Below are 72,089 nucleotides of genomic sequence, written 5' to 3'. Positions count from 1 at the left end.
ATGTAAAACACAGTGGTTCCTCAGTGCAAAAACCGATAATAAGAATCAAACACAAAAATCCCACTTCCAGACAATAATGAAACTGCTCGTTAAAAACATAGAACTACATCAACGGAAGAGCACCAGTGTCAGCTATGTGTTACAAGGTGTATAGTAAGAATAAATAAACTTAAAAATTTTTTTGTTGATTCCCTAAACCATAATGGCTCTTCTTGTTAAAAAAAGTAAAGGTACATAAGCGCAAACTGAGCGAAGTGGAGCAGTAGTTAGCACACTGGACTCGTATTCGGGAGGACGCCAGTTCAAACACACCTCCGGCCATCCTGATTTACGTTTTCCGTGATTTCCTTCAATAGCTTCAGGCAAATGCCTGGATGGTTCCTTTGAAAGGGTACGGCCGATTTCCTTCCCCATCCTTCACCGATTTGAATTATTTTTTTCTTTTTTTTGTGACTCATTCGTAACTGGATCGGGATTATACAATGAATTATAGTAATGAATATAAAAAATAAATTATACAAACTCTCGACACTTGAGCATGTTGGTTCTCTTGTGTATAGCCTATACATTAGCCATTTGAAGCGGTTGATTCTGTTGGCTTGGATGCCGACGGCAGCCAGCGCGCCGGGATTTGGTTTGCTACCCTGCGTATTTTGTATGGCGCTGGTGTAAACATTGTAGCAATTGTTTTGCCGTACGGAACGCTGGTCCTCGTAAAGTATATTCAGAAGAATCGAGAGCTGTAAGAAAATACTCTTTGTCGTTGTCTGGGATGTGCAGAAGTTTTTCTTTGATATGAAACGGCAGTCTTACCTTCGCACGTTGCAACTGCCTCGTGAAGGAAATGATTCATATTTAAATATTTCTCGAAATACCGGCGCAAATTGCCGTTCTTAGGATTGAATGGTCCAGGATCTACAATCTGCCTACGAAGTCGTTCCTGTACAGATTGTGACCTAAATTTTGATAAAAAGGCTCTCTCAAATTGTTCGTATGTCACGCATCTGTCGGCTTCATTATACGCCAATATAGCTGCGCTGCCTTGGATATAACCAACATAAGATATCCTCTTACTGTCGCTCCACGTGCGAGGAGATGCATTTCTGAAGGTTTTAAGAAAGATGACAGGATGTACTGTTCTTTTTTCAGGTATAAATGGCTGAAATTGTCTGTGTTGAATGAGGCTCTCCTCTTCCTTGGCATTATAGTAATGTTTAGTTCCAGAATGATTGCTGTAAGGTTCAACTGGCGAGTCGTACGGAAAATATTGGTAATTATCACGACTGCAATGCAGTGTGTCATGTCGAGGTGCGTACTTTTGTTGTTGTGAGTACGTAGTATGCGGGGTGTAAGCGTCATAAATGTACTTGTATTCATTGCCAAACGGAGTGTTCTGGTTGCTATTACCGTCATTGCACACTGCTTGTATGTAATTGTCGAACTGTTTCGATTGCGCAGCGGTAGATTGTGCTGCTTGACTGATTACGTGTTTGTTGTTATTTACAAATTCCGCGACATTGTCGTGGAAAACAGCAGGCAATTTTTCTTGTAAGCACTCGTCAAAATATTTGTCTTTTTGCACTATCCAGCTGTGAAATTCTCTATTGATGCATGAGAAATAGTTTTCAGTGAGTAGTCTTATTTTATCAGAAAACTGTTTGTCAATTGTGTTAACCTTGTTTTCGACACCGGAAATACGCGTTTTTATATCATCATGCACTGCCGGATAAGGTTTAATATGAGTAACTACAGACTCGCATGTTTTACTGAAATTCTTTGCTTGTGCTTGGGTATCTGTCGCATCTTTATTTGTGTTTTCTTGCTGTAATGAAAGCTCTGAAAATTTCGCGTTGAGGTCGGACACTTGTCCAGTCAGTCTGTTATTTATCTCCTCAACACGGCTACGCAAAGTGTTGTTTGACGTTTTAAGTGCAGCTAAATCTGATTTAATTTCATAATGTCGTGTTTTCATCTCGTCATGAGCTGTTTTCAAATTGGTGTCAACGTTCTGTTTATGTTTTGTCATTTGTTTCATTATAGCATCGAACATACTGGCAGTACTAGTGATGTGCAACTGTTCCGCTCCCGACACGTCGTTAGGCATGATGTCAGACACCAAAACTGGTTCGCAACTTGACTTAGTCATATTACTGGTGGACGGCCTATTTTCTAAATTTACGTCACCAGAATAGCAATAATATGTCGCTCGTTGATATTCGAGTCAACCGTAAAATCACTTTCAATATTTAATGGCATGTCAGAGTCGGGCTGCGTCTGTGTTTGCAGTCTCTGGTTCTCCATCTTTGCCAATTGTTTTCTGGTCAGTACCATGCCACACGTAATGTATGACACAGTAAAAGTTTTAACTCGTATGTGTAATCAAAATAAATGTAAAAATTAATCTCGCTGTGCAACAATTTCGGAACAAGAAAATTAATTGTCGAAAATAATGGCGGAATTTTGAATACTAATGACAGCACGCCATATTACGTCGCACAGAACTAAAGTCAGCCATGTTGTGAACTGATAAAACTCTATTGTTGCAGTATATGGATAATGAAAATAATTTTGGAAACCGTGATGTAGCTTAAAATCACTGCTACGGAAACGGAAAAATGTGATAGATCTACGATAGTACAAAGCGCTTGGGCAAGAATGCCGATGTAAAGATGCCGTGCCTTATTTAGTACCCGCGATTGCAACGTAATTTCAGGTGTCGACATACATTCCAGTAATTAGTCTTACTTCAACGTATTCCGGTCTCGTATCCCATATGTCGTTTCCAATGAACATGTAACAAAAGGAAGACAATATAGTACAATAACAATTCGTCCAAACACGAAGTCACCAATTTCTATTTAGGTTGGTAATTACAACGTATTCTGAAATAAAAACACTGTTTTAAAGTACACTTACGTTACACAATTGCGAGTGCCGTCTGGTTGCAACTCGTGAATAAAATAATGAAATAATGCAGTATTAATGGCGGCGCACCTAAATAGTCCGATCTGGACAAGACTTAGAAAACAAAAGGAGCCTCGTAATCTAATAAGCTGACGATCAAAAATCTTCAAGTGTTTCCAGCGGCTGCAGGCAATATTTATACAGCCGTCGCAAAATTATTTCTATTTTTTAATTTACATCTACATTTTCTACTAAGAAAAGCTCAGCATGCAAATGTGCCTTTAAACCCATCCTTCACTTATACGATGGGACCGATGACCTCGCTGTTTGGTCCGCTCCCCCAAATCAACCAACCAAGCATAAGAGCAAGAGCGTCAGTGGTATCTATATGTCACAGAGTGTATAATATAGAGCACGCACTGAGTGTAAAAACGAAAAATAAAAATCAGTAAACTTTAAAAATTATAAATTTGCAAAGGTAACCTTTTGAAGAATGTAGTAGATGGTACGATTCAATTACGAGGCATCCAGGGCTCAGCTATTAACATTTTAGAATGATCTCACAGTGTCAAAATACTCTTGGTTCCTTCCAGCCAGCTGATCGTGTAGGAGTCGCCTGTATATGTTCCATATGTGTACGAGTAGTTCATATTCTGCAATGGCGCTGATAGCCATGTCGTTGAGCGCCCTGGATCTGGTATCACCATTATATCGTAGATGGAGCACAGAGGTATCAGCGGTTAGAGAGCCTCTATAGGGAGAGAGTGGCCAATCGTCCCGTAGCTACCATGTTTTTACCGTATCGCGCGTGGGACGTGCAATTAGGTAGCGACGAAGGCGGAAAGCTAGGCACTTCACGAGTAAAATAAGACATGCGTTTGACGCATGAGACCAAAGCAGATCTTCTATCTTAATACTCGGTACATGTTTAAGGGAAAGGCAAACCCACGTTTCTAGCATTTGTAGACTTAGAGAAAGCTTTTGACAATGTTGACTGAAATACTCTCTTTCAAATTCTAAAGGTGGCAGGAGTAAAATACAGGGAGCGAAAGGCTATTTACAGTTTGTACAGAAACCAGATGGCAGTTATAAGAGTCGAGAGGCACGAAAGGGAAGCACTGGTTGGGAAGGGAGTGAGACAGCGTTATAGCCTCTTCCCGATGTTATTTAATCTGTATATTGAGCAAGCAATAAAGGAAACAAAAGAAAAATTCGGAGTAGGTATTAAAATCCATGGAAAAAAAACTTTGAGGTTCGCTGATGACATTGTCATTCTGTCAGACACGGCAAAGGACTTGGAAGAGCAGTTGAACGGAATGCACAGTGTTTTGAAAGGAGGATATAAGATGAATATTAACAAAAGCAAAACTAGAATAATGGAATGTAGTCGAATTAAGTCGGGTGATGCTGAGGGAATTAGATTAGGAAATGAGACGCTTAAAGTAGTAAAGGAGTTTTGCTGTTTGGGGAGCAAAATAACTGATGTTGGTCGGAGAGGATATAAAATGTAGACTGGCAATGGCAAGGAAAGCGTTTCTGGAGAAGAGAAATTTGTTAACATCCAGTATAGATTTAAGTGCCAGGAAGTCGTTTCTGAAAGTATTTATATGGAGTGTAGTCATGTATGGAAGTGAAACATGGACGATAAATAGTTTGGACAAGAAGAGAATAGAAGCTTTCGAAATGTGGTGCTACAGAAGAATGCTGAAGATTAGATGGGTAGATCACATAACTAATGGAGAGGTATCGAATAGAATTGGGAAGAAGAGGACTTTGTGGCACAACTTGACAAGAAGAAGGGATCGGTTGGTAGGACATGTTCTGAGCCATCAAGGGATCACCGATCTAGTATTGGAGGGCAGCGTGGAGGGTAAAAATCGTAGAGGGAGACCAAGAGATGAAAACACAAAGCAGATTCAGAAGGATGTAGGTTGCGGTAGGTACTGGGAGATGAAGAGGCTTGCACAGGATAGAGTAGCATGGAGAGCTGCATCAAACCAGTCTCAGGACTGAAGACCATAACAACAACAACATATAAACATGGACAACTGATTAATGAGAGAAAGAATTTTCATTTAATGTATTTCAGGATACATGACGCTATTTCAGATTTTTCCGGGTGGATATTCATCGCTGTAATTGGTAAACTCTTGTCTCTTTCCGTCCCCACATAATACATAAGAGTGTGTCGATCTTATAACATTTTCTTATGCTGGTAAAACTTGTCACTCTGTACACACATTTAGGAACTCCATACCACAGAAAATCGGAAAAATATCAATACTTAGGTACTCACTGAAACAGCAGAAAATAATTAAAAATAGGTAACTGAATATCCACACGATAACTATAATTTACAGGAATGTGAATAGCCAAGGCTATAGAGCCAAGTGCGAGTCGCCAGTCGGAAGTATGTGGACGTAGAGTTTCGTATACAGGTTAAACACATCGTGTAGCATGAATTGTCACTCTAGGACCATTAAAAGACCAGAAAATAACGTTTAAAAAACCTGCATTGAGCAAATATCGAACTCACGACCTTTGGATTACAAAGTTAAAATTCTACCCCTGTACTACAAGGCCACGCTAGCGGGACTTCAGTGTTCATATACTTTTACTTTCATGGAGGGGATGTATCAGTAAAAATGTTATTCTGTAATTTTTTAATTTCGTTTTGTAGGCATTATAAGCATATAAAAAGAAATTGATTGTTCGATACACAAAAAAACCGAACGAGCTTTCTAACGGTTTCTTCATTTCTTGGGAAAACGAGCATCTTCACTTCGGTTTTTGCACCCAACAGCATTCCTCTTGACTGTTCATGATGATTTTGTAATTCATATTATCAGTGACGCTCAGTAAATCACTTTAAATAAAAATTTTGCCTCTAAAATTGCTGTGAAGTTCTAAAAGTATCGTCATAGAACCTATCAACAGAGTGACTGTAAGGTAATTTACGTAAATAGAACCAACAGAGAACATGCAAAAGTCCTTCAATATTACCGTATTACAACCTGTATGTAATTGTACAATGGAATTAGTGTTCGAAGCGTTGAAGAGAACCAATGGTACAGAATCACACACAGTATTTACTTATACTCGTACCAAGTCAGTGTCAGTTTGGTAAAAACATAGCGTCCTCAGCTCTTAGCCAATCAGCGACGCTATCAGCATTGGTTTTTTTTCTTTATTGTGATTTCATTCCCCTGCCCCATATGGGCAGGGGAGGGCTGTCAGCGGCACAATCCGCCGCTCTTCAGCCGAGTGACATGACAACTAAAACAAGAATAAAATGTTACATACATAAGGCGATAAAAAAGGAGAACACAAAACAGAGTAAGGGGAGAAAATGGAGGTTAAAATACACTGACATGGAGACGTTCATGGGGGACAGTTAAAAAGGTCACCAGAAAGTTAAAAAAACACAGTTGGCAATTCTTAAAACACAGAGAAGACATGGAATGCACATGCACAGGTTAATCGTTGGCCACAGTATTAAAAACACTCCGGAACAACACACTTAAAACCCACATGGAGCACACACGATGAAGAATAAAACTGCCAGGTGGGACCTGCCGAGGGAAAGGTGAGAGTGGATGGAAAAGGAGGGGAGAGCAAGAGGCAGCAGGGGAGACGGCGGGATGAAGAGAGTAGGGGCATCAGCGGGTACACTAAGAGGCAGGAGACACGTGGGGCAGGAGATGAAGACAAGGCAGGAGGGAGCGCAGAGACACTCAAAGGGGGCACAAGAGGGGGAGGGGGAGTAGGAGGGGGAAGCCGCTCTGGAGGAGGGAGGGGGAGGAGAGGGAGGCAGGAAGATGGGGTTAGAGTTGGTAGGAAGGGTAGATGTCAGGGCGAAACTCATCATCCGGGAGGGGTAGATGGTGGAAGTGGCGTTGGGAAAGGAGATGGAGGGTGTGGAGATGGAGAGAGGGTGGGACACAATGGTAAAGGTGCGGCAACTGGTTGTGGGTGGAGAGGAAGGGAGACACTAGGGGGTGAGGGGGATCAAGGTGGCGGACAATATATAGTGTGTGGATGTGTTCAAAGAAAAGGAGAAGGTGGGGGAAGGGGATGAGGTCGTAGAGGATGCACGTGGGGGATGGAAGGCAGATCGGAAGGTGAGGTGGAGTGCATGGCATTCGAGGATTTGGAGGGCTTTCTAGAATCGGGGACGGGTGGAAATCCAAGCTACACTGGCATAACAGAGGATGGGGCGGATCAAGGATTTGTAGGTGTGAAGGATGGTGGAAGGATGCAGACCCCACGTCCGGCTGGACAGGAGTTTCTGGAGTCAGAGGCGGTTGTGAGCTTTGTTTTGGAAGGCAAGGAGGTGGGGAGTCCAGGTGCGGTGGTGGTCGAGTGTGAGGCCAAGTTATTTGAGGGTAGGAGTGAGGTGGATAGGACGGCCATAAATGGTGAGGTAGAAATCATGGAGGCGGAAGGAGTGGGTGATGTGGCCTATGACAATCGCCTGAGTCTCGGAGGGATTGATACGGAGGAACCACTGGTTGCACCAAGTGGTGAATTGGTCAAGGTGGGTTTGGAGGGTACGTTGGGACCGTTGAAGGGTAGGATAAAGGGCTAGGAAGGCGGTTGAAAGGTCTCTGTTGGATTCCTTTCATGTTGTCATTTACGGCATGCATTCCACTTCTAAGATTACTGTGGTGTTTCTGACTATCTGGGAGGAGACTGAGCAGTGGAATGTGTTACTTTTACACATAAATAAGAACGATCTGTCGCACTACTACACTTTAAAACACAGTTTATATGTAATTCATGTCACACAGTCTTATACGTAACCTACAGCCGCTTTCTTTTATATACTGTATATGATAAGATACTGTCATCTCCCTTCCCTTCTGTGTGAAAGGATGAATGAGCAACGTATTTCTAGTTGCATGCTTGATGGTAGCAGACAAGCCTGTCTGCTAGAGAACAGTAGGACCAACGCCGGAACAGGTAGCTACACTTTCTAAAAGCAAAGATGTTATATTCTTAGTATGGTCCTGTCCGTCCCTTGTCATGTTGGTATAGGAAGCTGCCTGTCTGGTCACTTCTGTTTTGTATCTGGAAGCACCCTTGGTAGGGGCCCACGGCAGTCTGTCCGCGGCGAGCGTCTGAAGTGGTAAGATCTCTGGCTAAGAGCGTCGCTGCGAAGTCCGTTGGACAATGGATTTCTGAAGTTCAGCCTAACTGAAAATTTAATCACCTTTATTTCAGGTTTAGATCTAAAATATCTAATGTTATCTTAAATTGCAACGCAGTGTAATTCGAGTGTGAAGTTCTGAATATCTTCCAGTAGTTGCTTTGTCACTACTTTGTGAGTAAAGTGGAACCACATGTTGAGAATCCGTAACTAACTAAGATGATCAATCTTAAATGCGAATGTGCGTGAGATTATAACGTCTCGTCTTGACAATATTTTTCAATATAGCAACTTTTCTTTATGTTCAACCCACGTGGGGTGTACTTTGTGAGACCAGTACCACGTGCTTATACAATTGTTTGTCCCATCAGGTTAATAGTAAGACGACAGTAACCAGTTCGAGGTTTTTCTTTTGTAAACTGCGTTTCGATGTAATTTATTTTAATTATCAAAATTACTGTGGAGTTACACTTTTTGTGTAAACCAAGTTGACCACGTGAAGCATGTGGTTTAATCATCAAAGTAGCCCTCAGCTATTCTTCTCGGGAAGATTTCACAGAGAGTTAGTATGAATTTAGTATACCAGTGTGTGGTAATTTCATGAAGGACAGGATTGCCCTACGAACGTAACTTCTTTGGGTGAAAATTGAATCGGTTGGTTGTGGGTAATTTCCTCTTGCATATGTTTCAACGTTCTTCGTGTGTTACACTCCTGGAAATGGAAAAAAGAACACATTGACACCGGTGTGTCAGACCCACCATACTTGCTCCGGACACTGCGAGAGGGCTGTACAAGCAATGATCACACGCACGGCACAGCGGACACACCAGGAACCGCGGTGTTGGCCGTCGAATGGCGCTAGCTGCGCAGCATTTGTGCACCGCCGCCGTCAGTGTCAGCCAGTTTGCCGTGGCATACGGAGCTCCATCGCAGTCTTTAACACTGGCAGCATGCCGCGACAGCGTGGACGTGAACCGTATGTGCAGTTGACGGACTTTGAGCGAGGGCGTATAGTGGGCATGCGGGAGGCCGGGTGGACGTACCGCCGAATTGCTCAACACGTGGGGCGTGAGGTCTCCACAGTACATCTATGTTGTCGCCAGTGGTCGGCGGAAGGTGCACGTGCCCGTCGACCTGGGACCGGACCGCAGCGACGCACGGATGCACGCCAAGACCGTAGGATCCTACGCAGTGCCGTAGGGGACCGCACCGCCACTTCCCAGCAAATTAGGGACACTGTTGCTCCTGGGGTATCGGCGAGGACCATTCGCAACCGTCTCCATGAAGCTGGGCTACGGTCCCGCACACCGTTAGGCCGTCTTCCGCTCACGCCCCAACATCGTGCAGCCCGCCTCCAGTGGTGTCACGACAGGCGTGAATGGAGGGACGAATGGAGACGTGTCGTCTTCAGCGATGAGAGTCGCTTCTGCCTTGGTGCCAATGATGGTCGTATGCGTGTTTGGCGCCGTGCAGGTGAGCGCCACAATCAGGACTGCATACGACCGAGGCACACAGGGCCAACACCCGGCATCATGGTGTGGGGAGCGATCTCCTACACTGGCCGTACACCACTGGTGATCGTCGAGGGGACACTGAATAGTGCACGGTACATCCAAACCGTCATCGAACCCATCGTTCTACCATTCCTAGACCGGCAAGGGAACTTGCTGTTCCAACAGGACAATGCACGTCCGCATGTATCCCGTGCCACCCAACGTGCTCTAGAAGGTGTAAGTCAACTACCCTGGCCAGCAAGATCTCCGGATCTGTCCCCCATTGAGCATGTTTGGGACTGGATGAAGCGTCGTCTCACGCGGTCTGCACGTCCAGCACGAACGCTCGTCCAACTGAGGCGCCAGGTGGAAATGGTATGGCAAGCCGTTCCACAGGACTACATCCAGCATCTCTACGATCGTCTCCATGGGAGAATAGCAGCCTGCATTGCTGCGAAAGGTGGATATACACTGTACTAGTGCCGACATCGTGCATGCTCTGTTGCCTGTGTCTATGTGCCTGTGGTTCTGTCAGTGTGATCATGTGATGCATCTGACCCCAGGAATGTGTCAATAAAGTTTCCCCTTCCTGGGACAATGAATTCACGGTGTTCTTATTTCAATTTCCAGGAGTGTATTTTATGAATGCAGTGTTGTATGCAGTCTCCCAATCTTGTCTCCATATTTGATGTGTTCCATAAGATTACAAACTCACATTTTCACAATCCTAAATAAGGCACCAGTTTAGTTACGAATCAAGTTTGATATGCTGAAATGTTAACGGAACAATGATCAATGTTAAAATAAATGTCCAAATGTAAACGGATTTATTTCTTTTTATTTAAATTCTCTTTATATATATATATATATATATATATATATATATATATATATATATATATATATCATCGGTTGTCGTAAGATGACTATTAAAAGATTCTAATTAGTGTTAGTCTGGTTGGGAATTTGGTAAGCTAGACTGGATACCTGGTGAAACAGTTGCTCAGTAATGCAAGGTTAACTTTCCCAGATAGCTCACAGCTTTTAACTCGCTTTTATTGTCTTGAATATCAGCACCGCTTTCAGAACAAATTAATGCATCAACATTACACGGTGTCATCAGCAAACTGAAGAAGATGAACCGGTGGGGGAGGTTGGGGCATATCAGCAGTGTACAGGAGATAGAGGAGAGGGGTAAGGACAGAACCTTGGGGCGCACCTGCAGAGGGATAGAAAGTACGGGAGTTGGAATTGTGGATAGTCACATAGGAGGGACGATGGGAGAGGAAGGAAGCAACGAGACGGACGAAGTTGATGGGGAGAGCATAGGTCTGGAGTTTGAAGAGGAGCCCGGGATGCAGACACGATCATAGGCGTTCTGGAGATCACGGGAAACAAAGATAGGGGAGCGAAGGGAATTAAGTTGGAGAGAGAGAAGATTAGTAAGGTTAAGGAGCCGGTCGTCGGCGGAGATCAGCGTTGGCCACTCTCTCCCTCCATACAGGGTGTTACAAAAGGGTACGGCCAAACTTTCAGGAAACATTCCTCACACACAAATAAAAAAAAGATGTTATGTGGACATGTGTCCGGAAACGCTTAATTTCCATGTTAGAGCTCATTTTAGTTTCGTCAGTATGTACTGTACTTCGATTCATCGCCAGTTGGCCCAATTGAAGGAAGGTAATGTTGACTTCGGTGCTTGTGTTGACATGCGACTCATTGCTCTACAGTACTAGCATCAAGCACATCAGTACGTAGCATCAACAGGTTAGTGTTCATCACGAACGTGGTTTTGCAGTCAGTGCAATGTTTACAAATGCGGAGTTGGCAGATGCGCATTTGATGTATGGATTAGCACGGGGCAATAGCTGTGGTGCGGTACGTTTGTATCGAGGCAGATTTCCAGAACGAAGGTGTCCCGACAGGAAGACGTTCGAAGCAATTGATCGGCGTCTTAGGGAGCACGGAACATTCCAGCCTATGACTCGCGACTGGGGAAGACCTAGAACGACGAGGACACCTGCCATTGCCGAGGCAATTCTTTCTGCAGTTGACGATGACCCTAATGTCAGCGTCAGAGAAGTTGCTGCTGTAGAAGGTAACGTTGACCACGTCGCTGTATGGAGAGTGCTACGGGAGAACCAGTTGTTTCCGTACCATGTAGAGCGTGTGCAGGAACTATCAGCAGCTGATTGGCCTCCACGGGTACACTTCTGCGAACGGTTCATCCAACAATGTGTCAATCCTCATTTCAGCGCAAATGTTCTCTTTACGGATGACGCTTCATTCCAACGTGATCAAATTGTAAATTTTCACAATCAACATGTGTAGGCTGACGAGAATCCGCACGTAGTTGTGCAATCACGTCATCGACACAGATTTTCTGTGAACGTTTGGGCAGGCATTGTTGGTGATGTCTTGATTGAGCCCCATGTTCTTTCACCTACGCTCAATGGAGCACGTTATTATGATTTCATACGGGATACTTTACCTGTGCTGGTAGAACATGTGCCTTTACAAGTACGACACAACATGTGGTTCATGCAGGATGGAGCTCCTGCACATTTCAGTCGAAGTGTTCGTACACTTCTCAAGAACAGATTCGGTGACCGATGGATTGGTAGAGGCTGACCAATTCCATGGCCTCCACGCTCTCCTGACCTCAACCCTCTTGACTTTCATTTACGGGGGCATTTGAAAGCTGTTGTCTACGCACGGTACCAAATGTAGAGGCTCTTCGTGCTCGTGTTGTGGACGGCTGTGATACAATACGCCATTCTCCAGTGCTGCATCAGCGCATCAGGGATTCCATGCGACGGAGGGTGGATGCATGTATGCTCGCTAACGGAGGACATTTTGAACATTTCCTGTAACAAAGTGTTTGAAGTCACGCTGGTACGTTCTGTTGCTGTGTGTTTCCATTCCATGATTAATGTGATTTGGAGAGAAGTAATAAAATGAGCTCTAACATGGAAAGTAAGCGTTTCCGGACACATGTCCACATAAAATATTTTCTTTCTTTGTGTGTCAGGAATGTTTCCTGAAAGTTTGGCGATAGCTTTTTGTAACACCCTGTATAGGCTCTCTAGCAGCGGCTGCAGGCTGCACAGCCCGCGCTTAAGAGGCGCCGGCAGCGCCCGGCACCCCGGCAGTGGGCGTGTCCCTCCCCGCTTCCAGCGCGGCGCGCCGGCCCACGCGCGCCCCCTGGTCTGATTTGCGAGCCGCAGCCGCCGCCGCTATCTGCGGCTGTCGCCGGCTAATTAGCAGCCCGGCTGAGGCCGCCGCCAGATAAGCGCCGTGTCCGGCCGCGGCGGCGATAAGCGCTGGCCGGGCCCGCGTGATGGACGCCGCAGCCCCTCCCTGCCCGCCAGGACAGCCGGACGGCGTCGCGCTCCGCTGGAGAGGCCCTGCCCGCTGTCCGGCACCCGTCTTCCCCTCACATATCACCCCAGCCCAGTCCGAGACACTCTTCATTCCGACGAGCACACTCGTTACATTTTATAATCTGGGTACATTAACAAATACACTGAACAGCTCAGCACCCGCTGCTCCATTCGCGTAGACTGTATGCCCAACAGAGATTTTTTTGTTTCGTTTGATCGAATTTTTATGTTGTTCGCAAACTGCGGCACCTTCTAAGCTTTTCACGCTACTTGAGGCCTTATAAACATGGCCTTTTCCGAATGTGCTTCTGACCAGAAATAGATATTTGTAACTGGAGACCAAAGTTTTTGTTAACCATGCCTTTTGCTGTCTTGTGAAGACTTTTCCGTAGAAACTCTAATGCCCTAACAGATATTTCTTTATATGTAACCTAGAAGTGAAATACCTGTTTTCATAAACTTAGCTTTAAAATTTCTTTTTAATACAACGAAAGATTTTCTTAAAAGTTTTCAGCCTCTATTGCACTCCGTTAGGGGTTGAATTTCCAGAAACGCGTATTTTTTATATCTGCCCGAGAAGTCAAATACTTGTCATAGATGTAACCTTACAAATCATTTAGTAGTTCTTTAGCAATTATTTATTTTTCAAAAGAAATTATCACCCACTATTTTGCCACCTTATTGGCTGAATTCTCAAAAACGCTGAAATTTGTGTTTTTTATTCTCTGACTGAGAAACCAAACACCAGTTTTCGAAGTTCTAGTTTCAAAATTCCCTTAATACGGACATACTTGCAAAAAGCCTTTCATCTCTTGTTTCACCCACTTAGGAGTGGAATTTCGGACAATCTCTTCTTAAACGATGCCTACAGTATAAGATCCACACTCTCTCCAAATTTTAAGTATATATAGGGTAAGGTGGGGTAAATTCGACCGGGTGGGTAAACCCGACCACCCTCTATTTGTGAGAAACCGCGAATCGGAGCGATTTCGCATTAGAGCATTAAATAACGAAAATGTCACCTTGACAGCTTTGCCGCATTTGACATTTAGACCCCCAAAAAGCAACTAGTGTGTTTTCGATTGTTTCAATTTAATTTTCGTGCAAATTGCATCACTAGATTTACCTTATAAAATAAAACCATAAGAGATTTTGTAGTGCATTTGTTGACCTATTCAGTGTATGTATTGTTTTTGTTGGAGATTTCGTGCAAATTGTTTCTATGTCTTTTAAATGAAAAATGGCCTGGCAGGGTAAAGCCGACCGCTGAATGATGGGGTAAATCCGACAGCATATTTTTTTATCGTTTATGTGTATGGAATTATTTATTTATGAAAACAAAGTGAATTTTTGTTTATTGCTAGGAAAATGGTACGAAATTTCAAACGAAAAACGACCAAACGCAATCAAAACGATATTCGCCGAGCAGCTGCTGCAAAGCAAATAGGAATGTCTTTACGGGCTGTCGCTTGTGATTTTAACATTCCGAAATTGACATTGCTGTTGCACCACCGTGAAATGAAATCATCTTTTTTCAATCCAATTTACATTCGTTTAACTTCCAGTACTCTAAATATTATAATTTTTTTGAACAGCTTTGTTCATTTATGTAACAAACATAATTGCTTCCCAAAATACCGTTCATTTAGAACTATTTCTGTGCAAAATCAGCCAAACAAATAGGGGGTCGGATTTACCCCAGCATTTTTGCAAATGGCAAAAATGGACGTTTCTTAAAATACAGATATCTCAAAAACTATTCATGATATAACAAAAAGATTTTGCAAACACTTGCTCCTTTACACTACCTATAATTTAAAGTATATAACGTTATGATCCGACCTCGGATAAGTGTTTTATAGCCACAAGAAATTACTAGGTCGGACTACCCCACCTTACACAATTTGAGGGTTGGAACTTAAACCGTGGCAACTATTTATCGACAACAGATACAAAAGAGTTATATGTTTGCACCTGTTACTGTCCTTCAAAGTAGTCACCAGCTTTGTGTAGAACCCGTCGCCAGAGATGTTCAAATGGCTCTGAGCACTATGCGACTTAACTTCTGAGGTCATCAGTCGCCTAGAACTTAGAACTAATTAAACCTAACTAACCTAAGGACATCACACGCATCCATGCCCGAGGCAGGATTCGAACCTGCGACCGTAGCGGTCGCCTGGCTTCAGACTGTAGCGCCTAGGACCGCACGGCCACTCCGGCCGGCGCCAGCGATGTGGAAGGCATAGTACACCGTTAGCAGAGCCTGTTCTGTTGATGGTGCGAATGGAGCGATCTACTGCCTGGCGAATCTCTGGAACAGATCTGAAGCGAATGACACGAAGTGGTTCCTTCATCTTCGGAATCAAATCAAAGTCACAAGGACTTAAGTCGTATTACTGTTCGTTTCTGGATCATCACCTGCGACCAGCTTTTCAAAAGAAATGGCGACACTTTCTACGCAATCCACCCATCATTTTGCACAAGGCGCGGGCGCATACAGCGCAAGCTGTGGCTGCTCTGTTAGGTCGATGGTTCAAATGGTTCAAATGGCTCTGAGCACTATGGGACTTAACATCTGTGGTCATCAGTCCCCTAGAACTTAGAACTACTTAAACCTAACTAACCTAAGGACATCACACACATCCATGCCCGAGGCAGGATTCGAACCTGCGACCGTAGCAGTCGCGCGGTTCCGGACTGCGCGCCTAGAACCGCTAGACCACCGCGGCCGGCAGGTCGATGGGACTGGAAAGTACTATACCATCCACCATACTCCCCGGACTTAATGCAACGCACTTACTCATAAGTGATGATTGAGACAATGTATAGCACTCACTTCCAATGATTTTGTAAAGCTAATTGTTAATGCATAATGAGTTTATTGTTTGTTAATTGTGAGCATTATTAATTTCAACGTGTCAAAATACAAGTTTTAAAGTTAGTGCCGTATTGTTATTCACCCCAAGTCAATATCAGTTCCCAGATCCATGTCGTTCTTGATCAACTGTTTTGCTCAAGAAGTTATTGTGTCAGTCATATTCGATTTAATTAAAATGTGTGCAAAACAACAGCCTTGTACAATAGCTGTATGCTAACTATACAATTTAAGGTACTAACACAGAGCAGTGCGAAGAGCGTTACCATTGCGCAGATAAACGTAAGAAATTTTATTATTTCAGAGACACCATTTATTTAGCACAGGGACCATTATTTTCAAATTGATCAAGCTTTGTGTTATTACCAGGGCCAGTGTTGCATCAGATTCAGTTCTTGTCTTACGTAAATTCATGCAGTTTTTATTTGGTTTAAAGGTGTTGACAATTTACATTCTCGCAGTCAGAAATGTTCAGTACAGGACAAAGCGCATAAGCGACGACATAAACAACCACGTTCGCATGCCGTTCCCATAGTTACAGATGTGTTGCAGGCTACTGTCAGTTACGTAATTTCAATCGTATTCCAGAAGCAAATGTTTCGAGAGTACTAGGAGTGACTATAGAGAGAACTAAAGACCTTTGGACGCAGAGAGTGGCACTCATTTATTTTTCTTCTCCAGAAGCAAATGTTTCGAGAGTACTAGGAGTGACTATAGAGAGAACTAAAGACCTTTGGACGCAGAGAGTGGCACTCATTTATTTTTCTTCCGCTGTAGTAATTAAGCTAGTTATGTGTGGTGGAAAGTATTTTCTATTGACTCGACGCAGAATATTCGCTCTCGGGATTTTGAGAGCATCTTATAGAGTAGCAATCCATACATTAATAGTCAGTTTTAGCACTATTAAAAACAGTGAACATAGGTTTTCGTTTCCGGTAGTTCGAGTAAAATATCGGAAACCGAAAGTAAAAATGAACAAAGATAACTCCGTAACCAGCCACATCGTGACTCCTTACGTCAAACTACCCAGCAACAATTTATCAAGCGCCGCCATCTTTTCATCAGTTATGAAATGTTGTACAACATTCTTGATTATTTGATATATACTGATTAGCGCCTGCTGGAGAAGTTCGCATTGAAACAGTTATAAACATTGGGAATTGGTAACTTCCTATTCGACGATTACCAATGTACCTAGAAATAAAGTATTTAATTTATAGTGAATCCTCGTAGTATCTCCCAGCTATTGGGCCCTTCCCTATGCTTTATTTAAGACGTAAAAACAACAAACTGATCGTCAGCCAGACACTTTGAAGCTGGTTGCAATCAGTATCTCAGGAACCTGGAATACTCTGTTTCATTACGACGGTAACGAACACGAAACTGTTTTAAATTTTCTTTTTAGTACCTTGATGCACTTATGTGTTATCATAGTGACTAGAAGAATATTCGGCTAAGACAGAACTACTGAAGCCACACTATCCGTGCTGATGGCAGGGTAAAAAATGCTACAACAGCGTCTCCTCTTCGTCGCGGTTTCTGAACTATTATTTATAGAATCCTCAATATATTTCCATTTCAAAGGAAATACGCTACAGGGAATTCAATGTAATGGATATTCGTGATATTCCAAAAGTCATTCGAACTCAGTGTGAACTGAATAATTGCTTTACTCTCATGCCAGCTGCAGTTTTTGTAGAGACGGCGCTTCTCCAGTTGCTTACTCGTTCTGAGAGTAGAAGATGGAAAATGCTTATTAGGTGTGCTAGGTAAATACAGAGCGGCGAGCAGGGGAAACTAGTAGTCCCGGTGATCAAATGATACACTGCACCTAAGACTTCCGACGGGGCTCTAATGGATCGGCAGGTAAGTAGGAGGAACAATTTGCGCTCGTTGCCAAATACAGACAATCACGTTTCGCAGAATTCGTGGAGGGAAAAGCAGTTCACACGGCTGCAAATGTCGGCAAGTTAAAGAAGCATTTGTTCGGCATTGAATGTAGTAATTGTTCTGTGACGGGCGAATCTGTATGTATTCTACGGTCTTACTAAATTACAAAAGAGAAAATCAGTGGGTACTATAATTATAACCAAGAAAGTATTCTGCTGAATTACGTTGCTGAACGGATATGTTCTGATATTCAGGCCCTGTGGATTAAGCGTAGTGGCCAGTCTTGCAGCAAATAAATAATTTAAAAAGCAGAGCTAATTACGAGTACCTCAGATAATATTTTAGGATTCCATTTGTTGTTTTATCAATGGTTAGGGAGATGTACTGAAACGTCCCCTTAGAAAAATTAATGAATTACTGTGCTGGTAAACCTCTGCGTTATTTGATTTTCAAGCAGCTGAGCAAAACTGAACGTACTCAGACATTTCTATCTTTACTTATCCTGATCATCACTAAACTGACACACAATATTTTTAGCGCAACGCAATCTGACTTTCAATAATCCCTACAAAAGAATGGCCCTGACTATCAATAACTTATACTTTTCATGAATCACTTACAAAAATCTTCGTTACTCGAACTACTGCAATACAGCGAGCGCCAATACTTCTACCTAAATAAAAGAGTCTAACTACTGAAGGCACTAACTACTGATAGGCATGGTTAGCAATTGAAAAATTTTGATAGAGAACAAACAATGTACTTACCTTAATAGTGTTCAAAAGTCGTAATATATATATCAGTTCATGACATCCAGTCTTACAAATTTACTCTCTCTAATGGACACACGTCCAGATCATCCGCTCTCAAAACTCCGCCATCTCACTCCCCACATCCACCACTGCTGGCGGCTCACCTCCAACTGCGCAACGCTACGCGCTGTTCACATTCAACTGCCCAACACTACAATATCGAATATTACAACAATGCCAACCAGCCACAGACTGCACACAGCACAGCCAATGATCTTCATACAGAGCGCTACGTGGCGTTACCAACATAAAAACCTTAAGAGCCTACTTACAGTACTCCATAGGTGCAAATAAGCTGGAAGTCTCGAAGAAAGAGAAAGTCATTAAATGGTTGAGAAGAAGCAATTCTGGAAAGAAAAGATACAAGAGACAGAAAACGTGAAGGAGGAATTGTTGTTGTTGTTGTGGTCTTCAGTCCTGAGACTGGTTTGATGCAGCTCTCCATGCTACTCTATCCTGTGCAAGCCTCTTCATCTCCCAGTACCTACAGCAACCTACATCCTTCTGAATCTGCTTAGTGTATTCATCTCTTGGTCTCCCTCTACGATTTTTACCCTCCACGCTGCCCTCCAATACTAGATTGGTGATCCCTTGATGCCTCAGGACATGTCCTACCAACCGATCCCTTCTTCTAGTCAAGTTGTGCCACAAACTTCTCTTCCCCCTAGTCCTATTCAGTACCTCCTCATTAGTTATGTGATCTACCCGTCTAATCTTCAGCATTCTTCTGTAGCACCACATTTCGAAAGCTTCTATTCTCTTCTTGTCCAAACTATTTATCGTCCATGTTTCACTTCCATACGTGGCTACACTCCACACAAATACTTTCAGAAACGACTTCCTGACACTTAAATGTATACTCGATGTTAACAAATTTCTCTTCTTTAGAAACGTTTTCCTTGCCATTGCCAGTCTACATTTTATATCCTCTCTACTTCGACCATCATCAGTTATTTTGCTCCCCAAATAGCAAAACTCCTTTACCACTTTAAGTGTCTCATTTCCTAATCTAATTCCCTCAGCATCACCCGACTTAATTCGACTACTTTCCATTATCCTCGTTTTGCTTTTGTTGATGTTCATTTTATATCCTCCTTTCAAGACACTATCCATTCCGTTCAACTGCTCTTCGAAGTCCTTTGCTGTCTCTGACATAATTACAATGTCATTGGCGAACCTCAAAGTTTTTATTTCTTCTCCATGGATTTTAATAACTACTCCGAATTTTTCTTTTGAAAAATAAAAGTAACTAAGTATAGGCTGTGATGAGAAAGATGGGGTGGAGAAATGAAATTAGGTTAGCAAATGACAAGGGCCGTTAGTTGATTCAGATTGGTGCTAAAAACCAATAATGGGCTTTACTACAAGTTTCAACTAGCAACTTTCGTCCATTCACTACCGTAGATTCTGTCTCGAAGCAGAACCTTCAAGGATGTGAAACAGGACAAGATATACATTGTACACTGCATTACCAATAAATACAAAATTTATACAAATTATTTAGTTATGCAGAAGAAGATGCTGTTAACAAAAATGTAAGCTGGATAATCGTATTTGTCGGAAACCAGGACACGTTAAGGGATAAATTAAACTGGAACTTTCGGTGTTAGGTGATGCCATTTCTACAACTTATCAAAACTATAGAACACAGTCAACGAAAAATATTTTGTAAAGTAGAGAGGGTGGGGACACCAAAAAAACACATTACCATACTTAATACCGTGTAGGAAACCAGTTGACGTTCAAAACAGCTTCCAGGAATTTACATACACAAGTCGTGTATGGTTTTCAAGAGAATCCTACATCATTCTTCTTGCGAAATAGTGGCAACTTCAGATAACGATGATGGAGGTCGATAGCGATCACGAGCCGGCTGGGGTGGACGAGCGGTTCTAGGCGCTACAGTCTGGAACCGCGCGACTGCTACGTCCGCAGGTTCGAATCCTGCCTCGGGCATGGATGCGTGTGATGTCCTTAGGTTAGTTAGGTTTAAGTAATTCTAAGTTCTAGGGGACTGATGACCTCAGAAGTTAAGTCCCATAGTGCTCAGAGCCATTTGATAGAGATCACGCACTCTCTTCTGCACAGTAGACCACAGAGGTTCAGAAACACTGAGATGTGATGACTGGTGGCCAGGGAAGATGCGATAGTTCATCCTGTGCACTGACACTGCGGAACAAAAATCGTACCATGGAGTTGGCATGAACAACCACATTGGTCACATAATCCTTGGCAGTAATGCGATCTTGCCAATGGAATAGAATGATATGGCTGCCGAAAGCGTCACCTACGCCCGCCATGTTTCACTCTTGGAACGTAAACTGTCCCAGTAGTTGTAAACAGCGTGAAATAAGACTCATCCGACCAAATGACTTTCTTCCATTTCTCAGCAGTCCAGGTTTTGTGGCTTCGACGCCACGTTTTCTTGTTACGTCGATTTGCATCGCTGATGAGTGGTTTTGGAACTCCAGCTCGCTCTGAAATTATCTGTTTAACGCGAATGTGACATTCAGTTGTCCGCAGCTCGTGGTCGAGCGGTAGCGTTCTCGCTTCCCACGCCCGGGTTCGATTCCCGGCGGGGTCATGGATTTTCTCTGCCTCGTGATGGCTGGGTATTGTGTGCTGTCCTTAGGTTAGTTAGGTTTAAGTAGTTCTAAGTTCTGGGGGACTGGTGACCATAGATGATAAGTCCCATAGTGCTCAGAGTCATTTGAACCATTTTTGACATTCAGTTCGGCAGTGACTTTTGCAGTGTTGTCCTCTTATTTTTCGTCACAATACTCTTTAGTGACCGTCTATCAGTACCACACACACACTTTCGTCTCCGTTGTGTCTTAGCGGATGATATTTTTCGCTTTCAACACAGGGTGAGTCACTAACTATTGTCACCTAGAATAACTCCGAAAGTATGATAGTAGCTGAAAAGTTCGTGGGACAAATGTTGCATCGGACAACGGGGGTCATAATATGACGTTGATTTTTTGTTGCTAGATGTGGTCGCTTCAGAGATATGAAGGTCAATCTTTTTTTTTAATGGGATGCTGTAATTTGGTACTTATTTCCTGATAGCGGCTATCGAGACGAATCCAATGCTGTGTAACAGTAAGCTCTTTGAAAGTCAACGAAGGTCAAAAACGTGGTATAAACATCCATTTACAGAAGGTGTTCGAACTGATGACCATTGGTATCAATGCAGTGCTGCAATCTTCGCATTATGGTTTGAGTGGTATTCCTTACCACTTCAGCACTTATCGAAGCACATGATCTGACAATTGTCTCTCGTTTGTTGTGCAAATAGTAAATATTCCCCGAATACAGCGTATCCACCTAACGTACCATTGAAATGTAAACATGACTCGATGGTTTCGCAATACAACACTAACAGGAACGGTAAGACTAGTATCGCCGAATCAAGCGAAAGTGAATTATGTATTCCTTCGAAGAACAAGTCGATATGCTTCTCATTTACGGAAAATGCTGACGGAAATCAGTGACAGCTAGAGACTAATACGGTGAAAGATATCCTCAACGTACTCACCCTACACGTCGTACTTTTAAATATGTGTTTGATAAATTTAGAACAACTGAATCTTAAAAGCATCGGAAACATATCCGGCAAAGAAACGTTACTAACGAGGAAACGGAAATTGGTACTCTTGCCAATGTGATTCAGGATTTTTGTCTGCGTCAAATCACAAGGGAATCTGGCATGAGATAGTGCTGTTCATGTTCTGCATCGCCATAAATATCATCCTTACCATATCAGTCTCCACCAAGAATTAACTGGTACGGATTGTATGCGTCGCATTGAATTCTACCGACGAGCTCAACTTCAGATTCAGAGGGATGACACATTTATTAATTTGATTTTATTTACTGACGAGGCTACATTCACGAACCATGGAAATGTTAATTTGCATAACATGCCTTATTGGGCAACTGAAAATCCATTTTGGCTGCGGCAATTTGCACACCAAAAACTATAGTCGGTGAATGTATAGTGTGGGATTCTGGAGGACAGAATTATAGGTCCCTATTTCATCGAAGGAAATCTTAATGGTAGGAATTACATCACGTTCCTGCAAGAAACATTAGGTCTGTTACAGGAAGAAATACCTTTAGGAACAAGGAACAGAATGTGGTATCAACACGATAGGTGTCCGGCACATTTTTCGCTGATTGCTAGAAATGAGTTGCAGTGACAGTTCTCAAATCGTTGGATTGGTCGCGGAGATGTGTCGTGGCCGGCTCGTTCGCCAGACTTGACGCCTCTGGATTTTTTCTTGTGCGGATTCGTAAAAGACATTGTTTATAAAGACGTTCCAACTACACCTGAGCCTGCCGGAGTAGCTTAGCGGTTCCAGGCGCTACAGTCTGGAACTGCGCGACCGCTGCGGTCGCAGTTTCGAATCCTGCCTCGGGCATGGATGTGTGTGATGTCCTTAAGTTAGTTAGGTTTAAGTAGTTCTACGTTCGAGGGGACTGATGACCTCAGAAGATAAGTCTGATAGTGCTCAGAGCCATTTGAACCATTTGAATTACACGAGAGAGAATTGTCAGAACATGTGCTTCGATAATTGCCGATGTGATAAGGAACACCACTCAATCAGAAGATTGCAGCACTACATTGACACCAACAGTCATCACTTCGAACACCTTCTGTAAATGGACTTTCACGCCACCTTTGTGACCTTCGTTGACCTTCAAACACCTTACTGTTACACATAATTGGATTCGTCTCGATAGCCGCTATCAGAAAATAAGTTCCAGACTATAGCAACCCATTAAAAAGAAAAAAAAATTGACCTTCACATATCTGAAGCGACCCCATCTAAGAACAAAACACCATCGTCATATTACGGCCCCCGTTGTGCCATGCAACTTTTGTCCCACAAACTTTTCAGCTCATCTCATACTTTCGGAGTTATTCTTGGTGGCGATAGTTAGTGACTCACCCTGTGTATGTGGTGTCTTTAGAGAGTTTATTCTTGTGAGTCTGCCACATAACTGATCTGTAGAAATTTGTAGATGAAGTTAAAACTCTTGTTGTGCTCTCAGCAGCATGAAACATGGAGACTCAACAGTGATGAAACTTTATTGCTTTTATTGATGATGTAAGAGCTGATGCGGTGTTCGTAGCGAGTTCCTCGCGACTGCCGTTAACATGCTGTAAACAGCCTCACTTCCTTTCGGGTCACTAGCAGAACCGTTACGTTAAACGCTTGTGACACTCATTTGTCTTATTCTAGACGCTTTCGAAGGTCAAAACAGGTTTTATTAACCCAGTTACTAATTAACAGATAGAGGTAATTTACATATATCTCAGCTTAAGCGTCGGTGACATTAATGATCATTTTCTCTCACATTTGCATAACATACGGACTGCTAGCTAGTAATTAAGCGTATTTAGAGCACGCCCAGAATTTGCTTCATTAGAATAAGTAAGACTCGCGAGTCGTATGTTTTTCTGTGGAGGTATCTGATATTGCTCAATATTATTGACGGCACGTGCCGAAGCAGTAATTGCACGATCGCCTTCACCTATGATCTCACGGCTTCTGCTAAGCATTCTCGGTTACAAATCGATACATCGATCACTAGCGTTAAGTGGTTCAGATGGCTCTGAGCACTATGGGACTTCACTTCTTAGGCCATCAGTCCCCTAGAACTTTGAACTACTTAAACCTAACTAACCTAAGGACATCACACACATCCATGCCCGAGGCAGGATTCGAACCTGCGACAGTAGCGTTAAATGCTATCCGACAGAAACGCTGCTAGAGTGGATTATTCATCTTATTCTGTTAAGAAATGGTTCCTTCGTACAGTTTTAGATGAAAAACTTGCTCACTCTGAAGAAGTCGTTCTAATTTTAAGTCAGAAAACATTTCAGCCATCACGTCTGCCAGTGGACAGACGTAAGTCACTTCACCGTGTCTGGTCGGTTATCATCGATTGTTCTGCGTCTCTTATTTCTCAGTACTCGCAGTAAACACGCCGTCGCCGTAGCTTAGAAATGGAACATGCCCAAAGTGCGAGCGGCTGGAGATGTCCGAATGGGGTCGTAAAGTGAAACTGCATGGACGTAGTCACGAAAGATGTGTGTGTGTGTTTTGGATATACGATGTTTGTGGATTTGAGAGGGTGGGAATAGGTAAAAATTGTCGGTGGGAAGAATCTGGATGATACTGTCTAACCACAACCAGAGAGAACTGCAGGAATGTCGACGTAAGGAATGACCTATGTCTTCACTTTCAGAAATCTTGAAAAGGACCCTGGACGTTGACGTTGGCCTTTCCATGACCGACCGCCAACTTCTGAGACGTTAAAGTAATGCCATTTTAAGGAGTCTTCAACAAACGTGGAGTAGCAGGGCATAGTGTTAAGCAATGAAGTACGACTCTTTCTCGACGTCAAAATGGCCAGTAAATCTGAATGACGGAGCGCTCCGGTCAAGACTAAATAATCCAGTTTAGCTTCAAATACTAAATTCTCTGAAGCTCTGGAGACATAGTTACTTCCCACAAAGCCACATCATATCTGGAACTGCTTTCTTCCCTCTCAACAGGATGTTATAGTCAGCTACGGTATCATTCTTTACTTCAAGCGCAGAAAGAATGCTTCAGCAAGATAACGTTGGCTATTACACATATGCCATCTCGACGGAGTGCCTACAAGCAATAGAATCCACTCCTAAGAACCGCAGCATTAGCTAATCTTTCCGTGATACAAAACGTGCATGACTAAAACGCACTTGAGCTGTGGCACGCACTCCCGTGAACCAATATTCGCTAACTGCACACAGTTATCCAAACAGCCAGGAATGAATGATATTAGATGTCATCTATTAGCTACAAAGATTAAGAGTATGATAGCGAACTACACATGAAATTGTTAAAATAAACCAATAAATGTTGTGGGCTCTTGGCGAAAATTTTAATGCTTTGTTGCATTCATACCGTCCTTTCTTATTTCTCATACAATTTCGTATGAAAGTCGCTTTCTGGTTTCAGTTTGTTTATGTTTATCTAAGAGTGTAGTAAGAAGGATGAAGTTAATAAACTAGGACAAAAGGAGACCACCCAGGACGACAGTCGTGGCATAATATTAAGTGGCTTTCAGTAGAAATGTCTGCAGCTTTGCCGTACCAGAAACGATAGTTATCGCTAAGATCTATGGTCTATGGAATGCATCTACAGGCAACTAAAGTGTAGATTGATAAACAAAGTTGTGTGTCTGTGGAGATGTCGCCAACTTTCGTTTTTCGTAGTTTCACTGAACAATAAAATACATCGCTTCGTTTTTTTATTTTTTTTAATTTTTTTATTTTTTTTTATGGTTCAAATGGCTCTGAGCACTATGGGACTTAACATCTGAGGTCATCAGTCCCCTAGAACTTAGAACTGCTTAAACCTAACTAACCTAAGGACATCACACACATCCATGCCCGAGGCAGGATTCGAACCTGCGACCGTAGCGTTTTTTTTTTATTTTTTTGTTTTTTTGTTTTTTTTGATTGAGGAGTGTTTCTCTAATGTGGAGTCATTCCAGATGTGTTTCCAGATGCTTTGAAGCCAACTACAGGGGATAGCTCATACTAACTATGTATGTCACTTTAGATCAGAGGAGGGTCTCTCTGGTTTCAGGCGGTTAGCTGGAGTGGTTAAGACTGCCAGTCGTGCTTGCGAGACGAAGGCAGAGCTCACCATCTGTAGCATCGACGAGACGTCGAGAGGGCTGATTGCAGACCTTCGGTACAGAGTTGAGTGGAGGGTATGAATCAGAGTCTCAGAGGGTTCTACGACAATGTAGGATGCAGATGTCTCGACTTGCGACATAGAGTGGTGGTGTTTAGGATTTCGCTTAGTAGATCAGGCGTCCACTACAAGCAATAGGCGGCTACCGGTGTCCGGGGGGCTGTGTGGAGTGGACAGGGTGGATTTTCAGGTTAGAAGATCTCAAGAAAGTGCAGAAATGGCTTTCTAAGGGTGCAGGAACAATATAGAAATAGGGTAGACATAGCAACAATCAATATTGTGGTTGTAAACTGTCGTAGCCTTGTTGGGAAAGAGCAAGAGCTCCAAACGCTAATAGATAGCACTGAAGTTCAAATCGTTATAAGTTCCGAAAGCTGGCTAAAGCTGTAAATAAGTACAAACCGAAATTTTTCCAAACGTTAGATTAAATGCAGTTGGCTGCAGCATCTTTGTTAATATTGGAAGTTGTTTATCTTGAATCGAAATTGAAGCAGATATTTCCTGGGAACTAGAATGTTAGTAGGTTATACTTGACAACCAGAATAAATTAATAGTTGGTTCCTTTTACCGAGTGTCCGATGCACATAATACAGCTGCTGAACAGTTCAAAGAAAACTCGAGTCTCATCACTATTAGCACTTCACCCATGGAGTTATAGCTGGTGGTGACTTCAATATATCCTTGATATGTTGGCGAAAATACTTATTCAGGCCTGTGGTAGGTATAAAACATCGAGTAAATTATTTTGTGCAAGTAGTTCAGAAGCCCACTCAAAACGTAAATGGGAGTGAAAACTTACTTGACGCCTTAAAAAAAATAATTCTAAGAAAATATGGAGCTCATGACGGCTGCAAGGATTAGTGACCCCAATGTCATTGTAGCGAGACTGACCTCAGCAACGTAATTCACCGAAGGTAGACGCAAAATATAACTACTTAGAAAGGCAGACAAATTCTCTTGACGCTTTCCTAAGAGAAAGCCTAGACTCCTTCCTAACTATGTAAGCGTAGGCCAGATGTGGCTTACCTTCAAAGAAATAGTGGCTGTAGCAATTGAAACATTTATACCGAATAAATTAATAAAAGATGGTACTGATCTCTCATGGTACACAATACAGATCAGAACACTGTTACAGAACAACGATAAATGCATGCCAAATTTAAAAGGACATAAAATCTCCAAGACTGATAATGTTTTACTGAAGTTCGAAATTTAGGGCGGACGTCGATGCGACATGCTTTCAACAGCTTCAACAATGAAACTCTGTCTCAAAATCTGACAGAAAAACTATGTAAAGTACACCAGCGGCAACACACCATCATTACATTCAATGTGCGATACCAGTGGTAATATTACTGATGACAGCCCCGCTAAAGAAGAGTTATTAAACCCAATTTTCCGAAATTCTTTCATCAAACCAGACGAAGGAAATATTCCAGAAATCGGATCAGGAACAACTGCCAACATAAGAAATTTAGAAGCCGATATTCGCGATGTAGCGAAGCGGCTGAAATCACTTACCAAAGGCGAGTCTTGCGTTATGGATAGCATACAAATAAAGTACCTTCCAGATTGAGCTGATACAATAGCCCCGTGCTTAGCAACCACAAGCAACCGAGGGCTGACGTAAGATACGAACCAAAAGACTGAAACTTCTCAGCTCACACCAGCTCCACAAAGGAAACACGAGTAATCCGCTGAGTTATAGGCCCATATCACTAACGTTGATTTTTCAGTAGGATTTTGGAACATAAACTATGAATGAACATTATGAGTCACCTCGAAGGTAACGGTCTATTGACACACATTCGCCGGCCGCGGTAGTCTAGCGGTTCTAGGCGCTCAGTCCGGAACCGTGCGACTGCTACGGTCGCAGGTTCGAATCCTGCCTTGGGCATGGATGTGTGTGATGTCCTTAGGTTAGTTAGGTTTAAGTAGTTCTAAGTTCTAGGCGACTGATGACCACAGATGTTAAGTCCCATAGTGCTCAGAGCCATTTGAACCATTTTTTGACACACATTCAGCACAGATTCAGGAAATATTTTTCGCACGAAGTAGTGAGTCCTATCGAAAGGAGGTTCATGTTGATTCTACATCTACTACATCTACATTTATACTCCGCAAGGCACCCAACGGTGTGTGGCGGAGGGCACTTTAAGTGCCACTGTCATTACCTCCCTTTTCTGTTCCAGTCGCGTATGGTTCGCGGGAGGAACGACTGTCTGAAAGCTTCCGTACGCGCTCGAATCTCTCTAATTTTACATTCGTGATCTCCTCGGGAGGTATAAGTAGGGGGAAACAATATATTCGATACCTCATCCAGAAACGCACCCTCCAGAAACCTGGCGAGCAAGCTACACCGCGATGCAGAGCGCCTCTCTTGCAGAGAGATCTCCAAAAGGCCACTGACACCGTTCCGCACAACAAACTTCTAGACAAACTGCGTGCCTGAGAGGTACCGCTGCAGATGTGCGACTGGATTCGTCATTTTCTCTTAAAAAAGCCACAGTACGTACTAATCTATGGCATACCATTGAGTAAAACAGATGAGATTTTTCGATCATCCCGAAGGAAGGGTTACATGCCCTCTCGTGTTCCTAATCAACATAAACGATTTAAGAGGCAATCTGAGTAGCCATCTAAGACTGTTCGCATAGAATGCTTTCGTTTAACGCGTAGGAAACTAACCAGAAAATCAAAATAACTTAGACACGATATCTGTGTGATGGGAAAAGTGGTAATTGCCTCTCGATAAGGAAACGTGTGAAGCTATCCGCCGCGCGGGATTAGCCGAGCTGTCTGAGGCGCTGCGGTCATGGACTGTGCGGCTGGTCCCGGTGGAGGTTCGAGCCCTGCCTCGGGCATGGGTGTGTGTGTTTTGTCCTTAGGATAATGTAGGTTAAGTAGTGTGTAAGCTTAGGGACTGATGACCTTAGCAGTTAAGTCCCATAAGATTTCACACACATTTTTTTTAAAGTTATCCACATACGTACAAAAAGAAATCCGTTAAATTTCGATTACACGATAAATCACATAAATTTAAAGGCTATAAATTCTACTAAATGTCTAGTAATTACAATCATGAATAACTTAAGTTGGAACGATCACGTAGATAAGGTTGTGGGGAAGGCAAACCAAGGACTACGGTTTACCGCTGCATGCTTAGAAGGTGCACTGGGTCTACTAAAGAGACTGCCTACAATACGCTTGTTCGTCTTCTGCTAGAGTACTGCTGTGCTGCATCGGATCCTCACTCGAAAGGACCGATGGAGGACATCGAAAAAGTTGAAGGGGCAGCTCGTTTTGCTCTACCGCGAAAATGGGTGAGAGTGCCACGGATGTGATAAGCGAGTTGGGATGGCAATCATTAAAACCAAGACATTTTTCTCTGCGGCGAGATATTTTCGCGAAATTTCAGTCTCCAACTTTCTCCTCTGAATGTGAAAATATTTTATTGTAGCCAACCTAAAAAGGGAGAAATGACTGTCATAATTAAAATGAGAGAAATCAAATTTCGTTCAGAATTATTTAAGTGCTCATTTCTGTTCGAGAGTGGAACGGTAGATAAACAGTCTGAAGGTGGTATGAAGAATCGTTTGCCAGGCACTTTGGTGTGAATTGCAGAGAAGTCATGTACATGCAGATGTAGGTGAAAGAAGGAAGATTTGAGTTTAATGTCACGTCGGCAATGCGGTTATTAGAGACGGAGCACAAGACTGGTTTACGAAGGGATGGGAAAGGGAATCGGTCGTGCCCTTTCCATGAAAGTATCCCGGCATTTGCCTGGAGAGAAATTAGGAAAACCCATATCTGGGTGGCCGAAAATGGATTTGAAGCGGCATCTTCCCGAATGCGAGGCCAGTGTGCTGGCCACTGCGCCATCTCCCTCGGTTTTTCTATAGAGAGCCAGCACGTGAAAACAACATTCACCGACTGGATTGCCAAATTAATGAAATATTGCGCCCAAATCCTTAGTCTGTTGAAACTGTGCAGAAGGGCTGCCGAAGGAGCCCCCAGAAATTAGGGCTTGCCTCCACTCGAGGTCTGGACCTTGGGATAATCACACCTCACAAAGTTTTTTTGCGTTTTATGGCCTAAAGATTACAGTTTCCGAGGCCGTTCCATCGGGCTCATAAGCTCTAACGATTTTACAGTTTCTCAGATACTTTGAGAAGAGAAGAAAGTATGAACAATGTTTCAGATGATTCTTTTATTTTATCCATAGCAATGCGCTGCGACTACCGATTAACTAACTTGAAGCCACTGTTCGTCGAAATCTACCAGAAATTCGGAGAAATGGTTAAATTATGTATGCCTGATCATGTTTATCTACACAAAGACAGGATAGGAGGTAAATTAAACGAATAATATCTCTACAGGTGAAGGACCATCCTGAGTGATCAATGTGCTGCCTAGCATGATGGGGTGAAGGGAACAGGATTCTTTGTGGATCCCAAAGTAACATAAGCAGGATGCCGTGATGTTTTACACTGAAGCGCCAGAGAAACTGTTATAGGCATGTGCATTTAAATACAGAGACATGTAAACCGGCAGAATACGGCGCTGCGGTCGGCAAAGCCTATATAAGACAACAAATGTTTGGCGCAGTTGTTACATTGGTTACTGCTGCTACAAAGGCAGTTTATCAAGATTTAAGTGAGTTTGAACGTGGTGCTATAATCGGCGCACGAGCGATGGGACACAGAATCTCCAAGGTAGCGATGAAGTGGAGTTTTTCAAGTTCGATCATTTCATAAGTGTACCGTGAATATCAGGAATCCGGTAAAACATCAGATCTCCGACTTCACTGTGGCCAGAAAAGAGCCTCCAAGAACGAGACCAGCGACGACTGAAGAGCATCATTCAGCGTGACACAAGGGCAACCCTTCAGCAGATTGCTGCAGATTTCAATGCTGAGCCATCAACAAGTGTCTGCGTCCAACCACTCAACGAAACACAACTCGTGTACCCTTGATGACTGCACAACGCAATGCTTTACGCCTCACCTGGGCTCGTCAACACCGACATTGTACTGTTGATGACTTGAAACATATTGCCTGGTGGGACAAGTCTCTTTTCAAATTGTATCGCGCGGATGGACATGTCTGGGTATGGAGACAATTTCGTGAATCCTTAGACCCTGCATGTCAGCAGGGGCTTGTTCAAGATGGTCAGGCTCTGTAATGGCGTGGGGCGTGTGCAGTTGGAGTGATATGGGACCCCTGATACGTCTAGATGCGACTCTCACAGGGGACACGTAGGTAAGCATCCTTTCGGATGCATCCATTCATGTCCATTACGCATTCCGATGGACTTGGGCAATTCCAGCAGGGTGATGAGACACCCCACACGTCCAGAATTGCTACAGAGTGGCCCCAGGAACACTCGTCTGAGCGTAAACACTTCCGCTGGCCACCCAGTTCCCTAGACATGAACGTTATTGAGCATGTCTGGGGTGCCTTGCAACGTGCTGTTTAGAAGAGATCTCCACCCTCTCGTAATCTCACGGATTTATGGACTGCCCTGCAGGATCCATGGTGTCAGTTCCTTCCAGCACTATTTCAGACACTAGTCGAGTCCATACCACGTCGTGCTGCGATATTTCTGCGTGCTTGCGAGGACCCTACATGATATTAGGCAGGTGTACCAGTTTGTTTGTCTATTCAGTGTATAACTCCACTAGCTGCGCTTCTCGGCGTTATCCGCTGTTAAACAGTTATTTATAAAGAAACTCACTATCCACGCGTATTCGCCATCGAAAAGATTATATTTGGAAGACATGGAGGCAAAAGTCACTTGCAGCCCTGCAAACCGCGCGACATCGGAAAAAAGGTTTAACACGAAGGGATTAGATGACTCTCTTGGTTACTTAAGGAAAAAAAAATTTTAGGCGACCGAGTAGCGAATTACAAAACGTATTTCTGTATGACAGGCGTGTCAACTTCAGCTTTAACTTCTGGGACGTCCGCCCCTGGTAGCTGAGTGGTCAGCGCGACGGAATGTCATACCTAACGGCCCGGGTTCGATTCCCGGCTGGGTCGAAGATTTTCTCCGCTCAGGGACTGGGTGTTGTGTTGCCCTTATCACCGTCATTTCATCCCCATCGACACCCAAGTCGCCAAAGTGGCCTCAACTCCAAAGACTTGTACCAGGTGAACGGTCTACCCGACGGGAGGCCCTAGCCACACGATATTTCCATTTACGTGTGGAATGGCACTCCCGACAGCTCTAAAGAGTTTAGAAACTCTACAGGATATGGAGTACCGTCGTCTCTTGCGAACACTGTATCGATGGACGTATAGATAGTCACCTCATCAGGTATATCGTCGATATTTCAAAATTGTTCAAATGTGTGTGAAATCTTATGGGACTTAACTGCTAAGGTCATCAGTCCCTTAGCTTACACACTACTTAACCTAAATTATCCTAAGGACAAACACACACACCCAAGCCCGAGGGAGGACTCGAACCTCCGCCGGGACCAGCCGCACGGTCTATGACAGCAGCGCATTAGACTGCTCGGCTAATCCCGCCCGTCCTATCCTCGATAATTCTTTTGCTGTTTCCCACAGATTCATTCTTGGACGCCAGTATCTCTATGCTAAATATTTATGCTATTTATTTGATAGTTAATTTTGATGGATGACTTTTTATTCACTTTACCCATCCCACGGGAACAGTAGTCACATTGACTATACTACGGGAACAACGATTTTTTTCGGAATAAAAGGTAGCCTACGTATAAAGGGTATAGGCTATCTCTATTCCGAAGTTCACTCACATCTGTCCAACCGCTTTCGGCGGCTGAAGGAGTAACGAACATACTAACTCGACGAAAATAAACAATTTCTAGTTAGGTGCAACGCAAAATTTTATAATATACAGTCGTTTCTGCGTGATGGAGTAACAAACACATACAAACCTTCGCATTTATGATATGTATGTATGGGATGCACTAGGAGAAAACGAAAGTGATGGAGTAATTTTTCATCAATATCAAGTTCATTTCTTCCAGCCAGAGGAAAGTCAACAGCGATGGGCGGCGTGTTAGTTGGGATTCCTAGAACAAGGCAAATGTGACAGACCCATTCACTTGATAAGAGCTCACGTTGTTTCTTGTCACCGAACACATGATCAGAGCTGTCATAGAGGCTTGCTCTATTTTTTTTTTTTTCTAATGTGGTGAGATCTTATGGGACCAAACGGCTTAGGTCATCGGTCCCTAAGCTTACACACTACTTAATCTAACTTACGCTATGGACAACACCTGCCATTCCCGAGGGAGGACTCGAACCTCCGACGGGGGGAGGCTTGCTCTATACAAGCTTTCAACGTCGTGGTGGTCAGTAGTACACGCGATTCAGGCCTAGAAGGTTTTTTATGTTTTCGAAACTTATGAATAATATGCATGCAACTGCTTGGCCCTTGAAACTGTTGAAGGACAAAAATTCGATTTTGACTCATTCTTTCTGCTTTTGTCATAAACTATTCGAACACCTGCCAAGAGTTCAAGTGGACGGTATAAGTCTCTCATTGCTCTTATCACTACGTCCGTATTACGAAACGTTGTCTCTGAAACTCATTAAAGGTAGACTTAGGTGAGAACGTTGAAGAGAAAAGAGATTATACATTATCAATTATTAATAAAATAACTTCTGGCTGCAAGATGGTTTTATAACTTTTTTATTACTTGATTTCGGGAATTCCATTACCACCTTCAGATGCACCTTAAGCAGACATTAATTGATGTTAGCTATCGTTTTCCCAATCGAAGCCAGCCTCTCCTTGCTTTTCACATCACAATGAGACAGCTGTATTATTGGTTGGCAGCTTCACCTGTCTACATTTGCTCTTTTGCTGTACCGACATTGTCTAGTCCATACTACAAGAGCTGTTGGCCATATGTAGATTAGTTTGTTTAAGATCCACACCGAGTGTTTAATTTTTTCGGTAATGCCCATATCTCTGACGCATTCCCCTATCCACCACTTGGGAAGGCGCCTGGTATCCACTGATCTGTATCAGTTTACATTTCTCTGTATTTCTTGTAGTTTCGCGCAGTCGTCTTGTGAAACACCGGAAGCACTTACGAATAACCTTCTAAATATCATCAATAGTAGTTCAGCTGCAGTGTTGGATGGACCGTTCTTATGTCTTTCGTATTTTATCACATCCTCATGGTATTCCATTTTCTTCATTTTACTTGCACTCGTGTACATAAACAACGGCGGAGGAGTCTCTTCTGAATCGGCTGTCTGCGAGACCTTCTTGGCACCAATCCTTGGCTCGCGTTCCTGTATGAACACTGTTTCTGGAGAATTTCTCGATACTCCATTACTAGCATCATTTCTTCTTGCTATATTCTTTGCTGCCGGTCTGAAACACACGAGAAACGTTACCTTAGTATGCTGCTTGGAACAACATTACATCGCCAGTGGGCGTGGTGGTGAACCCTGGTGCCCAAGTTGCAGCTCTGTCAGATCTGCGACTTCCCAAAGGTCTAGTGGAAGTCACCAGTCAGTCGGATAAAACCACTCGAGGAGGTAAGGTACCATGGACGCCGTTGGGTAGTTCCCAGGTAGACGCAATGTGAGTTTGGAAGTTAATTTTGCGTCCTCTGTAGCTCATCGATATGAGTATCGATCGCTTACCCCTAAGTTAGGCCAAACGATACGCTGTTAGAAACAACTCCAAGGTGTTGTAGGTGTGTCAACGTCGTTCAGTAGCGGATAGAGGTAATGCAGCGTCCCAGAAGATTTAAATCTCAGTTCTTAGATAAGGTGGCGTTATGATAGATGCCTGTCGACAGTAATAATTAGATACTTCACAGTTACACTCAGGATGTCCATCTACGGCAAATTCTCGGTTCTGTGCATCTCCCAACGACGACCGTTTGGCTTTTTGCTATATTAAAGGTCAACCTTCACTTTACTGCTCATAACATCACGTAGGAATATACTACGTGTATGCAGGATCGAGAAAACTAACCTTATAATGTCAGTGTAACGTAGCGGACGTTGTATCGAGCCAAACTGTGAGAAAGTCATACGTCAGGAACTCATCATTGTAGAGCTTAGCCGCAAAACAGCATCTAATCAGCAGCGGGGTTGCGGAAGTCAACACCCACGCTGTTCTGGCCGCAAGAATTTTTGAGGTCACAAAAATCGTCCGCAACATGGCAGGAATGTTTGAAAAGGTGCGCTTATCATTTTTCGACGATGCTGGAGCAGGAATTACGAGCATTTGCTGTACAGGATGTGATTTGAGGAGAAAAGAATGTTTAAAACTTAATTTCTGTTTCGTTTTTCATCACAATATAAGTTCATCCTTACTGATGAGAATAAAGGTTGTTTTGATGCTTTCTGTGTGTTATTAAAACTTTAACGTCTAGCATTCAGATAGCTTCTATAAGTTTAGATATTACAGTGCCACATGTCGACTGTCTTACTGCAGTGTTGCTTCTACTGTACAGATTGTTATCGTAACAAATTAACTGAAATATAGTAGTTGATTTGATAACTAAGCATTACCCAGAAAACATCATAGAAAATTTGGGTCTAACGTAACCAAACATGGACGGAAGTTTAAAGTTTGCTTTGACTGTTCAGCTGAAAACATTATCTTCAGCTAATCTATGACTGCACTCTTTAGAATACCAGAGAAAAGTTTGAATGCACACACTTCCGCATAACAGGAGCAAGTTAGTTTAAATACACACTCCACCGGCAATTTAGTTTAAATGCACACACTTCCGCATAACAGGGGCAAGTTCGTCTAAATTCTTACTCTGGTGCATAAGAGAGGCAAGTTAATTTAAATTCTCACACTCTTGTCATAACAAGTGCAAGTTAGTTTAAATGTATACACTTCAGCATAACATGGGCAAGTTAGCTTAAATACTCACATTCCCACATAACAGAAGCAAGTTGGTTTAAATACACAGACTTCCCCATAAGAAGGGCAACTTAGTTTATATATCCACACTTCCGCATCACGGGGACGAGTTGGTTTATATGCCCACACTTCCGAGTACGGGGGACCAGTTAGGTTAAATGCAACACTTCTGCATAACAGGCAACTTATTTTGAATGTTCATACTTGCACGTAACAGGAACAAGTTAGTTTAAATTCACACTTTCGTATCCCACCTGGAAGGCGGCGCGTGGGTCTACTCCTGAGATCTGTAAAGTAAGCCGGATGAAGGAAGCGGGTAGGAGCAGGTGAGGTAAAGTACCAAGTAAAGTTAAAGCACCTTTACTGGTGTATAAACATATACAAACACATTACTTAACTTTTGGTACAGATGTTCCTGTATCAAAGTTAACAGTTACTAGAAGTTACAAAGGCAAAGTCTGTAATGCCCAGCCCCCCTGCAAGCAGAAGCTAAGTTGTCTGGTCATCTGCTCTTGATCATCTGGGCAGAAAGCAGAGCGACGCTCGTTGAGCTCCACGGCGTCGGCTAGAGGACGTTGTGGTTGGCGTAGTTGGTCCGCTCTCGTAGTGCCAACCTACTAGCGTGGCATCGGAACTATCGAAAACACACACGCATTTCCTCATAAGTGGGCAAGTTAGTTTGAATGCTCACACTTCCTCATAATAGGGGCAAGTTAGTTAAAATGACCGCCTTCCCCATAACAGGGGCACATTAGTTTAAATTCACACACTTACACATGACAGGGGACAGGTTTAAATGCACACACACCTGCAGAAAAGTTACCTTAAATGGACTTCCGCACGCTCATCACTAACTGGCTGTCGTTCGCTGGCCGTAACTCTCCAATGGTGCATTTCGCATCTATTGTTATTTCGTAAATATTGTTCTACTGGGCTTCCTCTATCCGCCTCTGACATTATTACGGGAATGTTTGTCTCTACCGCACGTTGCACCGTGCCGTCTGCACCAGCCAAATACATGGACATGGTGGCAAACGTTTGTGCAGAGTCTATTAGACACAGTATGTTACATATATTTACATTAAGGGTCAACTAATAATCCCTGCTTCCGTCATAGATTCTGTGCAGATCTTCTTGCATTTCGCTAGTCTTTTGAGGTTTCTAGCTACCTACAGGCAAAGGTATCGTCTGTGAATACTCACACGTAACTTTTGACGCTCTCCGCTATGTCATTTGTATGTAATAACACAAACGACATTGTTGTCTTGGGATGCTCCCGAGAATATCTTTACATCATTACCTTACGCCTTGTTAAGAAAGAACATGTTGAAATCTATCTGCAAGTCAGTCTTGAATCCGTACACTTATCTGATCTGATACTGGCTAGTGTAGTGATACAGAATTTGGGCTATACCAGTGTGGATTCTTTTGCGTCGCCCAGCGTAGTGCAGCATCTCGACGTGACATGGATTCAGCAAGTCGTTGGAAGTCCCCCTGCCGAAATTTTGAGCAACGCTGCCTCTATAGCCGTCCATAAAAGCGAAAGCATTGCCCATGGAGAATGAAGTGCATGAATTGAACTCTTAGAAATGTTGGATGGGATTCGTATTAGGTGATCTGGGTGTTCAAATCATTCGCTCGATTTGCCCAAAAAGTTCTTAAACCCAAAATTGATCAATTGTGGCCCAGTGACATGGCGCATTGTCATCCATAAAAATTGTTGTTCGAGAACATGAGGTCCATGAACGGCTGGGTATCGTCTCCAAGAAGTCCAGCTGGACCAGAGGCCCCAGTCGATTCCACGTAAACACAGCCCACACCGTTATGGAGCCACCACCAGCTTGCACAGTGGCTTGTTGACAACTTGGGTCTATGGCTCCGTGAAGTCTTAACCACACTCGAACTTTACCATCAGCTTTTACCAAGTGAAATCGGGAATCATCTGACTAGGCTACGGTTTTCCAGTCGTCAAGGGTTCAACCGATGTGGTCACGAGCACAGGAGAGGCGCTGCAGGTAATGTCGTGCTGTTAGAAAAGTTACTCGCGTCGGTCGTCTGCTGCCATAGTCCACTAACACCAAATTTCGCTGCACTGTGCTAACGGATACGTTGGTCGTACGTCCCACATTGACTTCTGCGGATATTTCGTGGAGTGTTCGTTGTCTGTTAGCACTGACAACTCTACTCAAACGCTGCTGCTCTCTGTCATTAAGTGCTGGCCGTGGGTCCAAAAAATGGTTCAAATGGCTCTGAGCACTATGGGACTTAACTTCTGAGGTCATCAGTCCCCTAGAACTTAGAACTACTTAAACCTAACTAACCTAAGGACATCACACACATCCATGCCCGAGGCAGTATTAGAACCTGCGACCGTAGCGTAAAATCCATTCGACAATGGCAAAATAGCCCACAATGTTTTTATGAATTGTGATGTTAATACCATCATTAGTTTATATTTGGCCTCTACACAGTACACATCTACGTATTTTCAGTACTTAAATCTTTAAATATGCGGCATTATTTGTAATCTGCGGCGATAAGTAAACCACCTTAAAGTATCTGCGAAGATAAAATGTTACTGATTTTGTGAATACTTCTGAAAATGTCTAGCTAAGAGAAATATTATTTTCATGCATGCAGTTGGGATTATTTAACACGACGATCATTGATTCTGAAAAGGAAAAGGATTCAAACGGAGAATGCTACAGGAAGTGCCAAACTACTAATAACTTTGATGCTGGAATAGATCGACAAACTATGGTTTTAACTGGATCATAAGTGTTTTGAAGAGGGGAATAATCTTCACTGGGAAGCAATTAGCTGCACTTAACTGAAAATTCTTAAGAAACTCATTACGTTAATTTCAGTCTTATTAATAGCGCTAATACAGAGATTCACTGTAATGAGATGAATCATGGAGGTATAATAAAGGAATACGGAGCCATAGACTTACGCTGTACTTTGCTTCGAAACCACCGCCGCCATACTGGATGCCCCAAAATATTACCAGACAACTGCTTACTATTGCTTCCTGTTCTTAACTTCTGTCGCGTGCACGCAACAGGTGATTCAAAAACTAAGTTACAGAGTTTTCTTGAACAACACTGTGCAAGGTAGGCATTTGCATTTACATGAAAGATGTGAATACAAATGATTGGTCCGCCAATGTGCAGTCCTTTTATACCTCGTGTACGCGATAATACCGCCATCTATATATGTGCATATCGCTGCCCACGACGTATATCACATCACTGTTTGGTAAAGCACTAAAGCCGCTAGGCGCGCGCTGTTCGCGTGTATTTTGGTATGTGCGTGCTCCGCAGCTCAGTCGCCATCCATCCGTGACAGCGGGAACGTCTCTGCGCGTCTGGTCTTTTCGATATTCGAATTTGAAATGTGCCCTGCAAACGAAAATCCCGTCAGTTGTGAGGTGCGGTCTGTGAAATGGTTTTTCTTGGCGAAAAACCTAAAACCTAGAGAAATTTATCGTGAACTGTGTGAAGTGCACGGAAACAACGTAATGAGTGAATGTACCGTCCGAAAACGGTGCATTCGGTTTAAAAATGGCCGAACCAACGTTCGTGATGAAGACAAGAGTGGACGCCCGAGCACTGTGACTGTCGATCTAGCCGCTGAAGTTGATGAAACGATTCGTGAAAACCGTCGCCTCACCATAACGGAGCTTTCGCTTTTTTCCAAGAGTTTCAAGGACTTTGTTATTTGAAATTGTCACTCAAAAGCTAGGCTACCACAATTTTTTTTGCACGATGGGTACGCAAAATGCTTGCAGAGCACCATAAAGTACAGCGAATGCGGCCAACGTTGACATTTCTGGAGACCTCCCACAAACACGGAGATTCATTATTGGATCGAATCGTAACCGATGATGTGACGTGGGTGAAACACGTCAGTTGCGAGATAAAATTACAGTCCATGGAGTGAGGGCACTCAAGGTCCTCCAAAATATCAAGAAAATGTTTGCAAACCTTGTCAGCAAGGAAGTTGACAACGACAGTGTTTTGGGATACGAAAGATGTGCTTCTTATTGATTTTCTCGAACGTGGAGCAACCATAAATTCTGGCCAGTAGTGTCAAACTTTGCACAGTCTTAGAAGAGCAGTTCAAAACAAACGCCGAGCAAAATTTTGTTTTTTCACGACAGTGCCCAACCTCATACGGCAAACCGCACTAAAGTACTCCTTAATAGCCGGTCGCGGTGGCCGAGCGGTTCTAGGCGCTCAGTCCGGAACCGCGCGACTGCTATGGTCGCAGGTTCGAATCCTGCCTCGGGCATGGATGTGTGTGATGTCCTGAGGTCAGTTAGGTTTAAGTAGTTCAAAGTTCTAGGGAACTGATGACCACAGAAGTTAAGTCCCATAGTGCTCAGAGCCATTTGAACCATTTTGAACTCCTTAAATCATTGAAATGGGAAATTTCCCTACAGCCCCGCTCTTGCACCAAGCGACTTCCACTTGTTTCCCAAGCTGAAGAACTGGCTTGCAACGCAGCTCTTTGACGACGAGTGGAACTCCAGGGGAGTGGGACGGCGGGGGGGGGGGGGGGGGGGGGGGGGGAGCGTGACTCACTAAGTCTCAGGAGGCAGAATTTTACGACGAAGGTATTTAAAATTTTCAAATCTTGTCCACTGCTATGATAAATGCCTCGATGTGTTTGTTGACTATGGAGAAAAGTATAGGGTGATGCAAAAAGAATACCACAACTTTAAAAATGTGTATTTAATGAAAGAAACATAATATAACCTTCTGTTATACATCATTACAAAGAGTATTTAAAAAGGTTTTTTTTTTCACTCAAAAACAAGTTCAGAGATGTTCAATATGGCCCCCTCCAGACACTCGAGCAATATCAACCCGATACTCCAACTCGTTCCACACTCTCTGTAGCATATCAGGCGTAACAGTTTGGATAGCTGCTGTTATTTCTCGTTTCAAATCATCAATGGCGGCTGGGAGAGGTGGCTGAAACACCATATCCTTAACATACCCCATGAGAAAAAATCGCAGGGGGTAAGATCAGGGCTTCTTGGAGGCCAGTGATAAGTGCTCTGTCACGGGCTGCCTGGCGGCCGATCCATCGCCTCGGGTAGTTGACGTTCAGGTAGTTACGGACAGATAAGTGCCAACGTGGTGGCGCTCCATCCTGCTGAAATATGAATTGTTGTGCTTCTTGTTCGAGCTGAGGGAACAGCCAATTCTCTAACATCTCCAGATACTGTAGTCCAGTCACAGTAGCACCATCTTAGCATCAACTGACGCTGACGCCTAGTCAACAGCGCCTCAAGCGAACAAATGTACAACTAAATGAAACTTTATAGCTCCCTTAATTCGCCGACAGATAATGCTTAGCTCTGCCTTTGGTCGTTGCAGAGTTTTAAATTCCTAAAGTTGTGGTATTCTTTTTGAATCACCCTGTAGTATGTCAGTCTCTCTGTCAGATGTATATAGTAAAATGTATTTCTTGTACTTAGTTTTTTTTTTTAATGCCAACACGTTTCCTACTTTCTGAATAGCCCTTGTACAATATGCTGTGTATAATGTCAGACACGCATGTTAATAGTTTTCACAGCAGTAACTATTTAGTGTATAACCAAAAAAGTGTTTTTTTTCTGTGTTGCATGAGCGGCGCAGAGATCGGGCGAGAGCTGATAGCTATCCTTCGCGCAGCACAGGAATGTCACGTCACAGGATTAAATATTCACCGCAGCGACGGCGGTCTACCGCAAGACGACACCCGAAGGTGTGCCACGTCTTCTGTGTTTACCATTAGGATAGCAGGACAAAATGAATTTCGAAAAAAACGACAGTGTTAATAATAATGCTGTAAAATATAAACGTTCTCGCCCGGAAACGTCATAATTTATAAATTGTTCCGGGCTATTATCCCGTGGTCGAATGGATTTACAGGGGTATCGTAGCTTCTTTGAATGTACGATTGACACCTTGGTTCGCCACAGTAAAGAGCCAGGGTGAGAATCGGACGCTGAAAGAGTTTACTGTTCCCCTTGGAAATGTCCTCCACAGATGGCTTCGAAACTTTTGGCTTAAAGGTAAAATCCATTGGAAAAATGGCTCTGAGCACTATGGGACTTAACTTCTGAGGTCATCAGTCCCCTAGAACTTAGAACTACTTAAACCTAACTAACCTAAGGGCATCACACACATCCATGCCCGAGGGAGTATTAGAACCTGCGACCGTAGCGTAAAATCCATTCGACAATGGCAAAATAGCCCACAATGTTTTTATGAATTGTGATGTTAATACCATCATCAGTTTATATTTGGCCTCTACACAGTACATATCTACGTATTTTCAGTACTTAAATCTTTAAATATGCGGCATTATTTGTAATCTGCGGCGATTAATAAACCACCTTAAAGTATCTGCGAAGATAAAATGATACTGATTTTGTGAGTACTTCTGAAAATGTCTAGCTAAGAGAAATATTATTTTCATGCATGCCGTTGTGATTATTTAACACGACGATCATTGATTCTGAAAAGGAAAAGGATTCAAACGGAGAATGCTACAGGAAGTGCCAAACTACTAATAACTTTGATGCTGGAATAGATCGACAGACTATGGTTTTAACTGGATCATAAGTGTTTTGAAGAGGGGAATAAACTTCACTGGGAAGCAATTAGCTGCACTTAACTGAAAATTCTTAAGAAACTCATTACGTTAATTTCAGTCTTATGAATACCGCTAATACAGAGATTCACTGTAATGAGATGAATCATGGAGGTATAATAAAGGAATACGGAGCCATAGACTTACGCTGTACTTTGCTTCGAAACCACCGCCGCCATACTGGATGCCCCAAAATATTACCAGACAACTGCTTACTATTGCTTCCTGTTCTTAACTTCTGTCGCGTGCACGCAACAGGTGATTCAAAAACTAAGTTACAGAGTTTTCTTGAATAACACTGTGCAAGGTAGGCATTTTCAGGCGTTTCTCTGGCCCTAAATGCATATTTATTCCAGTAATGCGCTGGATTTATCCTCATTAATGTAACTGGTTTTTATTATAATGCTCCGAATGAACACGAAATTAAGTATGTAATGTGAGGAGGTTGCTTTCGTAATGCAGAATTTTCCTTAATGTGGATTGAGTAAACTGATTTTCGGTTTATGTCCTCTTCCCGAAAACTAAGACGATATATTTCGCTATGTTTCGATTTCAAACGTTTCCTTCTCACAGCGCTCACCCTGAGAGCTTTTCGAGTTGAATTGATAGGAAATCTAAAGTCAAATTACAGAAGTAAATCCACTGCAGTCAAAGAAATCAGCGCAACCAAAATTCATGTGTGTGAAAGAAAATATCGTTTGAACGAATACAGTTATGAACGAAACGTGGTTTCTTTACACTCTAGACAGTAATGAGAACGGTTCGTACACCCGTAAATGAGGCAACTTGTCATTTTAGGTCAAAACACTTTCATCAGAATCTAATGTTTAGGTCAACTGATATGGCGGACGTCGGTTTGAAGTTCGTGACGTCATGACAAGTCCACTTATTATACTTCATTGAGGTGAGTGCTTTATTAAAGATAATCGCTGGTTGTTTAAGCAGCAAACTAAAAAATAAGTAATACATGTAGGAAAGTACTGGTGTACACATAGCTGTACACGGTCGAACAGAAATTTTTTTAAATATTACCAATTTGAACGAAGTGTATTAACGTTACGTGACATGAAGACACTACGGCAGGCTCGTATTTTGTTCACTCGTCGGCAATGTGGAGCTGCACTGGATTCATTTCGATAGGCAAGGAACACGCCATTTCCTCAGCACTGTTGTCTTTGAAGCTCTGGATCTCATGCAGGATTTCCAGGGACATCGAACCCTGTGGGACTACCGCTAGGATCTGGGGTTGGGAGGACATGCTATCCTATGTCCTGACGTCGAAGACTGTGTTCTCGTGATTGGTTTGAGGGATCCTCGGGAATCCCTTGTACCGATAGATTTTGTGTAAATTTATAGATGTTCTCTTTATTGACTGAATGGTTATGAGACGTACTGTTTGCCTATTAGCAGATGAAGATACTCTCACTTACGAATCTTCGGTCCCCTGACATCAGCTCTCTTCTCCTACAGCAGGTATTTCTATAGTCTGGACTAACATCTTAATTAATGAAGGAGACAGGAAGAAAATTACAGTCTAGTAACAGACAATGAATTGAAAATAATGCAGATATATTACGATAAAAAGCACGATAAATGCGAGACGGTCTTGTCATATAAATTGCAATTTAATGAACTCATAATTCTTGATGACTTGGCAAGCTGTCAGCTTAGTGTAGGACAAGAAAAACACGTGGAAAATACTGAAAAACAAATGATAACTCATCTAGTGCCTAGAGGGAGCGATAACTGGAAAACTGAGATCAATTCTTTGAAATGAAAACAGCAAAAGAAAGTTTTTAGCCTTGATGAGTTATATAATACGAAATAATGTGCTTGTACAACAACAAAAACGTAAGTTGCTACTAGCATTCTACCGTAAAACATCTTAACTATAACTGACTGAATCTACACACAGCTGCTTCCAAAGAGATTGAAGTTAACACTGCTAAAATCAAATGGGGGTAAGTCACGCACTACTACTGATAACGCTGTGAAGCCGATCAAGAAGTGCACCGGAATGGCGGCCAGAAGCATCACTTCGTGCTTTTTAAATTCGGACACAACGCAGCAATGTATGTCCTCTGACAGAAAAAGATTCCTCTAGACAACCTGATTGGCGAGTGGCGGTGAAAACGGTTCCTGCTGCTTTCAGCCAGTGGTGTAGTTCGCCTTCATGGCGTTCACATTGGGAACCTGTCGTGGCACCGGTTCTCCGGGCGCAATGGGGTGGCTCCGGCTTTAATATGAAAGTAACAGGCCTCAGCTGCTACAGATTTGTTTCATCCTGTGAATCTTCTGAATTAATTGATCGGTGAACACCATCCGACGGTCCTCTGCATCAGGCGAGACACGTGTGGTTTCAGTTGGCCAGGGAAAGTTGTTTTTGAAGAAAACTAATCAATTTTATCGACCTTTTATTTAATTTGTTTATAGGCCTGCGACTAATGTCACTGAACTCTTGACAGCTTAAGGAGTACGAATCTACGACTGGAAACTGGATTTTAATTTAATTAAACTGGGTTGTACTGAAAACATTACTACACTCCATTTTGGTCTGATGCACCAACAGTGGTTCAATGTTCCGAAAATATAAAAAAGACTCTTGCAAATGTGTTATTAATAATGGCGTATTTCGTGCCTTTAGCACATCTTCAGATTGTATGTACTTGGTGATAACAATGGCGTTACATAACAGTTTCTTCGCAAACCTCTCTATCACCTATCAATAGGATAACTGGGGTAAGAGTGAGAAGTAAAGTGATTCACTTGCCTCGAACTGCGGAAATCACCATTACTCATATTTAAAAGCCTTTGATATGGTGGCGTTAATGCGAACGCCGCAATCGTCAAATATTTTATAGCTGCGGGCTTCGCTTTAACCCCATCATATCAATGCCTTTTAAGCACGAGGGCTTCTCGGGAAGTAAGGTTCGATCGGTCGCGGAATGGAAACCACTGTTACATTCAAAAATGTTTTATTTGGAACAGTTAGCTACACCTTCCAGCTACTTCTCTACATTGTCTCCACTCTGACATAGTCATTTGCAATAAGGTTATACCAACTTTCCAATAATCTCCTCACAGAAATCAGCCGCCTGCGCTTTCCGCCAATTATCTATGCTGGCCTGCAGCTCGTTGTCTGCGGCAAAAAGTTGTCTTTGTTGTGTTGGCAGAAGAGCCAACACCGTGTTACTAGTGGAGGCCGAAATGCACGGGTTTTTGCTAACGTAGGCTGGCTTGAGGAGGGAAGGACTATACTGACGTGAGGTCTGGAACATGACAAGGAATTAGAATTCAGAAAGCGGATGTAGCTAGTTCGATACATAACTTTAATCCATTAATGATGAACGTCGCTCTTGAAGGTACATGATTCACAATATCAATATCAATAGTAACTGAATATGGCGCCTTGCTAGGTCGTAGCAAATGATGTAGCTGGAGGCTACGCTAAACTGTCGTCTCTGCAAATGAGAGCGTTTGTGGTCAGTGAACCATCGCTAGCAAAGTCGGCTGTACAATCGGGGCGAGTGCTAGGGAGTCTCTCTAGACTAGACCTGCCGTGTGACGGCGCTCGGTCTGCAATCACTGATAGTGGCGACACGCGGGTCCGACGCATACTAACGGACCGCGGCCGATTTAAAGGCTACCAGCTAGCAAGTGTGTTGTCTGGCGGTGACACCATAGTCTTCAAAGTCAGCGGTTCACGTGAGCAGAGATGAAGTTCAGGGGGAGCCAACCACGCGCTGCGTTGTGGAAAATCAAACACTTCCCGAGGAAAACGCTGCTGCAGCATCTTCATTGCTCCTGGGAAGTGCGGCCGAGAATTAAAATGAAGAAGGAAACGCATGGCAGTTACGTTATGTGGGCTGTACGACATCAGTTGAAATCTCTCTCCAGTCCCTCATACTTGGCGGGAGACACTATTTTCTAGGAGTCTCTACGTGCCCACTGCGTCTTCGCAACTGAAAAGAACGACGTGTCACCATCGACGGGTATGCTAGAGACACTACCCAACACATCTGTGCAAAGCTTCATCTGTGCAAAGCTTTCACTGTGGTTTCTCTTTCGCGCCCGATCGGATCTTATTTTCCGAATATCCCTCGTCTGACTAACGCGGTCTCTAATGTTCGAGGCAAGTGAATCACTTCACTTCTCACCTTTGATTTAGCTATCCCCTTCATCGGTGCTAGATAGGTTCTCGAACAAACTGTTACGTAGTCATACACTGTAAGCTTTCACGGACGGTGTTGACCTCACTTAAAACTTCCGGGCTAATAGGCTGTGGTCGATGCATATAACTTTCTCCAAGCGTTTCCTCTCCGACTGCGGAGGACATCTTCAGAGGTGAAGAGGCGAACTGCAACCAGAACTCGGGAGAGGGCCGAATATATAGACGGTGCAGAGAGCACCACAGTCCATCACGTGATGTCGGTTACAAAATTTTGTCTGGTAATGCCAACATTCTCAACTGAAAGTAATCGATTATCGTTTTTACGTTGTAATGTTGACATCCAAATTTTATGTACTTTAACAGCTTCCTCTTTTCTGTTAAAATTATTATGGTATTTTTAAATCTCAACAGCCCCTCTATATATGGGCGCTTGATAATGCGATAGATGTGAGGCTCGTCTTACTGAATTTTATTTTATGATCATCGTCTTAGAAAACATGTTTCTCTACGGCCGATTTATCCGTATGTCCCAGGCGGCAATACCTATTGTGTTCAACCAAACGGATGTTAACAGTTATTTTCGTGGTACCAATATAAATCAATCCACAACTAGCAGGAATTTTATATACACCGGTTATAGCCAAAGGATGTCGTATACCTGTAGCCGATCTTAAGCATTCTTTTTCTTCCTTGCCCAACACTTTCCCCATGCGATCTGTAATGGAAATGGAAATGAGCGTTTGGTGTCATTGGCCCGGAGGCCCCTTGCGGGCAGGTCCGGCCGCCTTGGTGCACGTCTTATAACATTAGACGCTACATTGGGCGACCTGCGCGCCGGCTGGGGATGAAATGAGGATGAAGACAACACAACACCCAGTCCCTGAGCGGAGAAAATCCCCGACCCAACCGGGAATCTAACCCGGGTCCCTTACGATGGCAGTCCGTCACGCTGACCACTCAGCAATCGTGTCAGACATGCGATCTGTAATCGTATTGATGAACTGAAGGAAAACTTACCCTTGGGGCGGCCGCCTTTCCTCTTCGATGCTGATTCTCTCCCTAGGACGATGTGCTAATAATCATTACTCTTGAATGCTCGAACTCATCTTTTAAGTAAGTCGGTTCACAAATTTTGTGCGCCCTGTCCACCAAGGTTTTAATCACCCCTCTTTTTTGTCTTGGGTGGTGGTTAGAATCTTTACGCAGTTAACGGTCAGTATGTTTAGCTTTCCTATATAAGGCCCAACGTCCCGTCCGCATGCTCGATAACAGACACATCCAAGAAATTCAAGTGGCCATTATTCTCCGTCTCCATTGCGAATCGTATTTTTGGACTGATATTGTTGTGATGTGTCAGGAAGGCTTTCAACGTCTTTGCACCGTGTGTCCATACTATCATCGACATAGAGGTTCCACCCCTTTGTTCAAACGTCTCCACTATGTAAGAAGATTGTTATTTCTATGACACATTCTAAGACTTCTCGCCGCGTCAGTTCAAAATAAAACCTCGAGCTTTCGACGATTTCCGCAATCGTCTTCGTCAGGAGCAACTGACTGTCAAAACTGCTGCTGTGGTGGCCTTACGTAGCCGAAAGACGGCTTCTGATTGGTCAGTACTTACGTGACGCTGTCGCAGATGATATCAACAACTGCGCTGGTGGCGTCATGGTTCCCACCGTACAGCAAACATTGCGACGAGTATCTATGGCTCTTCTCTGCATCGAGAGCTCGCTTCCATGCACCGCTAAGATTATATCCTCCGCCACGGTTGTTTCTCACACATTCTTATTTCCACGGCCGCTTTAATTACGAAGGCCCAGTGTGTGTGGACCTGGGACAAAAATTTTGTTTCGTCAAAGAGTATTTTATGTTGCTTGTGCTGCTGTGCCCAGCAACTGCATATTTCTACAGTTCTCAGCAGAAAATCAGCGGCATATTAAAAATTGAGAAATGGTGAAATCTGCACTTGTTGAGCACAGCCTCACCAATAAAACCAATAAACACAAAATACTGTTTGGCGAAACAAAAGCTTTGCCCCAGGCTCCTACATAATGGGTTTCTAAATTAAAGAGGATATGTAAATACGAATGTGTGAGAAAACCTTCAACCGTGATGGCGAATATGACCTTAGCGGAGCATGGAAGCGAGCTTTCGATACACAGAAAAGCCAGAGATGTTCGCGGAATGTTTGCGCTACGGAGGGAGCCGTGGCGCCACCAGCGCATTCGTTGACATTGTCTGCGACAGCGTGAATTAGCTGCCGACAAATTAGAAGCCGTCTTTGGACTATATAATGCCCCCACACCGGCAATTTTTACAATGCTGATGGAAATCGTCGAAAGCTCGAGATTTTATCCTGAACTGACGCGGTAAGAGGCCCGAGTATGTTTTATACAACAGTGCTATCGCGAAAGACTTCGTTCTCATACAAGATTGTTATTACTAATTACAGCTAATCTGAGCATGTGGTAACCGTGCGAAACTGATCATTATTAATAAAACATTTGCAAGAAAAAAAATTGTTTTCTACATTGAATATCCAAAGAAACATACATTTGCCTAATGTCGTGTAGGGCGCCCGCGAGCACGCAGAAGTGCCGCAACATGACGTCACATGGACTGGACTAATGTCTGAAGTAGTGCTCCATGGAACTGACTTCATGAATAGTGCAGGGCTGTCCATAAATCCGAAAGTTTACGAGGGGATAGAGACCTCTTTTGAGCAACACGTTGCAAGCAAGGCATCATAGATATGCTCAATAATGTTCATGTCTGGGGAGTTCGGTGGTCAGCAGTAGTGTTTAAAGTCAGAAGAGTGTTCCTGGAGCCACTCTGTAGCAGTTCTGGACGTGTGGGGTGTTGCATTGTCCTGCTGGAACTGCTCAAGTCCGCCGGAATGGACAGTGGACATGAATGGAAGCAGGTTATCAGACAGGATGCTCACGTAAGTATCACCTGTCAGTCGTATCTAGACGTATCAGGGATCCAATACTACTCCAACTTCGCACGTCCGACACCATTAGAGAGCCTCCACCAACTTTAACACTCCACTGCTGACATGCAGGGTAAAAGGTTTCATGAGGTTGTCTCCATACCAGTACACGTCCATCCACTCGATACAATTTGAAACGAGACACGTTCGACCAGACAACATTTTTCCAGTCACCAGATGTCCAATGTCGGTGTTGACGGTCCCAGGCGAGGCTTAAAGCTTTGTGTCGTGCAGTCAGCAAGGGTACACAAGTGGACTTTCGGCTCCGAAAGCCCATATCGATGATGTTTCGTTGAATGGTTCTCACGCTGACACTTGATGGCCCAGCACTGAAATCTGCAGCAATCTGCAGAAGGGTTGCAATTCTGTCACGTTGAACTATTTATTCTCTTCAGTTGTCGATGGCCCGTTCTTGCAGGACCTCTTTCCGGCCTCAGCGATGTCGGAAATTTGATATTTTACCGTATTCTTAGTATTCACGGTACACTCGTGAAATGGTCATACGGGAAAATCCCTACTTCATCACTACCTCGGAGATGTTACGTCCCATTTCTCGTGCGCCGACTGTAACACCACGTTCGAACTCACTTAAACCTTGATAACCTGCTATTGTAGCAGCAGTAACCGAGCTAACAACTGCGCCAGACACTTGTTGTCTTTGACACTGGACTCGCATTCGGGAGGACGACGGTTAAATCCCGCGTCCGGCCATCCCGATTTAGGTTTTCCGTGATTTCCCTAAATCGCTCCAGGCAAATGCCGGGATGGTTCCTTTGAAAGGGCACGGCCGACTTCTTTCCCCGTCCTTCCCCAATCCGATGAGACCGATGAACTCGCTTTCTGGTCTCCTTCCCCAAACAACACAGCCCAACTTGTTGTCTTATACAGGCGTTGCCGACCGCAGCGCCGTATTCTGCGTGTTTACATCTGTTGTGGCGTGCGTAGTGTAAGACCTTCGGTACACACACCATCAGATTATTTGACTTGTCGCTCTAACGAAGTAGGCGAGTGTCAGCAATATGTCTCGTGGTCTTATCGTGGTGTGTTTATCTTCTGCCGTTAGGTCAGACGATAGAAATGCCACTTGCACGCTTAGAGTAGCAGATTGACGGTGACCAACTTTAAACAGAACTTGATTAAATAAAAAGCATAGAAGTAACTTAACTTGGTTCTGGATGCTAATTATAATTGACAATCTGAAGTTCCTTTGGTCTTGGTCGTTAATCTTATTCTCACATATCTCTGATACTTGACAAAGTGTCTATTCATTTATCTTCATGGCTATGTACAGGAATATGGTAATCTTATTAGGCGCAGACTGAAACTTGAATATAGACGGGTACAAACAAATGCAGACTAATGCAGACTGACTAATCGAAGGTCTGTACACTGGTTATAATACCTCGCGCGTTCAGGTCTCACTGCGTGAGTGTGATCCGCGAGGAGAAAAGGTTCTACGTTAGCAGCAATCTCATTGGCTGCGTTACATATTAATACGCGGATCGGCGGAAGCAGAATTTGGTCCATCTCGTAGTGTGGAGACGGACGAGCGCTGCGCCTGCGCTATTGTGCTTAGCGGGGCGCGCTCTAGTGGGAAAGTCGTGTACGCGCTGACTACGCGGAACTATGTACACAACATCTGTATTTGATAATAAATAAAAGTGTGTGAAATCTTGTGGGACTTAACTGCAAAGGTCATCAGTCCCTAAGCTTACACACTACTTAACCTAAATCATCCTAAGGACAAACACACACACCCATGCCCGAGGGAGGACTCGAACCCCCCCTGGACCAGCTTCGCAGTCCATGACTGCAGCGCCCTAGACGGCTCGGCTAGTCCCACGCGGCTCTGTATTTGAATACGCACGCCTATACCAGTTTCTTTGGCGCTTCAGTGTATATTTGAAGATGGATTATACTAGAGAGTTGCTGAGTCTTCCCCAAGAATGTCTGGGTTACAAAACCGTTGTGGCCCACGGAGAAGCAGCACGTGGAGGGGCACGGCGAGGTGCGGCGAGCGTGCCGTGCCGGGCCCTGAAGCCCTGGGGCGGCGAGAGCATGCACAGCCGCCGACTATTAGAGCGAGGAATCCCCACTAATAGGGATCGGTCCGCGCCGGGGCGGGGATTACGAGGAACGCAGGGCGGCCAGCGGTGCCTGCCCGCTCGCGGCCTCTCACCCGCCGCCTCCGCCGCCGTTATTATTTCTCTCGGACCTTTTCCCCCGCCCGCGTCGTCATTACTGTGTTTCTTTATATTCCGGCTCGGCCTTGTACTATTGAGACGTGGCCAAAAGAACTATAATTATAAGCGCGGCAATTATGAGCGGCCGCGGCGGGTAATTTTCCGCAATTACCCCGCCCACGCCGCGGCGGGCTGCAGAGCACCGCAGCGCAGCGCACCGTCGCACCGCCCGCGGCGCGCCGGTGATACATCGGACGCTAAACGGCCCGATAGCGTCACATTACGGCCGGCGCTTTCAGCGCGCGCGCGCTCGCCGCATACCTCGGCCGGCGCAACCGCTCGTTAGGCCCCGCGCTGGGCCCGCGGGCGGGGGGCGGGCGGCGTTGTGTGCTGGCCGGCGGGCGGGAGGCGGGGGGCGGACGGGATCTGCGACGCTTCTCCCCCCTTTAGTGCCAAAGCCCTAACCCACAAAGTCAGCAGCCGGAGGCATCAACGCTCTCGTCAAAGGATTCTGCACAGGTAAGACATTAGGTCCTGACAAAACTCTACCATCTGGTGAGCAAGATATATGTTGTTGTTGTCTTCAGTACTGAGACTGGTTTGATGCAGCTCTCCATCCTACTCTATCCTGTGCAAGCTTCTTCATCTCCCAGTACTAACTGCAACCTACACCCTACTGAATCTGCTTAGTGTATTCATCTCTTGGTCTCCCTCAACGATTTTTACCCTCCACGCTGCCCTCCAATGCTAAATTTGTGATCCCTTGATGCCTCAGAACATGTCCTACCAACCGGTCCCTTCTTCTTGTCAAGTTGTGAAACACTCCTTTTCTCCCCGATTCTATTCAATACCTCCTCATTAGTTATGTGATCTACCCATCTAATCTTCAGCATTCTTCTGTAGCACCACATTTCGAAAGCTTCTATTCTCTTCTTGTCCAAACTATTTATCGTCCATGTTTCACTTCCACACATGGCTACACTCCATACAATACTTTCAGAAACAACTTCCTGACACTTAAATCTATACTCGATGTTAATTTTCCCTTCTTCAGAAACGCTTTCCTTGCCGTTGCCAGTCTACATTTTATATCCTCTCTACTTCGACCATCATGTTATTTTGCTCCCCAGATAGCAAAATTCCTTTACTACTTTTAAGTGTTTTATCCTCTCTACTTCGACCATCATGTTATTTTGCTCCCCAAATAGCAAAATTCCTTTACTACTTTTAAGTGTCCCATTTCCTAATCTAATTCCCTCAGCATCACCCGACTTAATTCGATTACATTCCATTATCCTCGTTTTGCTTTTGTTGGTGTTCATCTTATATCCTTCTTTCAAGACACTGTCCATTCCGTTCAACTGCTCTTCCAAGTCCTTTTCTGTCTCTGACAGAATTACAATGTCATCGGCGAACCTCAACGTTTTTACTTATTCTCCATGGATTTTAATACCTACTCCGAATTTTTCTTTTGTTTCCTTTACTGCTTGCTCAATATACAGATTGAATAACATCGGGGACAGGCTACAACCCTGTCTCACTCCCTTCCCAACCGTTGCTTCCCTTTCATGCCCCTCGACTCTTATAACTGTGATCTGGTTTCTGTACAATTGTAAATAGCCTTTCGCTCCCTGTATTTTACCCCTGCCACCTTCAGAATTTGAAAGAGAGTATTCCAGTTAACATTGTCAAAAGCTTGGCGGTAGGCGTGGGCGTTTGATAGCGCTGAATAACATACACCAGCCTCTCGCCAACATCTTGCCGTTTAGTTGTGATGGATGCTTGGAGAGGTGCGCAACGTGGATTTGCGATCAAAGCGTTTTTCGAGAACAACTACAGTATGGAGCGAGCACTTAGAGAATTCCTGCGTTATTTTAATTTAGGACGCCACCATCGTGTTCCGTCACCATATCCAATTAAAACATGGATATATAATTTAGAGGAAACAGGTTCGGCAAAATACACTTGTTGTAGCTGGGATTCACAGTCATAAAAAAACTTTTTTGAAAGACATCATCTTTACTCCAGTGACTGTTGTAGCTTTTATTGCACTACTGCAATTTCGGCCTTAGTAGGCCATTATCAAGTGCTGGTATTATGGCTTTAAGCCTTGTCAACGTAATGTAAGCTGATACATTTGTATGTCTTTTTTTCTTTATTATTGTTTTAATATCTTACAAAAGGTAGACCGGCAGCGGCCTATCTACGTCGCTCTTCAGCCACGTAAAAACAGACAGTAAACATGGATACAGATAAACAGACAAACATTAATGGTAAAAACAGGAGACATACATAAGAAATGAAATGATGGAGTTTGCGGAAGGCACTAGTTGTCCAAGTAAGTTCAGCAGAGCACACAAACGTAGACAAAAAGTTTCACATATGAAAAAAGGAGCACTCTGAAGAAGAGCACTGGCGCACTTAGACGAAGAGAACAATGTAGCACATTGGTGATGATCTTCAGCGCACTGAACACACTGAGGACATGGGGAGGGGGGCTGCCACAGGGTACTGGAGACAGGCAGGGGGGAAGGAAGGGGGGAAGAAGTTAATGGGAGAAAGGAAGGGTGAGGGGAAGGGATAGGGCAGGGTCACATGTGGAAACCTGGGGAGACGGGAGGAGGTGGGAGAACTGGGGGAGACGAGGGGAAAAGGAGAAAGGAAGATGAGGAAGGAGAAAGGGAGCCCTGGAGGAAAAGGGGGAAGGTAGGAAAGGAAGGGGAGGATTAGAGCTGATAGGGGGGTATATGGATGGAACGATGACATCTTCACGAAGGGGAAGTTGGCGGAAGCCACCTTGGGCAAGGGAGTGGAGAGCAGTGGGATGCAAGAGTATAGGCACAGCAGTGGGATGGGGTAGGAGAGGATGGGAGAGACAAGTGGGTGGGGAGGATCGAGCTTGCGGGAGGTGTAGAGGATCCATATCCATTCGAGGAAAAGGAGGAGGTGCAGGAAAGTGATCAAGTCATAAAGGGTCCGGGTGGGGAAGGGGAGATGGATATGATAGGCGAGGGGGAGTGCATGGTATTGAACGATTTGAAGGGACATATTATGTGGGTGGGGCGGATATCCAGGCGGGGTGGGCATAACAAAGGATGGGGTGGATGAGGGACTTATATGTGTGGAGGATTGTCACACAGACCCCATGTTCGGCCGGAGAGGCGTTTTAGGAGACGAAGATGGGTTGGTGCCTTGGCTTGGAGCCTGAAGATGGGGGTCTAGGAAAGGCGGCGTTCGAGGGTACTTGAGGGTGGGGTGAGTTTAATAGGGCGGCGATAGATGGTAAGGCAGAAATCCAGGAGACAGAAGGAAGGGGTGCATTTGTATGTCGTTGTCAATCCTGTTAAATATATTCATGTTGTTCCACAGTGCGAGCACTCGTATTCAAACAGTAGTGTGCAACTGTGGTCTAATACATGTGTGACTAGTGATGTGTTAAAGAAGATGTGCATTTACAGATAATGTTGTTTTACAATGTCTGAATACGTGTGCTCGCACTGTGTAACAACGACAGAAATGTATTTAACAGGGTTGACAACGACATACAAATGTGTCGGCTTACATTGCGTTGACATGGCTTAAAACCATACTATCAGCATTTGATAATGGTCTAAGGCCAAAATTTCAATAGTACAATAAGAGCTATAGCAGTCACTGGCATAAAGATGATATCTTTCAAAAAATATTCACACTGTTCGGGATGCTGTCATAACAAGTCCACGCCCGTCTGTCCGTCACCACTCAGCATCTTTACAGTTGCATAGTTCAAGTAATCGAAAGCTGCAATGATATCCATACAGGCGGCAGATCGTCCAGGAACCGAAACATAACGATCATGTTGTGCGACTTCAATTCTATGAATCAATGCTTGAAAAGGTAAACGAGGAGGAGAGGTTTATTAACAAAGTGTGGATGTCCACTTCAGTCAGTTTGTTAACAAACAAAATTTTAAATATTGGACAAAAGACGGCCCAACGGAGCTACACCAGCGTCCACTGCACAGCAGGAAGTTACCATGTGCTGTGCAATGTCGTCATACCGTGTAACAGGACTTTATTTTTGTTGAGGACGAGAATTTCTATGCGCTTACAGCCACAACGAATCGTAACGTCGCCATGCTTGAAACCTTTGTTGTGCAACAACTAGAGAGATTTTCAACATTATAGAGACAGCCTGATTTGATTAGGCACAGCACGAATATCGGTGGCTGCTGTACGCCAGTTGTTTGGGAAACTTATAATTTCGAGAAATGGCGACATTCTATGGCCTCCCAGCTCCTCTGGTCTGTCAGCTTGTGATTTCTCTTTGTGGTTTCACCTTGAAAGCAAAGTATTCCTTACTCAACCAGCTACAAGGGAAGAATTGAAGGCCAAGAATCGAGAAGCAATTGTCGAATTTCAGTTGTAATGTTACGGCAAACCATGAAAAATGTAACGAAGAGGCTGCGAGAATGTTTGCAAGCAGAAGGATTTCAACTGCAAGATGTCATCTTCAAAAAAATAAATTGTAGTGTATGTATTCTAAAATGGCACTGTTTTTACTATTAAATGACATAAATAATTTTTTAAAATTGTTTTCATTAAATTATTTAATTGTTAAAATTTCCCGTTTCTTAGAATCACCCTGTGCTTTTTGCTCCGTACATCCATTGTGAGGAGTCCTTCAAGGACATAGAACGTGTCATAAAACGAGAATAAAAAATACATACTTTGCCTGACTGAAAAAATGGAGCATTCGGAAGGAGAGGAGGAAATGAAGTGCAGCGGTTGAGAAGCTATGTGATTTTTTTCGGTGATATCTTGGGACAGTGCTCAGTGAAAGGAATGAGATAGACCACGAGAAAGTGGCAAGAGTCCAGCCAGTAAACAGGTCAAGGTATCGAGATCCACAAAGATTGTGAGCAACAGAACAGTAATACAACCTGTCCTCCTACACGGAGCAGAGACCTGGACTATGACATAAAAGAAAAAAAGGAAATTCCTGAAATTTGAGAATGCTGTTCTGAGACTGATCTGTGGGCAAATGAAGGATGGAGACGACTGGAACAAAAGGAAAAACAGCGAATTGCAGGACTCTTACAAGTCGCTGGACATAGTGGCTGTTATTAGAGAGAGAAGACTGAAGTGACATAGGCACGTAACGTGTCGAGAAGACAATCACCATGCAGGTGGTGGAAGAACACATCTGAGGGAAGAGACCGAGGAGAAGACCACGAATGGAATGGATTGACGGGGTCAGAGAGGATATATGTATAATGGACCTAGTTGGAGAAAACCGCATGGACCGGAGAACATGGAGGAGGCTGATTAGCGAGGCCAAAAGCCGACTGCGTTTTGTGTGGCAAGTTAATTTGATTTTGGCAGGGAAGTTAGAACAGCTTTGGTCTAACTCGAGTTTACTGTGCGGTATCGCTCCCTGTATATCTAATAAAGCCAACCGATGTCCTTAAATAGTGCAAGGAGTCTCTTTGCCAGTTAAGTGTTACACACAATTTCTTCAGGTATAGTTGTCCCGAAAATTCTGTGTCTCTTGCTCTCCAATGCCGTGCATTCGAAGATTAGGTGTGATGCAGTTTCTTCACTCTCATCACAGATCCTACATTTAGGGTCTTCTTGCGTTATACCCACTGTATGTAGGTGTTTTTTGAAGTTCGCGTGACCGGTCATCAGTCCAACCATGAGTTTAATCTCTTACCTGTTCAAGCCCAGGGATACAGAGCTTCTTTTAACACACGGCTTTGGCATCATTACCTTACCATATTTTCGTTTATAGACCTTGGTCCAGTATTCTCCGTGCTGTCTTCTAAGCCAGTTCCGTAGTTCTAGTTTGATCATCGCCTTGGTGATTGTCAGGTCAGGTACCAGTCCAATGAATGGCGTCTTCGCCCCCATCATGGCCAATCTGTCGGCTTATTCATTGCCACCGATCCCTGAGTGGCCAGGGACCCACACTAGGTTTACCCTATCGCTTCTCCCTAGCTTCACCAGAGCCCTGTGACATTCTGCAACAATCTTAGATCTTGTTACAGAAGCTGCCAATGATTTCAGGGATACCTGGCTGTCTGGATAGATGTAGTTGCTACGGTCCTTGTAGTACCTACGCATATTCTCCTCCACACACGACCTGACTGCAGTAATTTCAGCTTGGAATACCGAGGCCAGTTTTCCTAAAGAGACTGAACAGACATGGTTTATTCACCCGGAGACCTGCAAGGTGCATTCCACTGACCCCTGGCCACAGGGGAACTGGTAAAGCCTAGTGTCAAGAACACAGTACATGTTCATTGGAACAGTGGGCCCAGTTTATGTTCATGGACGAGTCTGAACAGTGATTATCGCCGGATTTTCATCTGGCGTGAACCAGGAACCAGATACCAACCCCTTAATTTCCTTGAAAGGGACCTGTATGCAGGTGGTGGTTTGATTGTGTGGGGAGGGATTATGATTGATGCACGTAGTCCCCTGAATGTCTTTACAGAGTAACTGTAACAGGTCAGGTGTATCGGCACGTCATTTTCCACCAGTATGTCCACCTTTTCAGGGGTGCAATGGGTCCCACCTACCTCCTGATGGATGATAACGCACTCCCCCACCGAGCTGCCATCGTGGAGGAGTACCTTGAAACAGAAGATATCAGGCGAATGGAGTGGCCTCCGTGTTCTCCAGACCTAAACCCCATCGAGCACGTCTGCGATGCTCCCGGTCGACGTATGGCTGCACCTCTTCAAACACAGACACTGGTGCAAGAATGGGAGGCTATCCCCAGCAGCTGCTCGACCACCTGATCCAGAGTATGCCAACCCGGTGCGCGGCCTTTTTACGTGTGCGTGATGATCATATCTCATATTGATGTCGGGGTACATGCGCAGGAAATAGCGGCGTTTAGTAGCACATGTGTTTCGGGATGGTCGTCTCAACTTATCACCACCACCGTCGACTTACAGATCTGTTTCATGTGTGTTCCCTATGTGCCTATGATATTAGCGCCAGTTTTGCGTAGTGCCACGTTGTGTGGCACCACATTCTGCAAGTATCCTTAATTTATGAGCAAAGGGTAGATCGATGTGACGATGCTGTGCTGATTATATTTATATGTTTTGACGATGCCATTATGGCGTTATCACTTTAGGACATGGCGTAGAAAAAAATCTGAGGATGGTCATTACGGACTGAAACAGGTCATCGTCAAAAGAATTGATACTGTGATCTCAGACTAGAATAAAAAAACATTTGATTCCTATATTTACCTCACTCACCATTTTAGTATGTGATTCTGGATATCCCAATGAGACCCAGTTTTTACCAGTTTTGAATCTGTATGCACCAGCTGCTGCCTCCAACTTGACCCAAAGGTGTAATGAAGGCATTTTCAGCATGGCTTCAAATGGTTCAAATGGCTCTGAGCACTATGGGACTTAACAATCTGAGATCATCAGTCCCCTAAAACTTAGAACTACTTAAACCTAACTAAACTAAGGACATTACACACATCCATGCCCAAGGCAGGATTCGAACCTGCGATCGTGGCGGTCGCGCGGTTCCGGACTGAAGCACGTAGAACTCCTCGGCCACACAGGCCGGCCAGCATTGCTTCCATCCCAGTGGTTGGTGTGGTGCAAATTCCGCCTGTTATGGCTAAGTAGGTCAGTCTCTGCACCTTAGCAAGCTCCTTAGCTCCAACCTGCCGTTCTACCTTCTTCCACCATGCTACAGCCCCATAGGAGATCCTAGGTCTAACCACTGTGGTGTATATCCAGTTCATATCTCTGTGGCTTAGGACCCAGTTTTTGCCACAAGCTCTTCTGGTACTCAGTAGAGTACCCTTCACCTTGGAGCAGATGTTCTTAGTGTGAGGGATCCATGTTAGTTTCTCATCTAAGGTTACCCCTAGATATTTCACTATCCCCTTCGCAGGTAGATTACGAGTGTCGAATATGCTTCTTCATGAATGGTAACATAACAGTCTTCTTAGGATTAAGTCTTGTTGATGTTCTTGTTGTTATGGTCTTCAGTCCTCAGACTGGTTTGATGCAGCTCTCCATGCTACTCTATCCTGTGCAAGCTTCTTAATCTCCCAGTACCTACTGCAACCTACATCCTTCTGAATCTGCTTAGTGTATTCATCTCTTGGTCTCCCTCTACGATTTTTACCCTCCACGCTGCCCTCCAATACTAAACTGGCGATCCCTTGATGCCTCAGAACATGTCCTACCAACCGATCCCTTCTTCTAGTCAAGTTGTGCTACAAACTTCTCCTCTCTCCAATCCTATTCAATACCTCCTCATTAGTTATGTACTCTACCCATCTAATCGTCAGCATTCTTCTTAGATCCTGTTAATGCGTCCGGCATGTGTGCCCGAGCGGTTCTAGGCGCTTCAGTCTGGAACCGCGCGACCGCTACGGTCGCAGGTTGGAATCCTGCCTCGGGCATGGATGTGTGTGACGTCCTTAGGTTAGTTACGTTTAAGTAGTTCTAAGTTCTAGGGCACTGATGACCTCAGACGTTAAGTCCCATAGTGCTCAGAGCCATTTGAACCTGTTAATGCACCAGTCGTGCACAATGTCCAGCGCACCTTGTGCCATATTCCTCACTGTCAGTAAATTTGCCAAGTATTACTATGTCGAGGTCATCTGCGTATCCTTGGCAAAAGCAATGTCTGGAATTTAGTTCGTTCACCACTAGATTCCAGAATAAAGGGGACAAAAGTGCTCCTTATGGACAACCTCTAGCGTTAAATAACATCTTTTCATTGATCGTGGTGGCCTCTACCTTCCTTCCACTAAGCATGGCGCTAGTCCACCTACATATAGGTCATGCACTTCTGCTGCCCTAACCATGGAATCGAAGGTTGTGTTACTAAAAGCCCCCAGTCCAGGAAGATGCAGAGGGCTGTTTCTTGAAAGTGAAGTGCTTTGTCCACCCTCCCAATGAGTTGATGGAGAGCTGTCTCACATGATTTAACTGGTTGATATGCATGTTAGTTTGAATGTGGAGGGGACCTAGTTAGCCTCCTCTCTCCAACATGGACATTAACCAGTTTTTCCAATGTTGTAAGAATGAAGGGGGACAGACTAATTGGTCTCATATCCTTGACCTTGGTATGATCAAATTCCCTCACTTTGGAATATAGACAACTTTCACTGCCCTCCAGGCATTGGGAATGATTCCTGCTGCTAGGCTAACCCTGAATAACCTCCATAGGACCCTCATAAGATTTTCTCCTTCCTGTTGCAGGAGAGGTAGAAACATTCCATCTGGGTCAGGTGACTGGAACAGCTGTTATGTTCCCACCACCCATTCGGTTTTATTGAAATTGACACACTCCTCGGCCGATTCCCAGTCCTCTATTCGAATGGAGAACCATTGTCTTTCAGTGATCGCATTCTGGTCTATTTTATCAGGCAGAGCATATTGAGTAAAGTGAGTTTTGAGGAGCAGTTCCAGCGTATCATGTGCCGTCTTTGTTTATTCCCCATCCTCATCGGACCTCCTGGATTAGTTGGTATTGTAGTGAGGATTCTGTGAAGTCTGGCATGAGCAGCTGTGCCCTCCACTTCCTCACAGAATGCCTTCCAGAATACCTCCTTTGCTTGTCTAATTGGAAGGTTGTAGTTGAGAAGGCCTCATGATATTTTGCCCATTGTCCTTTACGTCTCACAAAGTTAAACTGTATTTTTAGCTGTTTTCTTTGTTCCCAAGTTATTGTTCCACCAAGGCACACTCCTGTTTGTGCACTTCTTGGTGATTGAGCAGTTGTCCTGGTATGAGGTCACTATGGCTGAGGTTACAGCCTCTCCTACTCCCTCAAACTCTACTGGATTCCTTATTGAGGTTTTAATTTCCGATAAGCTTCAGTCAGGTCACTCCTATATGCCTCCCATTCTGTTTTCCTGGGATTCCTAATGGTCGTGGCCTGTCTGATTCTCATTTCAACCTTGAATTCAACATACATGTGGTCGATTGAAGATGACCCTAACGCCACATGCCATTATTTGTCACAGCTGCTCATCGTCATGGAACCAAAGTTTATGTCAATTACTTTTTCCCTTCTGCTATTCCTGAATGTAAGTTCGTCACCCCTCTTCAGGACTTCCAAGTTGATACACAAGAGAAATTCAAGAAGGTACTCACCTCTACTGTTGGCGTCATTACTGCACCAAACTACATTGAGGGTATTGACATCACAATCAACCAATAGTTGTTAGCATTGCCAATGCCAAGCTTCTGTCAGTCTCCTCACCTCTAAATGACGAGGAGAGATATCTTCATAAGGGTGGTATACTGAGGCCAGACAATTTCCCTCGTGGTACCTTCCTCATGTTGCTGCATCCTGATGGTCACCAGGTCTCTGGAACAGAAATTCATCATTGACATGAAAGAAATTCCATTTCTCACATAGATGCATATTCTGGAGTTTCTTAGATTTCTAACATAAATCGCCTTACCTCCAGTGTTACCGAGGCCCCCTTTATATAAAGTAGGGTTCTTGTTTCACGGACATGTCCGTCTCCCCAGGCGACAGCTCAGGGCAGCAGTGGCCCTTCACTGTGCTGTGGATTAATCTGCAGCACCTCCAGTCTTGCTGCCATCATTGCCTTTGAGGTGTTTGATTACGCTGATGGTGATCTGTGAGAGTCCTAAAAACAATTTCAGGTCTTGATCTCACATTGCCTTCAGGGACTTCTCTCCAACCTCCACCACTCGGGTTCGTTCTTCTATTACAGCCTTCTGGTTGATTACTCTCCAATCCTCTGTGGAGACTTTTGGGTTCTGGAGTCCTATTTTCTCGAACAGTCTTTGGAGAGACATCCTTAGGGATCTTTGGTATCCATGTTGATACCTTCGTGGTCTTAAGAAGCTCAGCTGCCATCTTGACCAGCTGTTTTGCATCCTCACATGGGGATATCATGGGCACCTTATCCTTGAGTCATTCGACTGTATGCACCCCTTCGTGGACAAAAGTGAGGGCACCAGGATCTAGATAGACCCTCCTGAAATTGGGTCCTGGACTAGTGTCCCTCCCCCCCCCCCCCAATCTTTTCAGAGGGCCATCTGTATGAGGTTCTCCTGCTGCAAGGTGATACCTACCAGTGGATAGCCTTCTTGGATAATTGCTATATTAAAAATCGAGACTGCAGTACTGTAGGCATGTTTTCCCATTTCTTTCCTTGGATTTTTCTGGGCTCGCTTATCCTGAGTCTTAGATTCCTCCCTCATCCTCTTGTTACTTGTCTTCAATGTTGTGTGAATCTGCATATACCCTCCATCCTGAGACAGTTTTTTCATGGGTGTCTTGGTCTCAAGCCCTTTTAACTCCCTCCACTTTTGTTTGGGAAGTCATTCTTTTCCTTCCTTTTGTTTCTGTTCCCTGTTTAGTTTCCTTCTCTGCGCCCCAGACAAGGCTTTAATCTTGATCTGGTCCCACTTCTCAGTTACAGTTCCCATTTCTTGCTCAGGTCTAGACCTTGTTTCAGTAGTGGGAGTGCATTCCATCGGTCCTGACCAAGATGTCTGGGTGTCTGAGGTTCCAGTTTGCCCCTCAGTTTGATTTAATTTATTTTAGTGAGTCGTGTTCATCTTGGTCCCTCAAGATTTGGGGATCTACATGGTACACACTGCAGAAATCCTGCATGGTGTAGCGCTGCTTACTCAGGGAGATCACCCGGTATCCCTGAGGCTTCAATTGCGACACATCTTCCCATGTGCCATGCACCCCTCGGTACAGCTCGTATCACACCTTGGGTTGGGGAAGGGAATTAGGTAAGGACTAGGAGAGGATAAGGAAGACAGGACGTAGTGGGACACTCTTAGTCTGATCCATCAGCTAAGGCCTGTCTGGTAGGAGGCCCTGTACCTTTGGCATAGCCTTCATCTTCACATGTGTGTGCAAGCCTTCCCAACCACAAGAACAATGCTTCACCAAGATGGTATCCCCCTGAGAAGTAGCCAAGTTATTAAATAAGGTTACAATATAGAGTCAAAATCATAAAGAACTTGGGATTTTGAGTCCGATTATCACCTCTTCTGGTCTAAATGCGTGCACAGAGTCAGTCCTAACGTCTGCAGACATTCTGACAGGTCCTTGATATCCTGGATACTGACAGTGAGATAGAGTTGACTTTCGAGCTGCTCTCAAACATGTTCCATTGGGGAAAGATCTGGGAATCTTAATGATCATGGGAATAATTCAGCATCAAGCAGACAGTTTGTAGAGACAAGTACCATTTGTGAACGAGCATTAGCCGGCCGCTTTGGCCGAGCAGTTTTAGGCGCTTCAGTCCAGAACCACACGACTGCTGCAGTCGAAGTGTTCGAATCCTGCCTCAGCCATGGATGTGTGTGATGTCCTTAGGATAGTTAGGCTTAAGTAGTTCTAAGACTGATGACCTAAGATATTAAGTCCCATAGTGCTTAGAGCCATCTGAACCATTTTGAACGAGCACTGTGTTATGGCAAAATGGCATGAGGGATAACACATGAGGACCAAGGATGCCAATCACATAGCATTGTGTCATCACAGTTCCCTCAGTCACTCCTAGCCATTACAGAAGTCATACCTGATACCTCCCCACACCATGACGCCACTGTGTCTTTCCAAAGAATGGAAGAATGGGACCTCTTCACAGGTTGTCATCATGCTCGCTGACAGTGGACATCTCTGGTAGTCTCAAGCACCCATTATCACTGAACGTAATACGACTCCATTCATCAACGTTCAATGCTTCCCACTGAAGGGACACTCCAACAACAGATGTTTGTGTTGTGTACACATGAGATAGTAACTCCCTAGCCTCCAATCAATGGTGCCAGAAACACGGGATGTTGCAGGTAGTCCATGGCAGATGTAGATGTGGTTGGTGCGCAATACAGCAGTTGTCCCTTGTGATGATCGGCCGTGATTGACCGGAACCTTGATGTTGAATGTGCCTGTCCTCAAGTTCCCATGCAGTAGAATATCAGGTCATTGTCACATTCGAATGCTCTGCAAATATCTATAATGAAGAGCAAAAGAAACTGGTACACATACCTAACATCGTGTAGGGCCCCAGTGAGCACACAGAAGTGCCACAACAAGACTTGGCATGGACTTGACTAATGTCTCAAGTAGTGCTGGAGGGAATTCACGTCAGGAATCCTGCAGGGCTGTCCATAAATCCCTAACAGTACGAGGGGATGGAGATCTCTTCTGAACATCACGTTGCTAGGCATCTCAAATATGCTCATTAATGTGCATGTCTGGGGAGTTTGGTGGCCAGCGGAAGTGTTTAAACTCAGAAGAGTGTTCCTACAGCCACTCTGTAGCAATTCCAGGCGTGTATGGTGTCGTATTGTCCTGCTGAAATTGCTGAAGTCCGTCGGAATGCACAATGGATATGAATGGATACAGGCGATCAGACAGGATGTTTACTATCTAGACATATCAGAGGTCCCATACACTCCATCTGGGTTATAGGCGCTGTAGTCTGGAGCCGCGTGACCGCTACAGCCGCAGGTTCGAATCCTGCCTCGGGCAAGGGTGTGTGTGATGTCCTTAGTTTAGTTCGGTTTAAGTAGTTCTACGTTCTAGGGGACTGATGACCTCAGAACTTGTCCCATAGTGCTCAGAGCCATTTGAACCACTCCAGCTGCCCATGCCCCACAGCATTACATAGCTTCCTCCAGCTTGAACAGTCGCCTGCTAACATGCAGGGTCCATCGATTCGTGAGATTGTCTCCATATCTGAACATATCCATCCACTCAATACAATTTGAACCGAGGCTCTTCCATCCAGGCAACTTGTTTCCAGTCATCAAAAGTCCAATGCTGGTGTTGATGGGCCAAGACGAGTCATAAAGTTTTGTGTTGTGCAGTCATCAAAGGTATGCGATTGGGCCTTCAGCACATATCGATGATATTTCATTGAATGGTAAGTACACTGACATTTGTTGATGGCATAGCACAAATCAGCAGCAATTTTGCGGAAGGGCTGCACTTCTGTCACATTGGACGATTCTCTTCAATTGTTGTTGGTCCCGTTCTTGAAGGATCTTTTACCAGCCGCAGCAATGTTGGAGATTTGGTGTTTTTCTGGATTCATGATATTCATGGTACACTTGTGAAATGGTCGTAGAGGAAAATCCCCACTTCGTCACTACCTCGGATATGCTGTGTCCCACCACTCGTGCGCCAACTATAACACCATGTCAAACTTAGTTAACTCGTAATAACCTGCCATTGTAGCAGTAGTAACCGATCTAACACTGCGCCAGACATCTGTATTCTGCCTGTTTACATATCTCTGTATTTGAACATGTATGCCTATGCCAGATGGATACCCACCTGCAAGGTGTCAAACAGACAACACACCTTACATTGAATTCCTGAAACAATTCCTGTTAATTCGATATGTCACATGACATAGTTACGTGAAATTGAACGAATGTTATTAAAATGCTGATGTAATAAACACGCCAGCATTACATGAATATAAACCACTAACACTCACACTAGAAATTGCACACAAGTAATTTTCCCGACCCAGGTTACAAAGATCTGAGGGAAAGAGAATTTTACAATGGCAATGCCTATCCCATGTAGGCCGACAAGTTTCGCCATGGGGCAGCGGACACAATGAGATGACCACTGCCACTGTGTAGGTCGTTGGCAAAAGCCACCCATTGTCCCTACTTTTAACGAGGATCCTTCAAAAAGCCTTTCTACAGGAACTTGGCGACAGATGCCAGATAATACGTTTGGAGCTAAAACTTCGTGAGAAACCCAACTCAGAACCTGGGTGACTCGTTGTAGCCACCTGCGTTAAGAACTCACATGAAAGGAAATGCTGTTCATCTCAGTATTACGCAGCAAAAGTAAAACTCTGCCCAATGAAAGTAACGATGCCTGTGATAGTCTACAAAAGCTCTAGTGGGTGGAGTTATAACAAAATACGAGTGCTCTGATTGGCCAGAAAGAAAACGTGTGGCGACCTACTTTGATGTAGGCTAATTGCGGACAGAGTAATTGGCTCTTCTCTTGCAGACATCGTCGAGTGTTTGAGCAAGGCGACTGGCGCCGCACTGAGACGATTGCGAGAGTCATTATATGAGCACTTGTTCACAGGCTCGTGTTAACTCGTAAGGAGTTAACCTGCAAAGTCTCCTAGTATGGAGAATCGCACGGAGCACTGAGAGTTAATGCTCGCGAGCGATTTGAGGGCAACAACATACGCACTATTCCAGGAAAATAGCATGTACCATGCCAATTAACTTCGCTGGTAGTAACTAGGAGGCTCGCCTTCACCGAAGACATAGAAAATGTATCCAACTGGTGTTTAACAGTCGAGAGGGGTTTAGAACAGATTCTCAGGTTCACAGTTTGTGTCGACAGTCGCCACTGCTGCCGCCGACGCAAGGTAAACGCATGCGCACTCGCGCGATGCCATCAAGTGATATTCAATAGACACCCAGAACTGTGGTCGTCTCTATTCCCCTATCTTTTTTGTACATTCAGCCATGATCTATAGTTAAACATATTCACGATTTTTTGGCATAACTGATGCAGAATCGCGAGATGTCCGATCTGACGAAAAGGACTGACCAGCCACTGTAGAGTTATGGATTTTTTGTAATTGTGTACTTCTTTTTGATTGTTCTTTACTGGCCCCCAATTCAATTTTAGGTATTTTCATAGTGCATTGTAGCGCAATTAATATCTCTTGTCCAATTGTACTTAATTTGTTCGTATTTTTATTGACCCCCAGACATCTTACCATTAAAGAACCTTATAATTGCTAGTAACTTCGCTTCAGAGTTGTGAACACCCAGTATCAATATTTTACCATCCTGTACGTAACTGTGATAACATTGCTATGTCATGAAGTCATACCTAGATTAAAAATAAAACTTAATAACGAAAATCTAAGATTTTCATCTTTTGCTAACATATAGTTACTCCTGAAGCCGTACACTAATATTTCTATTAGCGGTAACGTTTACTTTACAGAGAGTGTAGTGGAACTGACATTGAGATCAGTGTCTGATTACATCACTGTCCGTACCGATGAGACCGATGACCTTGGTGTCTGGTCTCCTCCCCCAAACAACCCAACCCAACCCTACCTTACAGGCCGTACACCAAATTCTTAAAAATCCATAGAGAGTCCCTGCGGAACTGTAATAGAAAGAAAGATCAGAACCAGTCACACACGTGTTAGACACCACGAGGCTCCTTTCAAACTCTGTCAGATACTAATAGCGCCCCCTCACACGAATGTGGGGTGTTTATGTGTCCCTGATAGTGATCACTACATATCTCATGCTGTTCACTCCCGTTAATGCCCTAATAGGATTGGTAACAACGCTAAGAGCAAACAATTGTAATTCATTCTGGTGGCTATTCTGCTTGTCACAGAGTATTGCAACTCTAACTATTTACATCCCCGCCGATTGTGAGTACGTGTAGCAAGATACATTGACATTCGACCATTTGTCCTGGGTGATTCACATTTTTGCCCGACCGTGTATTTACAAATAAAGTTGCTAGTGACTCTCGTACAGATTGTAAGTGAAATGGTCCTCACAGAATAGTGACGTGACAACAGATCTTAAACATATTTTCATTTAAGAGGTAATAACATACTGTTATTGGAAAGCTCGCGAAGGACAGGTAAGCCTTATATAAGAGTTTACATCTGTATGTCTACAACGTATGCACTAAAGCCGACGTACAAACCTCAGCGTGAACAGTTCCCAGTGGACCTGCTAGCCAAGACTGATGGAAGCATAAAGTTTTAGGAAACGATTTATTTTTACACTGAGCTAATATTTTATGTATCCGGCAAACTGATGTGTCATAGCGTTCGAATATGGAGATCAGAGTGTACTTATGTCACGTGACATGGAAAGAGTCAGTCCCAGACTTACACACAACTGCTTCATTGTTCCATTTTTTACCATCAACAGTGACTTTTACCTTGAGATCTTGCAATAGTTTGCTGTGCCATAGTTGTAACAACTGCAGCCTGATGTTATATTCCAGTGGAATGTGGTATCACTTCACTGATCCCTAAACGTCTGTCAACTGGATGAAAAGCTTCCTGATAGGTGGATTGCTGGAGATGGTCCGATTCAGTGCCCACCAAGATCACCTGACATCGCAACACTGGACTTCTTCCAATGGGGTTTTGTAAAGGATCAAGTGTACCGGCCGGCCGCGGTGGCCGAGCGGTTCTAGGCACTTCAGTCCGGAATCGCGCGACTGCTACGGTCGCAGGTTCGAATCCTGCCTCGGGCATGGATGTGTGTGATGTCCTTAGGTTAGTTAGGTTCAAGCAGCTCTAAGTTCTAGGGAACTGATGACCTGAGATGTTAAGGGGCTCCGGAACGTCCTATACTTGCAATGTTAAAATAACGCTTATAAATTACATCTTTCCTCACAAAGTATTTGAGGTAGGAAGTTGAACTTTTTACAGATTATTTATTGGAATATAGGCTACAACTTAACACAGGGATTTTACAAAATTTTAGTTCAGTTATTAAAGATCATTTTTTTTCAATTGTAATGAAAGTCCACAACATTTTTTTGCAATTTTTTATTTATATATTCAAAAATATACAGTTTTTTGGAAAAGGCTGTGTTAAATTATGCAGAAGGTACTGTGTAACATTTACTGAAAGTTTGAAACAAATATGTTTGGAAGATCCTTAGAAAACATGTAATTAGTATGAGAAAATAAAAGTTTTGGGAATCGAGCGACAAAGATTGGATTAACTTTTTAGTGCATTCCAGGTCCATAGGATGGATTATCATCATCCACTGCAAACTCCTCCTCCAGCTTCCTCTTGTTCCTCCTCCTGTTCACTCTTGCTTGTATTTCTAGACTCTTTACAGCCCTGTCTGCAGTCCGAAGGCGTTCCTTGTCTAAAGCAAGCATCGCTCGTTGTTGTGTTCGTAGATTTTGCTACCATTTTCTTCAGTTGCAGTTACTGCAACACTGTTCCAAAAGGTGGTCATGTATGAACACTTATCACATTTCAGTTGTATTTCACTAGCAAGTCCTACGTGCTTTATTATGGAGAGTTCCAGACCAACTTCACTACAATGAATACATCTTACACAGTTTGAAAAAATTCCTTTGAGAACCGACATATCAAATATTTCATTCACATCCGATTCGCCCATAAAACATTCATAGTTTTCACTCATTGAACCAAGCTTCTTCTGTGAAGTATTTTCTTTCCCACTTTGACTGCTATGGGCAGGTGTACTTGAGAGGTTAGGTTCACTCACTTGGTTTTCGTCTTTATTGTTTACAGTAATACACATACCTTTGGCTTTCCAACATTTCTCCTTTTCTTAAAAGCCTTCAGAGGATTTCTAATAACTTTACTTTTACTCATTATTATACTTCAACAAAACAGAGACTCAAGAAACAGAATTAATTACGAATATTTTCGAGATAACGACAGAGTAAATAAACATGAAACAATCGACAATCACACCAGCGATATATATTGAACCATCACAGGTTAGCCACAACACATACTTTAACTCACATCACTAAAATGTACCTGATGAACACGGACGTTAATAATAACACCATTTGACAGCAGTTTAACAGCGCCACAGTGGGTCACGCCCATGTAGAACACATTTCAAAAAAAATTTAAAAATAGTTGTAGTCTTCGGAATTGAATAAATTATATATCTACACTCCTGGAAATTGAAATAAGAACACCGTGAATTCATTGTCCCAGGAAGGGGAAACTTTATTGACACATTCCTGGGGTCAGATACATCACATGATCACACTGACAGAACCACAGGCACATAGACACAGGCAACAGAGCATGCACAATGTCGGCACTAGTACAGTGTATATCCACCTTTCGCAGCAATGCAGGCTGCTATTCTCCCATGGAGACGATCGTAGAGATGCTGGATGTAGTCCTGTGGAACGGCTTGCCATGCCATTTCCACCTGGCGCCTCAGTTGGACCTGCGTTCGTGCTGGACGTGCAGACCGCGTGAGACGACGCTTCATCCAGTCCCAAACATGCTCAATGGGGGACAGATCCGGAGATCTTGCTGGCCAGGGTAGTTGACTTACACCTTCTAGAGCACGTTGGGTGGCACGGGATACATGCGGACGTGCATTGTCCTGTTGGAACAGCAAGTTCCCTTGCCGGTCTAGGAATGGTAGAACGATGGGTTCGATGACGGTTTGGATGTACCGTGCACTATTCAGTGTCCTCTCCACGATCACCAGTGGTGTACGGCCAGTGTAGGAGATCGCTCCCCACACCATGATGCCGGGTGTTGGCCCTGTGTGCCTCGGTCGTATCCAGTCCTGATTGTGGCGCTCACCTGCACGGCGCCAAACACGCATACGACCATAATTGGCACCAAGGCAGAAGCGACTCTCATCGCTGAAGACGACACGTCTCCATTCGTCCCTCCATTCACGCCTGTCGCGACACCACTGGAGGCGGGCTGCACGATGTTGGGGCGTGAGCGGAAGACGGCCTAACGGTGTGCGGGACCGTAGCCCAGCTTCATGGAGACGGTTGCGAATGGTCCTCGCCGATACCCCAGGAGCAACAGTGTCCCTAATTTGCTGGGAAGTGGCGGTGCGGTCCCCTACGGCACTGCGTACGATCCTACGGTCTTGGCGTGCATCCGTGCGTCGCTGCGGTCCGGTCCGAGGTCGACGGGCACGTGCACCTTCCACCGACCACTGGCGACAACATCGATGTACTGTGGAGACCTCACGCCCCACGTGTTGAGCAAGTCGGCGGTACGTCCACCCGGCCTCCCGCATGCCCACTTTACGCCCTCGCTCAAAGTCCGTCAACTGCACATACGGATCACGTCCACGCTGTCGCGGCATGCTACCAGTGTTAAAGACTGCGATGGAGCTCCGTATGCCACGGCAAACTGGCTGACACTGACGGCGGCG

Source organism: Schistocerca serialis, chromosome 4, assembly GCF_023864345.2.
Source record: "Schistocerca serialis cubense isolate TAMUIC-IGC-003099 chromosome 4, iqSchSeri2.2, whole genome shotgun sequence".
Taxonomy (NCBI): Eukaryota; Metazoa; Arthropoda; class Insecta; order Orthoptera; family Acrididae; genus Schistocerca; species Schistocerca serialis.
The sequence above is the reverse complement of the archived record's forward strand: the minus strand, read 5'-3'. Positions refer to the sequence as shown.